We start from the raw sequence: 63,711 nt of genomic DNA, 5'->3' as shown, positions 1-63,711 counted from the left end.
GAGACTAGACATCTACCCCCCCCACCATCAGATTAGGGGGTGGGACAATGTAGCCTGTGTTTTTTTGTCCGCCCACTTTGCTTCTGAAATCACCGGTTGCATCACCGCCTAGTATGGCAACTGCTCGGCATCTGACCGCAAGGCGCTACAGAGGGCAGTGCGTACAGCCAAGTACATCACTGGGCCCAAGTGTCCTGTCATCCAGGACCTATATTCTAGGGGGTGTCAGAGGAAGTACCCAAAAAATTGTCAAAGACTCCAGTCACCCAAGTCATAGACTGTTCTCTCTGCTACCTCACGGCAAGTGGTACCGGAGCGCCAAGTCTAGGTCCAAAGGGTTCCTTAACAGCTTCTATCCTCAAGCCATAAGACTGCTGAACAATTAATCAAATGGCCATTTGGCTATACCCTACTAATAGCTGTATCACGTAGTCGTAGGTCTATTAGACTATAGTCTACTAATAGCTGTATCACGTAGTCGTAGGTCTATTAGACTATAGTCTACTAATAGCTGTATCACGTAGTCGTAGGTCTACTAGACTATAGTCTACTAATAGCTGTATCACGTAGTCGTAGGTCTATTAGACTATAGTCTACTAATAGCTGTATCACGTAGTCGTAGGTCTATTAGACTATAGTCTACTAATAGCTGTATCACGTAGTCGTAGGTCTATTAGACTATAGTCTACTAATAGCTGTATCACGTAGTCGTAGGTCTATTAGACTATAGTCTACTAATAGCTGTATCACGTAGTCGTAGGTCTATTAGACTATAGTCTACTAATAGCTGTATCACGTAGTCGTAGGTCTATTAGACTATAGTCTACTAATAGCTGTATCACGTAGTCGTAGGTCTATTAGACTATAGTCTACTAATAGCTGTATCACGTAGTCGTAGGTCTATTAGACTATAGTCTACTAATAGCTGTATCACGTAGTCGTAGGTCTATTAGACTATAGTCTACTAATAGCTGTATCACGTAGTCGTAGGTCTATTAGACTATAGTCTACTAATAGCTGTATCACGTAGTCGTAGGTCTATTAGACTATAGTCTACTAATAGCTGTATCACGTAGTCGTAGGTCTATTAGACTATAGTCTACTAATAGCTGTATCACGTAGTCGTAGGTCTATTAGACTATAGTCTACTAATAGCTGTATCACGTAGTCGTAGGTCTATTAGACTATAGTCTACTAATAGCTGTATCACGTAGTCGTAGGTCTATTAGACTATAGTCTACTAATAGCTGTATCACGTAGTCGTAGGTCTATTAGACTATAGTCTACTAATAGCTGTATCACGTAGTCGTAGGTCTATTAGACTATAGTCTACTAATAGCTGTATCACGTAGTCGTAGGTCTACTAGACTATAGTCTACTAATAGCTGTATCACGTAGTCGTAGGTCTATTAGACTATAGTCTACTAATAGCTGTATCACGTAGTCGTAGGTCTATTAGACTATAGTCTACTAATAGCTGTATCACGTAGTCGTAGGTCTACTAGACTATAGTCTACTAATAGCTGTATCACGTAGTCGTAGGTCTATTAGACTATAGTCTACTAATAGCTGTATCACGTAGTCGTAGGTCTATTAGACTATAGTCTACTAATAGCTGTATCACGTAGTCGTAGGTCTACTAGACTATAGTCTACTAATAGCTGTATCACGTAGTCGTAGGTCTATTAGACTATAGTCTACTAATAGCTGTATCACGTAGTCGTAGGTCTATTAGACTATAGTCTACTAATAGCTGTATCACGTAGTCGTAGGTCTATTAGACTATAGTCTACTAATAGCTGTATCACGTAGTCGTAGGTCTACTAGACTATAGTCTACTAATAGCTGTATCACGTAGTCGTAGGTCTATTAGACTATAGTCTACTAATAGCTGTATCACGTAGTCGTAGGTCTATTAGACTATAGTCTACTAATAGCTGTATCACGTAGTCGTAGGTCTATTAGACTATAGTCTACTAATAGCTGTATCACGTAGTCGTAGGTCTATTAGACTATAGTCTACTAATAGCTGTATCACGTAGTCGTAGGTCTATTAGACTATAGTCTACTAATAGCTGTATCACGTAGTCGTAGGTCTATTAGACTATAGTCTACTAATAGCTGTATCACGTAGTCGTAGGTCTATTAGACTATAGTCTACTAATAGCTGTATCACGTAGTCGTAGGTCTATTAGACTATAGTCTACTAATAGCTGTATCACGTAGTCGTAGGTCTATTAGACTATAGTCTACTAATAGCTGTATCACGTAGTCGTAGGTCTATTAGGCAAAAGGCCCACTGCTAACTACTTTTGTTTGTTCCTCAACTTCAGCCATCCTCCAGCACCACAAGTTGGTTAAACTTCTTGAAAATCATTGTGCGATCCTGACGCTGTCTTTTCTGCACCACGATAGGGTGCTCCAATTACTTAAAATGACATCTCATCAAGATCTGCTGCTTATCACTTGTGTGTATGTCACAGCCACTAGATCTCAACCCAACTGAACACATGTGGGAGGTTCTGGGAGCGGCGCCCGAGACAGCGTTTTCCATCAACAAAACACCAAATGATGGAATGTCTCGTGGAAGAATGGTGTCACATCCCTCCAACAGAGTTCCAGACACTTGTAGAATCTATGCCAAGGCTCGTTGAAGCTGTTCTGGCGACCCGTACTGGCCCAACGCCCTATTAAGACCGTTTATGTTGGTGTTAAAAAATAATTTGGAGGGGGGGGGGGGCAGTTACCTGTAGATCGCCTTCGAAGCCCATCTTAACGATAATTAGAGTTAAATTAGCACACCGCATTAATTTGTTTGCCCTCTACCATTTATCATTCATATGCTGTGGAATTGATTTTTTTCTCAACACTGTATGTGTAGCAAATACCACCCTATTCCCTCTGTAGTGCACTATTTTTGACCAGGTCCTATAGGTCAGAAGTGATGCACTATGTAGGGAATAGGGTGCCGTTTGGGATGTGTCTTAGCCCTAAGTGCTGTGCCTCATAATGATGGATTTCTCCGTTGTCCTCCATTTGCCATGGAACAATGTCTGGTTCTTCAGTAGAACACAAACAACACCAGTGTGGGAAGCATCCTCAGTATCAATAGTTACTTTCTACACCGCCTCTGGGTAATTTGCCTTGTGTTACTATGATTTGTTTCTCTGTGCTGGAAACCAACGGTTCTCTTTTTTTTTGTGTTGCAGATAAAATCGAAGAAGCACAGAAAGAACTGAAAGATCCCAAAGCCAGTGCACAGAAAGGTAATATTCCTTATCAATGGGCCTCCCAAGTGGCTCAGCGGTCTTAGACACTGCATCGCAGTGCTTGAGGCGTCACTACAGACCTGGGTTTGACCCGTGAGGGTCTTCCGGGTTAAGGGAGGGTTTGGCCGGCCGGGATGTCCTCGTCCCATCACGCTCTAGCAACTCCTGTGGCGGGCTGGGCGCAGTGCACGCTGACACGGTCGCCAGCTGTATGGTGTTTCCTCCGACACATTGGTGCGGCTGGCTTCCGGGTTAAGTGAGCAGTGTGTCATGAAGCAGTGCGTTTTGGCAGGGTCGTGTTTCAGAGGACACATGGCTCTCCACCTTCGCCTCTCCTGAGTCCGTACGGGAGTTGCAGCGATGGGACAAGACTGTAACTACCAATTGGATATCAAGAAATTGTGGAGAAAAAGTTATATATATATATATGTATATTTTTTATATGCTTATCATTGAGTAGCGTTCAAAGGTTGTTAATGGAATGCTTTCACTTTGAACAGACTAAGTGTATGTGAGAGGGATTTATTTTCCTCTTGTACTCACAGTAACTCCGTGTTTTATGAAGAACGTACTGCGCCAGTTTTACGTACCACTTCAATTGCCGGTGTTCTGTGGGAAAACACCGGAAGTGTCTTTTTTTAACTTCTTAATAGGACAAAGTATTTGTTCTTTGTGTCTGCGGAGTCCAGTCATTTCATACATAATGGAGAAACTGCCTGGATGTTTTCCATCTGCGTTTCCTCAAGCAGTCACTATCCTATTGGTCCTGGTTAAAAAGGAGTGCACTACATAGGGAATAGGGACCCTGTGGGCCCTGGTAAAAAGGAGTGCACTACATAGGGAATAGGGTGGCATTTCAGACGTTGTCTAAACCAAGTAAAAGGCTTGGTTTTAGTCAGAAGATCTTTTGTCCTCTCATGTTAACTATACCTTGAGGGAGCCTAAGTCCAGCCTAAATACATGTGATACACAGTAGCCTAAATACATGTGATACACAGTAGCCTAAATACATGTGATATACAGTAGCCTAAATACATGTGTTACACAGTAGCCTAAATACATGTGATATACAGTAGCCTAAATACATGTGATACACAGTAGCCTAAATACATGTGATATACAGTAGCCTAAATACATGTGATATACAGTAGCCTAAATACATGTGATACACAGTAGCCTAAATACATGTGATATACAGTAGCCTAAATACATGTGTTACACAGTAGCCTAAATACATGTGTTACACAGTAGCCTAAATACAGGTGATATACAGTAGCCTAAATACATGTGTTACACAGTAGCCTAAATACATGTGATATACAGTAGCCTAAAAACATGTGATATACAGTAGTCTATAATGACACGCAGCACATCAATGTACTGAACATATAGTGCATTCAGAAAGTATTCAGACCCCTTCCCATTTTCCTCATTTTGTTACGTTACAGCCTTATTCTAAAATGGATTTTTAAAAAGTATCCTCATCAATCTACACACAATACCCCATAATGACGAAGCGAAAACAGGTCTTCAGACATGTTTGAAAATGTATAAAATATATTTTTTAACAGAAATATCACATTTACATAAGTATTCAGACCCTTTTACTCAGTACTTTGTTGAAGCACCTTTGGCAGCGATTACAGCCTCGAGTCTTCTTGGGTATGACGCTACAAGCTTGGCACACCTGTATTTGGGGAGTTTCTCCCATTCTTCTCTGCAGATCCTCTCAAGCTCTGTCAGGTTGGATGGGGAGCGTCGCTGCTCAGCTATTTCGCTCCAGAGATGTTCGATCGGGTTCAAGTCCGGGTTCTGACTGGGCCACTCAAGTCCATTCAGAGACTTGTCCCAAAGCCACTCCTGTGTTGTCTTGGCTGTGTGCTTAGGGTTGTTGTCCTGTTGGAAGTTGAACCGTCGCCCCAGTCTGAGGTCCTGACTGCTCTGGAGCAGGTTTTCATCAAGGATCTCTCTGTACTTTGCTCCATTCACCTTTCCCTCGAGCCTGACTAGTCTCCCAGTTGCTGCCCCTGAAAAATATCCCCACAGAATGATGCTGCCACCACCATGCTTCACCATAGGGATGGTGCCAGGTTTCCTCCAGACGTGAAGCTTGGCATTCAGGCCATAGAATCTTGTTTCTCATGGTTTGAGGGTCCTTTAGGTGCCTTTTGGCAATCTCCAAACGGGCTGTCCATGTGCCTTTTACTGAAGTCTGTCTGGCCACTCTACTGTAAAGGCCTGATTGGTGGAGTGCTGCAGAGATGGTTGCCCTTCTGGAAGATTCTCCTATCGCCACAGAGGAACTATGGAGCTCTGTCAAATTTACCATCAGGTTCTTGGTCACCTCCCTCTGTTTGGCCGGGTGGCCAGCTCTTGGTGGTTCCAAACTTCTTCTATTTAAGAATGATGGAGGACACTGTGTTCTTGGGGATCTTCAATGCTACAGAATTTTTTTTGGTACCCTTCCCCAAATCTGTGCCTCGACACAATCCTGTCTCGGAGCTCTACGGACAATTCCTTCGACCTCATGGCTTGGTTTATGCTCTGACATGCACTGTCAACTGTGGGACCTTATACAGACAGGTGTGTGCCTTTCCAAATTATGTTCAATCAATTAAATTTACCACAGGTGGATTCCAATCAAGTTGTAGAAACATCTCAAGGATGATCAATGGAAACAGGATGGACCTGAGCTCAATTTCGAGTCTCATAGCAAAGGGTCTGAATATCTATGTAAATAAGGTATTTCTGTTTTTGTTTTTTTATACATTTGCAAAAATTACAAAAAACCTCATCGCTTTGTCATTATGGGATATTCTGTGTAGATTGATTAGGATTTTTTTATTTATTTAATCCATTTTAGAATAAAGCTGTAACGTAACAAAATGTGAAAAAAGTCATGGGGTCTGAATACTTTCCCAATGCACTGTATGTACCCGACGTCAGTCAATTCAGCGTTTTCTTGTTTTCTGTATTATGAATGCAACGAACATTTTAATTGGTCAATCACAGTAGTCATGAGGCGGACTAATGCAAAGGCATTTTACTTGGGTGGATTATGCAAACGGTAGACAAACAGAGAGATGTACTGGTCAGATTGTCCTATGGTCCAGTTTCTTTGAACTAGTGGATATAGTGTGCATCCCCAATGTCCCCAAATGACACCCTATTCCCTATGTAGTGTACTACTTTTGACCACCAGGACCAATGGGACTCTGGTCAAAAGTAGTGCGCTATTTAGGGAATAGTGTGCTATTTGGGACATTGCCTTAGTCTAAATATGTTCTCCTGCATGCCTTGAAGTCTGTAAGGCTGTGCTCCTTAGCTAGGAAGCTCAGTGTGAGTATGCCAAGGAGATTACTAGACTTGGAGGGTTTCCGGTATTTCCTCTATCCCATTAAATCCCCCTGATCCCCTTACACAGGATGTATGCCACATGGCACCCTATTCCCTTTTTTAGTGCACTACTTTTGACCAGGGCCTATAGGGATCTGGTTGAAAGTAGTGCACGATATAGGGAATAGGGTGCTGTATAGGATACACTTTTAGAAAAGCCTAGTCTTCCAGGTTTTACCATAGATCAGAAGGCACTGCTTTTTCAGTGCTGGAAATGGCCCCTTGTGAGAGAGCTATTTTCTGACCTGCTAATGAAGTGTTCTGTGATGTAACACTTCTTGTAAAGGACATGATGTGATGGCGGACAGGGTTAGCTCTGAACCCAGCCCTCAGCTTACCTGATTCAACAATACCCTGAGAACTAGGATGAACCACTCCTTACCTCATCTCACATGAATCTCAGAAACGCCCAACTTTTATTTATAGACTGTTTAAGCTATAAGCTTGCTCTGACTGTTTCTCCCTTTTGAATGAGGTTGGTTGGGGTTATGTGTTGAAGAGAGAGGATTCGGAACTAACAATATATAGAATACCTAAATCCCCTCTCCAAATACACCAGCTGATGATGTCACCTGGCCTGTCAATCACAGGTTAACCCCCCCCCCCCCGGAAAGACACTGTTAAAAGCAGCTTTACTCTGTCAATATGTGTTGCTATACTAGGACGCTATGACACGCCTTTTCTTCATTTCTGAATGGCCACTGTTCTTTCTTGACTTTCAGTCATTTTCCCCCTTGCATTCTAACTCCCAGCCATTCTGTTATTATATATTAGGAGATATGTATATAATAATATATATGACTATTATAGTATTCCCAGTGACATTCCAGTATAATTCATTTCAGCTAAAACATGGGTGATAATAAAGCACATTTATCACAAGTGCAGATAAGTGATTTATAAGCTCATTAATTTATAAGACAAAATGTAACTTAGGGCCAATATATATCAGGATGTCAGGGACTAATAGGAATCTTGACGTCATTTGTGGGTAATGGGGGAAATACCTTTCTTAAAGCCATCAAATCATGACGGGGTAACCGTATGTCACTTAGACCACAAGGCCAGGTTTAGAGGTTCTGGGACAGCCCTCAATGGGTGTGTCCGGTTTGAACAGTAGATTATTTTGTTGGGTAACAGACTGACAGCAATTTGACTGAGTTATGTGGTAACGTAGTAATGAAATACACCTGTTGTTTCCCTGACTGTATTGGATGTTATGTATTCATATGACATGCTACTAATTAGCGCTGGTAACATTGATTCTCTACGTGCAATGAGGGATTGACCTCATTACTTACTACATCTGCGTACTATAACAACACACATGCACTACCTATTTAATGTATCAATCAAATGTCAATCAAATGTATTTATAAAGACCTTCTTACATCAGCCGATGTCACAAAGTGCTGTACAGAAACCCAGCCTAAAACCCCAAACAGCAAGCAATGCAGGTGTAGAAGCACGGTGGCTAGGAAAAACTCCCTAGAAAGGCAGGAACCTAGGAAGAAACCTAGAGAGGAACCAGGCTCTGAGGGGTGGCCAGTCCTCTTCTGGCTGTGCCGGAGGGAGATTATAACAGTACATGGCCATGTATGCATATGTAATGTATTTACATTCCCATTGCATTAAGGTAAATATTAGAGATCAATATGCTTTTATTCATCTATCCTCAACTAATCCACCACATCATAATGAAAGGGAAAAATGGTAAGGGATATTTTGAAAAAGAGTGGGAAAGACGAAGAGGGGAAGAGAGAGCGAGAAAGAAAGGCAGAGGGTGGGAGGAAAGGGTGGGTTTTAAACATACTGTATTGATGCGTGGGCCTCGGTGGCTAGAGACACACAGCTAGAGCGGCCGAGGAGAACTTCCAGAGCCCTGCAGACACACAGCTAGAGCAGCTGAGGAGAGCTTCCAGAGCCCTGCAGACACACAGCTAGAGTGGCTGAGGAGAGCTTCCAGAGCCCTGCAGACACACAGCTAGAGCGGCTGAGGAGAGCTTCCAGAGCCCTGCAGACACACAGCTAGAGCAGCTGAGGAGAGCTTCCAGAGCCCTGCAGACACACAGCTAGAGCAGCTGAGGAGAGCTTCCAGAGCCCTGCAGACACACAGCTAGAGCAGCTGAGGAGAGCTTCCAGAGCCCTGCAGACACACAGCTAGAGCAGCTGAGGAGAGCTTCCAGAGCCCTGCAGACACACAGCTAGCGCGGCTGAGGAGAGCTTCCAGAGCCCTGCAGACACACAGCTAGAGCGGCTGAGGAGAACTTCCAGAGCCCTGCAGACACACAGCTAGCACGGCTGAGGAGAGCTTCCAGAGCCCTGCAGACACACAGCTAGAGCGGCTGAGGAGAGCTTCCAGAGCCCTGCAGACACACAGCTAGCACGGCTGAGGAGAGCTTCCAGAGCCCTGCAGACACACAGCTAGAGCGGCTGAGGAAGAACTGTCAGAGCCCTGCAGACACACAGCTAGAGCAGCTGAGGAAGAACTGCCAGAGCCCTGCAGACACACAGCTAGAGCAGCTGAGGAAGAACTGCCAGAGCCCTGCAGACACACAGCTAGCACGGCTGAGGAAGAACTGCCAGAGCCCAAAACACAAAGCCTCATCTGTGGAGTTGTTAGAGACAAAAGGCAGCGAGCGGTAAAGCTTGGCTAGAGTTGGTGTTGAGGACAAGAGGTTTTACTGAATGACCGACAGACACACAGACAGTGATTTGCTGCTAGCCTTAAAAACACGGATGGCACAGGTAGAGTACAGACATGTATCTTTCTGGTAGAAAGTCGGATGCTTAATGCAACTGGTTATGTAATCGTTGCTGTGATGATGATTTGTTTATTTTGTGAAATACCCTAATTGATTACCATGTTCTGAATAGTTTGTCCAGGATAAAAAATAAACTAGGAATATGCCTGCGACACAACATTATTTGGATGAAACTGTCAGAAAAATGTGAGAGGAATTCCATACATTGAGGACGTAACTAACTTTCACTTCCAATTGATCAAGAAACGGATGCTTGGTAGCACATTTGGCAGGGTGATTTCTTCTAACACAGACCAAAACCAGATTTATATCTGGTTGGTGAATCTCAATGCAGTGAATCATGTCTATTCTCAGTGAAGATCCTCATGGCATATGGGAATATTTTTTATTTTTGCAGAAACTATAAACTTTATCGTAAGGTTTTAATATTATTTCAACATGAATGTTAATTTATCTTTTTGTTTGCTTCACAGGGATCAATGAGTGTGGTCGAACAAGTGCAGATAACATAAAGGGACTGAAGAGGAAAAAGGTTGTGACAGAGAACCAGCTGAAGAAAATACCCAAATCTCCTGTGAAGAAGCCCTTGCAGTCCAAGACCTTTGTGGCAACACTCCAACGTACCTCGTCCAAGGAGGCTGCGAACTCCTGCTCCAATCCCGACATCCCCTCTCGAAACCCTGCCAGCTCACCAAGCCGGAACAGAGATACGGAGTACCTTCAGCCTGTTGCTGAATCCTCTGAGGGAGTGACACCATCCATTGACAGTGATAGGCTGAAGCAGAGGGAAGTGTCTTCCTCAAAGCCACAGTCTCTTGATCCGGTCAGTGGTAAAGAGGGGTCTGCCTCTGGTGTTGGGGAATCTGAGCAGCTCAAGGACCGTAAGAGCGGCGCAACTGGATGTGAAGGTGAATCTACTTACCACACCAGTGCTCCACTTGAGGTCTTGCTCAAGGCTATGGAACCGGACTTCAGCTCCTTGGCAGAAAGAAACACACATTTTCCAGTCACATCTGTTGGAAAACCAAGTCAAACTCTTTCTGCCCAGTTTATTAGTGAATTGAATGCTATGCCAGCTGTACATTTTGGACTCCAAACTCAGCCTGGCCATATGCAAACTTACTTTGTAAATAAACAAGAGAGCTACACCACCGTGCAGGCCTCTACCCAGGCTACTCCCTTGCAGAATTCACAGCATGCTACACAGTATTTCAGCAACCGGGAAAAGCCTGTTCTACAAATGAGCTTCAGTACTGGGCCCTCCGCTGCCCAAACTCATGCACCTGTTCCATCTGGCTCCAATTCCTTACCCAAGAGCCAGCCGCCGGTGGTGCACACATGCCAGTCCCTATCTGCCAGTGTCCCCAGTACCATTCAAGTCCCTGTTACACCTGGTTACAACCCAGTCCATATGGCCACAGTTGTGAACTTTGGTCTTGAACAGATGTGTAGCATCTCCCCAAAGCACCAGAAGCCTAAGAAGCAGGGGAAGTATGTGTGTGAATACTGCAGTCGGGCATGTGCAAAGCCTAGTGTGCTCCTCAAGCACATCAGGTCCCACACAGGAGAACGCCCCTACCCATGTGTTACATGTGGCTTCTCATTCAAGACCAAGAGCAATCTGTACAAGCATAAGAAATCCCATGCTCACGCAATAAAACTGGGGCTTGTGGCACGTTCCGACTCTGGAAGTGGGTCCCTCTCCGTGGAGTCTGACAAAGCACCCGGAACACATTCAGATGTAGAGGAAAGCGGGGACAGTGACGAGGAAAGTAGCACAGCAGACCTGGACCCTGACTCGTCACAAAGCAGTGTTGCAGCATTCTCTGAGAGCAGTTTGCAGAGTGCAGGCACAACACAAGGCAACCATGGGGATGCAGGGGACCTATCGGCTGTTTTCGAAACGCTTAAACCAACGACGAGTCAGAGGAGCTACGAGTCCAAAGGGACAGCTGGCCTCCCGAAAGTAGTCGTCTATCCTGTTAATGTCTCGCCTCAGCGGGCGGACAGTCCAAGAGTCGCAGACTCTACCCCTGAGCAGGCTACTGCCCAAAGGCAAAGGGACTTCCAAACGGCACATCTAAGATCCAGCATCACCGTCCTGTCGTCCTTGAAAGAGGTGGATTGCACAATCCCCCTGCAGGATGCAGGAAGTGAGGATGAGGATCAACAGTGTAGGTCCCCACCAGGAGGCGGACATGGTCAGCTTCAAAGGCAGCAGGCCACAGACTTTTCTCAGCAGCAGCAGGGCAAGTGTCTGCTTAGTCCCCGCAGTTTAGGCAGCACAGACTCTGGGTATTTCTCACGTTCTGAAAGCGCAGACCAGGCCATGAGTCCCCCGAGTCCCTTTGTAAAGCTCACCCCACCAACAGACATGGATGTCACCAAAAATGCACTTCCTAATCTCCCTGCAGTGGTTGCCACTGTTATGAATGTGGCTTCCGTGGAGAAGCCACATGTTGTGCAAGGACAAATGCGTCCACCATTAGTAACAAAAGCACTCTCTCTCGAGGAACGAATCTCAAAGTTAATATCGGACAATGAGGCAGTGGTTGACGACAAACAGCTGGACAGTGTCAAACCAAGAAGGACTTCTCTTTCCAGGAGAGGTAGCATAGACTCCCCCAAATCGTATATATTTAAAGACTCTTTTCAGTTTGACCTTAAACCAATGGCGAGAAGGTCAAGTTCCAGCTCAGACATACCCAAGTCCCCATTCACCCCCACAGAAAACTCTAAGCCAGTATTGCTATTGTCTGTACCTAATCAGTATCCACCGATGGACTGTTTACCAATAACAAGAAGTAATTCTATGCCCACAACTCCAGGGCACTCGGGTCTCCCACCAAACGTTACCCAACAACCCCACATACTACGGATCTGCCAGTCTTTTGATGAAAAAATGAGTTCCTTAAACGATGATGTGTTTTCATCTGCTCCCTGTACCCCAAATCCAGCAATACATTCTCGTACCCTTGTACGTCAAGTAGCAGTGGAACATTTCTCCACAAGTGAGGTCCTTTCCTCAGTCCGTTCCATGGATGAAGGTTACCATGGTTCTAGCGTTTCCACTGTGACAATGCAAAGGAGCAGGTCTTTTGAGCATGCACAAGACCCAAACCGAAAGCCTCAGCAGAGCAAAGGCACAATGTATGAGTGTGAGACCTGTCGTAATCGATACCGAAAACTAGAAAACTTTGAAAATCACAAGAAATTCTATTGTTCAGAACTTCATGGTCCGAAAAACAAGCTGATGTCTGTCAGAGAGACTGAGCTGGATGTTTTTCAGCGTGGCATGCAGCAGCCATTAGTTCCCAGATCAACAGGTATTTCAGGCATAATGGACCAACAGCAATCAATTAGAAAAAGAAGGAAAATGAAGAGTGTTGGTGACGATGATGACCAATCACCAACTGACACCAATCCCCCATGCTCTGTTAGTTTTGATTCTTGCCAACTATCAACAGCCAGTTCAGGTCAGACATTTTCTCAGCACTCTATCATGGTTGATCTACTGCCTAAAAGCAACCCACCTCAAATACCTCAAATTCAGCTAGTAGCAGGAGTTACAGAATCAAGACTGTCACCGATCAGAGAAACCCAGGTTAACACCTCTGGTAAAGAAAGAGGCGACCTACAGAGGCAAGGCAGCGGTACATCAGTTATCAGACATACCAACTCTCTAAGCAGGCCCAATTCATTTGAGATCTCTGAATCCATTGACAGAGCCTCTCCTGTTGATTTCCTGGACAAAGATGGCCATAGAACAGGAAAAACTAAGGCAGATGCTACAGCCAATCTTTCATTAGAGAGCTACCATGAAAAGATGTCCATACCTAAATGTGCCAACCAGGGAGGGATGGAAAACCGTGTTGACCGCACATTAGCAGCAGTGGCTGAGAGCTGTGCTGCTGTCCAGCAGTCTCGCCTGGTTCGCCAAAACAACATTCCTGAAATCCTGGTCACAGAGGAACCTGATCGGGAGCATAACGGTCATAGCACTGAGCAAGGGGAAAAGGCTGCAGATACATTCAACTGGCCCCAGAGGAGCGAGAGCCTGTCCAAGCTACCCACAGAGAAGCTTCCACCCAAGAAGAAGAGAATCCGTCTGGCTCAGATGGAGCACTCCTCTGGAGAATCCAGCTTCGAGTCCTCACTGTCTCGAAGCCTCAGCAGGGACAGTAGCCTCTCAAGATGTTCCAGCGTATCAGCCTCCTTCGACTGGGACGAGCCATTAAGGTCCGAGAGCCCCTCCAGAGGAGAATGTGTCAACAAAATCTGTGATCTTCAAGGGCTACCAATAGCCTTCAACACCCTAGGGGTCCCTGGCATGATGAGACGTGCTGCCTCAGAACAGATCAGTTGCACTCAACCCTCAGTAGAGATCTCTTGCGACTATCGCAGCAAGTCCTTCGACTGTGGCAGTGGGTCTCCCAGCAGGTCTCTGCCACCCAACAGGTCAATGTCACCAATGGAACTGCGAAAGAGTCCTCAAACCTCCTCGTCTCCGCATGTACCTCTCATTGAAAGGCGAAGGGGGCCACTGGTTCGCCAGATGTCTTTAAAGATTGGGCCGGAGAGTCAGCAACATGTCGGCAATCATGCCATCGCTGTCCAGAGGCTCCCCACTGTAATCTCTATATCTCAGCAGAGGCCTCAACAGATGCAACAGACTGCCAACAATCCTCCCATTGCCCAAAATTTTATTTTGCATTCTGGAGAAACTCTCCAGCAACACAACGAAAAAATGGTGCAAAGCATTAACCTGGGCAGCCAAAGTCAACTGCCTCAAGTTCATGGTCTTCCACACCCTTGGCACCTAACATCAAGGGTTCAGACATGCCAAAATCAACAGCAATCTGCAGTTAATGTCGTGATCAGCCAAGAAGATGCTCAGAACAAGTCTGCTGACTCTCAAGACAAGAAAAGCTTTGTGCCCAAGTACCAACTGCGGTGTCCTGCTCTGAGATCAAGCATAACATACTCTTCCACACAGGGTACTCAGACAACCTTGCCTGTCTTAACAATACCCATTGCCAACCGGATGCAAAGTGTGTCAAAGTCTTCAGATGTTCTCCACAATGTCTATGTGGCACAGCCGTGTCATCAGATTGTAGGGAATAAGACACAGTCGATAATATTGCCTATAGGCCTACAAAACAACCGACCTTCTCAAAACCAGCCAGGTGCTCCCCAATTACCACAGATCCTGATAACCCATGAGCTGATACATCCTTCCCCCTCTGTGGCCAGTAAAGGCAGCCTCTACAACCTTCATGTTGTAAATACAGACACAAAGACTGTACCAGATATGAACAAGGACAGGCCTCCAGCATCTGCTGGCCTTCAAGTAAAACACAGTTTAGTTTCCAATACCCAGAACCATTTTGGTGAAACTCAAATAGCTCCCTCCCTGGGCTCCTTACACTGCACCCAGAAAATGGCAGCTGTGACCCTCTGTCCACAACAGGAGCCCATTGCCTCAAGCAAGAGAATGCTCTCCCCTGCCAATAGCTTGGACATCGCCATGGAAAAACATCAGAAGCGAGCAAAGGATGAACATGGTGCTGCATGCCTCACTGACGGCAGGTCCGTCAACTACCTGAACTCCAACATGGCAGAGGTGACTAGGCAACGGAAACTAATGCTAGTCCGGCAGGTGTGCGCCACTGAATCATCAGACAGTCCCATTGAAACTGTGGCTCCTCCACTGCAACACGAGAAACCAGAGGATGAAAAGAACGCCCAGACTCCTAATAACCTCAAGACTATGACACCTGAAAGCACTGAACAGGATAAACCATCTACTGTAGTTGCTCAATTACAGCCAAGCTTTGCATTAACCACCTCTCCAGGAAGTCACGTCTCCGCCGTGCCAGCGAACGCCTGCCTGAAGCCTCAAGACAAGAGCGAGGAACAGAAATGGCCCCCTGCCAAGTGTCCCATTAGACCCTCTACTTTCCACGGACAGGTGAAACTGGCCTCATCTGTATCTGTGGTCAACACACGAGACAGCCACCGCCTGTCTTTCCCCAGCCTGAAAACGACCACCACCTTCACCTGGTGTTACCTGATGAAGAGGAAGCCTCTGCATGTTCCCCAGATGGACCAGAAGATCTCGGCCTACTCCACCTGGGCAGTGAGCCCCAACAACCCCCACCCACTGGGCCTGCCCACCAAGGTGGTGATGTCTCTCTTCAACTCCAAGCAGAACTCAAAGAAAATACACTACACAGAGGCCATAACGACAAGTATGAAATCAGACATCTTGGCCTATTCAAGCAAGCTGAAAGACGTCATGCCTAAGGTTACAACCATTTTGCACATTTATTTTGTATTTGTATTATCAGTGTTAAATGTTCTAATCCTTAATCCAATCAATTTGAGCCATAATTTTATGATGGAAATTTGTGAAGGAGCCTTGTTATCACATGATCTTTTCTTGTGCTTAGCTATTTTCTCAAATCATCTTACTCCCTAGGTCCTAAAGCATCAGAAGTCTCTAACAGCTGAGAATAACAGCAAAGTGAAACCTGAGACTCAGGTGAGCAGTGAATCAGACAAGGATTCTTCCTCATCCAAACTAGAGCCACGGAGAGTCAAAATATTTGATGGAGGGTATGTATCTCAGCCATATTCAAAATATTTCACATTTATTTGATTAAATAATTTAAGGATTTTGAATTGTTTGGTTAATACACTTGATTATTTCTCACCTCTTCTGTCAACCGTGCAGATTGAAATCTAACGAAGAGTATGTGTACGTGCGTGGGCGGGGTCGTGGTAAATACATCTGTGAGGACTGTGGGATCCGCTGCAAGAAGCCCAGCATGCTCCGTAAACACATCCGCACCCACTCTGACGTACGGCCCTATCACTGCACCCACTGCAACTTCTCCTTCAAGACTAAAGGTCAGTGCTGACACCAGCAGTAGCGTGGTCTGGCTTATAATAAATGAATCAATAGTTGTTACACTAAGTGACCAAAAGTATGTGGACATCTCATTCCAAAATCATGGGCATTAATATGGAGTTGGTCCCTTCTTTGCTGCTATAACAGCCTCCACTCTTCTGGGAAGGCTTTCCACTAGATGTTGGAACATTGCTGCGGGGAACTTGCTTCCATTCAGACACAAGAGCATTCGTGAAGTCAGGTACTGATGTTGGGCGATAAGGCCTGGCTTGCAGTCGGTGTTCTAATTCATCCCAAAGGTGTTCGATTGGGTTGAGGTCAGGGCTCTGTGCAGGCCAGTCAAGTTCTTCAGCAAAGATCTCGACCAACTATTTCTGTATGGACCTCGCTTCGTGAACGGTGGCATTGTAATTTTGAAACAGGAAAGGGCCTTCCCCAAACTGGTACCACAAAGTTGGAAGCACAGAATCCTCTATAATGTAATTGTATGCTGTAGTGTTAAGATTTCCCTTCACTGGAACTAAGGGACCTGAACCATGAAAAACAGCCCCAGACCATTATTCCTCCTCCACCAAACTTTACAGTTGGCACTGTGCATTGTGGCAGGTAGCGTTCTCCTGGCATCTGCCAAACCCAGATTTGTCCGTCGGACTGCCAGATGGTGAAGAGTGATTCATCACTCCAGAGAACGCATTTCCACTGCTTCAGAGTCCAATGGCGGCAAGCTTTACACCACTCCAGCCGACGCTTGGCATTGCACGTGGTGATTTTAGGCTTGTGTGCGGCTGCTCAGCCATGGAAACCCGAATCCACTAATTTAAAGGGGTGTCCGCATACTTTTGTGTATATTTATATAGGTTATATCTGACTGTAACTTTTTTATTTATTTTTATTTCACCTTTATTTAACCAGGTAGGCAAGTTGAGAACAAGTTCTCATTTACAATTGCGACCTGGCCAAGATAAAGCAAAGCAGTTCGACACATACAACAACACAGAGTTACACATGGAGTAAAACAAACATAGTTAATAATACAGTAGAAAAATAAGTCTATATACAATGTGAGCAAATGAGGTGAGATAAGGGAGGTAAAGGCAAAAAAAGGCCATGGTGGCGAAGTAAATACAATATAGCAAGTAAAACACTGGAATGGTAGATTTGCAGTAGAAGAATGTGCAAAGTAGAAATAGAAATAATGGGGTGCAAAGGAGCAAAATAAATACAGTAGGGGAAGAGGTAGTTGTTTGGGCTAAAGTATAGATGGACTATGTACAGGTGCAGTAATATGTGAGCTGCTCTGACAGCTGGTGCTTAAAGCTAGTGAGGGAGATAAGTGTTTCCAGTTTCAGAGATTTTTGTAGTTCGTTCCAGTCATTGGCAGCAGAGAACTGGAAGGAGAGGCGGCCAAAGGAGGAATTGGCTTTGGGGGTGACCAGAGAGATATACCTGCTGGAGCGCGTGCTACAGGTGGGTGCTGCTATGGTGACCAGCGAGCTGAGATAAGGGGTGACTTTACCAAGCAGGATCTTGTCGATGACCTGGAGCCAGTGGGTTTGGCGACGAGTATGAAGTGAGGGCCAGCCAACGAGCGCGTACAGGTCGCAGTGGTGGGTAGTATATGGGGCTTTGGTGACAAAACGGATGGCACTGTGATATACTGCATCCAATTGATTGAGTAGGGTATTGGAGGCTATTTTGTAAATGACATCGCCGAAGTCGAGGATCGGTAGGATGGTTAGTTGGCAGCATGAGTGAAGGATGCTTTGTTTGCGAAATAGGAAGCCAATTCTAGATTTAACTTTGGATTGGAGATGTTTGATGTGAGTCTAGAAGGAGAGTTTACAGTCTAACCAGACACCTAGTTATTTGTAGTTGTCCACATATTCTAAGTCCGAACCGTCCAGAGTGATGATGCTGGACGGGCGGGCAGGTGCAGGCAGCGATCGGTTGAATAGCATGCATTTAATTGTACTTGTATTTAAGAGCAGTTGGAGGCCATGGAAGGAGAGTTGTATGGCATTGAAGCTCGTCTGGAGGGTTGTTAACACAGTGTCCAAAGAAGGGCCAGAAGTATACAGAATGGTGTCGTCTGCGTAGAGGTGGATCAGAGACTCACCAGCAGCAAGAGCGACATCATTGATGTATACAGAGAAGAGAGTCGGCCCAAGAATTGAACCCTGTGGCACCCCCATAGAGACTGCCAGAGGCCCGGACAACAGGCCCTCTGATTTGACACACTGAACTCTATCAGAGAAGTAGTTGGTGAACCAGGCGAGGCAATCATTTGAGAAACCAAGGCTATTGAGTCTGCCGATGAGGATGTGGTGATTGACAGAGTCGAATGCCTTGGCCAGGTCAATGAATACAGCTGCACAGTATTGTTTCTTATCGATGGCGGTTAAGATATTGTTTAGGACCTTGAGCGTGGCTGAGGTGCACCCATCACCAGCTCTGAAACCAGATTGCATAGCGGAGAAGGTGCAGTGGGATTCGAAATGGTCGGTAATCTGTTTGTTGACTTGGCTTTCGAAGACCTTAGAAAGGCAGGGAAGGATAGATATAGGTCTGTAGCAGTTTGGGTCAAGAGTGTCACCCCCTTTGAAGAGGGGGATAACCGCAGCTGCTTTCCAATCTTTGGGAATCTCAGACGATACGAAAGAGAGGTTGAACAGGCTAGTAATAGGAGTTGCAACAATTTCGGCAGATAGTTTTAGAAAGAAACGGTCCAGATTGTCTAGCCCGGCTGATTTGTAGGGGTCCAGATTTTGCAGCTCTTTCAGAACATCAGCTGACTGGATTTGGGAGAAGGAGAAATGGGGAAGGCTTGGGCGAGTTGCTGTGGGGGGTGCAGTGCTGTTGACCGGGGTAGGGGTAGCCAGGTGGAAAGCATGGCCAGCCGTAGAAAAATGCTTATTGAAATTCTCAATTATAATGGATTTATCGGTGGTGACAGCGTTTCCTAGCCTCAGTGCAGTGGGCAGCTGGGAGGAGTTCCTCTTATTCTCCATGGACTTTACAGTGTCCCAGAACTTTTTTGAGTTTGTGCTGCAGGAAGCAAATTTCTGCTTGAAAAACCTAGCCTTGGCTTTTCTAACTGCCTGTGAATATTGGTTTCTAACTTCCCTGAAAAGTTGCATATCACGGGGGCTGTTCGATGCTAATGCAGAACGCCACAGGATGTTTTTGTGTTGGTTAAGGGCAGTCAGGTCTGGAGAGAACCAAGGGCTATATCTGTTCTTAGTTCTAAATTTCTTGAACGGGGCATGCTTATTTAAGATGGTGAGGAAGGCATTTAAACAAAATAACCAGGCATCCTCTACTGACGGGATGAGGTCAATATCCTTCCAGGATACCCGGGCCAGGTCGATTAGAAAGGCCTGCTCGCTGAAGTGTTTCAGAGGTCGTTTGACAGTGATGAGTGGAGGTCGTTTGACCGCTGACCCATTATGAACCCACCTTTATAAATGTAAGGTGTATTTAAGCAATAAGGCCCAAGGGGGTGTGGTATGTGGCCAATATACCACGGCTAAGGGCTGTTCTTAGACACAACGCAAACCCCAGATGTGCCTTATTGCTTATTATAAACTGGTCACCAATGTAATTAGAGCAGTAAAAATAAATGTTTTGTCATACTGGTGGTATACGGTCTGATATACCACGGCTGTCAGCCAATCAGCATTCAGGGTTTTAACCACCCAGTTTATATTATACATGAATGCAGTGGTGAAAGAAAGTAGATGTCATTTCTTACCGGTACAGGACAACGAAGTGCGCGCGCACATTTTTTTTATACTACAAAAATTACAGCGTAGCCTGACACTGACAAACAGATCAATCAAAACGATTTTGTCTAATCCATATAATCGGCCTACGGAAAGAGGAGACACAAATATAATATGACGTCCATCTAATCTGGAGGAGGAAATGATTGTCCAAAAACAAACAGAAGTGGCACTGATCCAATGATAAAGACAGTGAATATGCACACTCACCGAGGATATGGCCCATGTTCTCCACTGGCACCAATAAGATAGGCTACTGTTCGCTCAATTAAGTTACGCATTTTGATAACTAAAAGACAGATTGGAGTCTCTTCATTGTCATCTCTTTACAGCAATAGCCATTTGCTTTCCAAACTGTTTTTTCGTGATTGTATTTTTAAATATTGCGATATGCCTGGCTTCATCTGTCTGCTTTTCACTGGCAGTCGCAACTCAACAATCATCTATTTGGTATTTGCAGCGCACTCTGCCCAAATTGCGGGCCCTTCTTACTAGGCTATGCGATTTTAAAACAATCCACTTTATTTTTTATTTTTAAGAAGCTAATGGTCCTCTGTGGCCAAATCATCTGAGGTCATAGCCCGTTTTGAATGTTTTATTTCCTCATAGACAGGAGTAAGCTAATTAGGCTATATACTTTTGGCAATTTAATTCCATTTACTTTAGGGAAAGCGTCCCCTGGCCTTATGGACCCGCTGTCTATGCCTTTTAATGTGGCAGAAACACAACCAGTCATGATGTTTTCATCTGATTGTTAAGTGATTGTTTGACTAAAGCGCTCCTGTAAGGCTACCCGCTGCTCATTCGTCCGCTCACAAAATAATTTCCGCATCCAAATCCCAACAGTGCACTGTGCATTCGCAATTTGATGAATGGAAAGAGACATTGTGATGATATTCTGCGATTTGTCATTAGGCCTACACCTGTAGCATGAATTGATGCATCCGCTGTTGTCCACGTGCACCTCGGGTCTCGGCCACTCATCTCCACCTTGACAAAATGCAAGTGTTGTCCTCAAACCACAAAGCAATTTGAAGCGTATTCCACCCGGTTTCCAGTCAATTAGCTAGTTGTCCATGTGTCTGACATGCAGTACTGTTAATATTGTAATAACCTATAGTTTTTTTTGGCATGTTGTAATTGTGATAGAACGTGAGCCTATCGGTATGGCTTACCCACTACTATTAATTTTGCCGTACCGGACCGCGCCGCCTTACTTTCACCCCTTAAGGTATATATATACCTTTTGGTTTACAATAACTAATGGCTTTAAGCTGTCTATTACAGATTTATAAATCAGTAATATCTGAAAATGAATTATTATAAACTACTTATAAGCCTGTATAAATGTTAAGGTATAATATACTGTATATGTTAATGTAAAGTGGTCGGCAGGTGGCCTAGTGGTTAGAGCGTTGGGCCAGTAACCAGCAGGTAGTCTAGTGGTTAGAGCGTTGGACTAGTAACCAGCAGGTAGCCTAGTGGTTAGAGCGTTGGACTAGTAACCAGCAGGTAGCCTAGTGGTTAGAGCGTTGGACTAGTAACCAGCAGGTAGTCTAGTGGTTAGAGCGTTGGACTAGTAACCAGCAGGTAGCCTAGTGGTTAGAGCGTTGGACTAGTAACCAGCAGGTAGCCTAGTGGTTAGAGCGTTGGACTAGTAACCAGCAGGTAGCCTAGTGGTTAGAGCGTTGGACTAGTAACCAGCAGGTAGCCTAGTGGTTAGAGCGTTGGACTAGTAACCAGCAGGTAGCCTAGTGGTTAGAGCGTTGGACTAGTAACCAGCAGGTAGCCTAGTGGTTAGAGCGTTGGACTAGTAACCAGCAGGTAGCCTAGTGGTTAGAGCGTTGGACTAGTAACCAGCAGGTAGCCTAGTGGTTAGAGCGTTGGACTAGTAACCAGCAGGTAGTCTAGTGGTTAGAGCGTTGGGCCAGTAACCAGCAGGTAGCCTAGTGGTTAGAGCGTTGGACTAGTAACCAGCAGGTAGCCTAGTGGTTAGAGCGTTGGACTAGTAACCAGCAGGTAGTCTAGTGGTTAGAGCGTTGGACTAGTAACCAGCAGGTAGCCTAGTGGTTAGAGCGTTGGACTAGTAACCAGCAGGTAGCCTAGTGGTTAGAGCGTTGGACTAGTAACCAGCAGGTAGCCTAGTGGTTAGAGCGTTGGACTAGTAACCAGCAGGTAGCCTAGTGGTTAGAGCGTTGGACTAGTAACCAGCAGGTAGCCTAGTGGTTAGAGCGTTGGACTAGTAACCAGCAGGTAGCCTAGTGGTTAGAGCGTTGGACTAGTAACCAGCAGGTAGCCTAGTGGTTAGAGCGTTGGACTAGTAACCAGCAGGTAGCCTAGTGGTTAGAGCGTTGGACTAGTAACCAGCAGGTAGCCTAGTGGTTAGAGCGTTGGACTAGTAACCAGCAGGTAGCCTAGTGGTTAGAGCGTTGGACTAGTAACCAGCAGGTAGCCTAGTGGTTAGAGCGTTGGACTAGTAACCAGCAGGTAGCCTAGTGGTTAGAGCGTTGGACTAGTAACCAGCAGGTAGCCTAGTGGTTAGAGCGTTGGACTAGTAACCAGCAGGTAGCCTAGTGGTTAGAGCGTTGGACTAGTAACCAGCAGGTAGCCTAGTGGTTAGAGCGTTGGACTAGTAACCAGCAGGTAGCCTAGTGGTTAGAGCGTTGGACTAGTAACCAGCAGGTAGCCTAGTGGTTAGAGCGTTGGACTAGTAACCAGCAGGTAGCCTAGTGGTTAGAGCGTTGGACTAGTAACCAGCAGGTAGCCTAGTGGTTAGAGCGTTGGACCAGTAACCAGCAGGTAGCCTAGTGGTTAGAGCGTTGGACCAGTAACCAGCAGGTAGCCTAGTGGTTAGAGCGTTGGACCAGTAACCAGCAGGTAGCCTAGTGGTTAGAGCGTTGGACCAGTAACCAGCAGGTAGCCTAGTGGTTAGAGCGTTGGACCAGTAACCAGCAGGTAGCCTAGTGGTTAGAGCGTTGGACCAGTAACCAGCAGGTAGCCTAGTGGTTAGAGCGTTGGGCCAGTAACCAGCAGGTAGCCTAGTGGTTAGAGCGTTGGGCCAGTAACCAGCAGGTAGCCTAGTGGTTAGAGCGTTGGACCAGTAACCAGCAGGTAGCCTAGTGGTTAGAGCGTTGGACCAGTAACCAGCAGGTAGCCTAGTGGTTAGAGCGTTGGACTAGTAACCAGCAGGTAGCCTAGTGGTTAGAGCGTTGGACCAGTAACCAGCAGGTAGCCTAGTGGTTAGAGCGTTGGACCAGTAACCAGCAGGTAGCCTAGTGGTTAGAGCGTTGGACCAGTAACCAGCAGGTAGCCTAGTGGTTAGAGCGTTGGACCAGTAACCAGCAGGTAGCCTAGTGGTTAGAGCGTTGGACCAGTAACCAGCAGGTAGCCTAGTGGTTAGAGCGTTGGACCAGTAACCAGCAGGTAGCCTAGTGGTTAGAGCGTTGGACCAGTAACCAGCAGGTAGCCTAGTGGTTAGAGCGTTGGACCAGTAACCAGCAGGTAGCCTAGTGGTTAGAGCGTTGGGCCAGTAACCAGCAGGTAGCCTAGTGGTTAGAGCGTTGGGCCAGTAACCAGCAGGTAGCCTAGTGGTTAGAGCGTTGGACCAGTAACCAGCAGGTAGCCTAGTGGTTAGAGCGTTGGACCAGTAACCAGCAGGTAGCCTAGTGGTTAGAGCGTTGGACTAGTAACCAGCAGGTAGCCTAGTGGTTAGAGCGTTGGACCAGTAACCAGCAGGTAGCCTAGTGGTTAGAGCGTTGGACCAGTAACCAGCAGGTAGCCTAGTGGTTAGAGCGTTGGACCAGTAACCAGCAGGTAGCCTAGTGGTTAGAGCGTTGGACCAGTAACCAGCAGGTAGCCTAGTGGTTAGAGCGTTGGACCAGTAACCAGCAGGTAGCCTAGTGGTTAGAGCGTTGGGCCAGTAACCAGCAGGTAGCCTAGTGGTTAGAGCGTTGGGCCAGTAACCAGCAGGTAGCCTAGTGGTTAGAGCGTTGGACTAGTAACCAGCAGGTAGCCTAGTGGTTAGAGCGTTGGACTAGTAACCAGCAGGTAGCCTAGTGGTTAGAGCGTTGGACTAGTAACCAGCAGGTAGCCTAGTGGTTAGAGCGTTGGACTAGTAACCAGCAGGTAGCCTAGTGGTTAGAGCGTTGGACTAGTAACCAGCAGGTAGCCTAGTGGTTAGAGCGTTGGACTAGTAACCAGATAAAAATCTGTCGTTCTGCCCCTGACAAGGCAGTTAACCCACTGTTCCTAGGCCGTCATTGAAAATAAGAAATTGTTCTTCACTGGCTTGCCTAGTTAAATAATGTAAAAAATAAAATTAAAAAAAAGTAAAATAAAAAAGTGTGAACATAATTTTTTTAACTCGACAGCTACTTTTTGTTTGATCGTCTACCAGTAACTGACTGCAGCAGCAGGCTGTTGCTTTGGTGTCGTTGGCGATATGCACTGAAAACACTGTTGATATTTTGTTTGTGAGCCCAATTACGCACTGTTCAATGAAATTGAAGGATAGTTCATTTAGAATGAGGGCATATATTCCACTTTATTACTTAATTTCTACATTTTAAGGCGTTTTTTAAAATTTCAACCGAGTTTCGCTCTAATCTTTTTCCTGTTTGAAACCCTAGGTCGTTTTGAGGACTTTGTCTCTTTCTGTCTCTTAATAAAAGACAGTACGATTCACCATTCCGTCTACACACGCAACACTGCAGAACAGTAACATTACACAGTGTCATCACAACATCCCACGGTCCCTTTACTCACCCATTACATGCTGTCTGCCCAGAGACCGTGGCTTTGTCTCATATGGCGCTCTAGTCCCTACATAGTGCACTACTTTTAACCAGAGTCCTATGGGCCCTAGTCAAAAATAGTGCACTATAAAGGGAATATGGTGCCATTTGGAACACAAAGTGTTCTCAGTCTTACGTAAGCTCCTCCTGTGCAAGCCCCTCCCATCTCAACAAACCTTCCAAAATGTTTCAAAAATAAACCCCTTATTGGTAAGTAGGTTACTATGTGATTTTAGGGTTTCATTTCAGAGTGGTCCTCAACTTGTAAAGAGCATCTCATTTTATATTGTTGCTATGGCACTGATGTTAAAAATAAAATATTATATATTTTTTTTTAATCTGCTAGTAAGCAAGCATTTCACTGTTGAATTCGGCCCATGTGACAAATACAATTGTATTTTATTTTATTTTGATGTGTCTAATAAATTTGAATCTCTTCCCACAGGGAATCTGACCAAGCATATGAAGTCCAAGGCACACAGTAAGAAGTGTATAGAGATGGGTGTGGAGGACCAGGATGCAGAAGACTCGGGTACGTCACATATCAGCATCGACCCACCGTACTGTAAAACACACAGGCATACTGACGTAGGGGCATATGTTCTGGGAAGACATACATAGTTGTTCTGCCTATTTATAATGGGAATTCACCACCGGGTCTGTAATACACACAGGCGTACTGACTTATGTGCTGGGATGACTGTTATGAAGCCAGTTCATCAGCTCTCTCAATGAGAGACAGAAATAAACACATTCCTCTTAGGTCAAAGGGATATTACAGATGTGTAGTAATATTTTAGATTTTTTTTAACTTTCGGTGTCAGATCCCTTAATCCACACAGATCCCCTAGCTAAACTGGGATTAACTAACTCAGGTTTAAGCCTTTGTTTATAACACAAAATGTGAATTTGATTAGGAAGGTTTATAAAACAGCTTTTGTTTAAGAGGTGGCTGTTACTCTCCGTGTCTTCCCTGTCATTTTGATTTAAATCAAGAGACGCTGTGGGTTTCAGACTCCTACAGTTATGTGTAACTGGATAACGCCTCACACAGACACATTCGCACTCGGACAGAAGCCCAATGTATCATCATCGGGTGAATCCAACACCTCTCTCCTATGCCTCTAGTAACAGAATCACCCTTCCACATTCCTTTTGATAGTTGTCCTGATAATGACTATACACCGCTATGAAATGCCGACTGTCACGGTCTGTGTTGTGATGTCACTACTAGGGTCCTAATTAGACATTCTAAATGCAGCTTGTTCTCCTCTTTACTGGGAGGCATGTGGGCAGCATGCACAGGCAGCATTTAGGGAGGGGTAATTGCTGTGTCTAATTTTACACAAATGGAGGGAGAGGAAGAGAGAGGAAGAGATAATGATAGATAGAGAGGGGGAGAGAGGGAGAAAGGAGAAGAGCGTAAGAGAGGAAGACATCAATAGAGAGACAGAACGAGAGAGAGACAGAACGAGAGAGAGACAGAACGAGAGAGAGACAGAACGAGAGAGAGACAGAACGAGAGAGAACGAGAGACACAGAGAGAGAACGAGAGAGAGAGAGAACGAGAGAGAGACAGAACGAGAGAGAGACAGAACGAGAGAGAGACAGAACGAGAGAGAGACAGAACGAGAGACACAGAGACAGAACGAGAGACACAGAGACAGAACGAGAGACACAGAGACAGAACGAGAGACACAGAGACAGAACGAGAGACACAGAGAGAGAACGAGAGACACAGAGAGAGAACGAGAGACACAGAGAGAGAACGAGAGACACAGAGAGAGAACGAGAGACACAGAGAGAGAACGAGAGACACAGAGAGAGAACGAGAGACACAGAGAGAGAACGAGAGACACAGAGAGAGAGCGAGAGACACAGAGAGAGAGCGAGAGACACAGAGAAAGAACGAGACCGAGAGAGAGCGAGACCGAGAGAGAGCGAGAGAACGAGAGAGAGCGAGAGAACGAGAGAGAACGAGAGAGAACGAGAGAGAACGAGAGAGAGCGAGAGAGAGCGAGAGAGAACGAGAGAGAACGAGAGAGAACGAGAGAGAACGAGAGAGAGCGAGAGAGAGCGAGAGAACGAGAGAGAGCGAGAGAGAACGAGAGAACGAGGCTGAAAAGCTTTCTATGGTCCCGGGCCGGTACTGAGAGGATATTTGTTTTTATCCTTCTGCCTTCTGCCTGTAAGGCCTGTGGTGGCCTGTGGTGGCCTGTGGTGGCCTGTAAGGCCTGTGGTGGCCTGTAAGGCCTGTGGTGGCCTGTAAGGCCTGTGGTGGCCTGTGGTGGCCTGTAAGGCCTGTGGTGGCCAGAGGTGGCCTGTGGTGGCCTGTAAGGCCTGTGGTGGCCTGTAAGGCCTGTGGTGGCCTGTGGTGGCCTGTAAGGCCTGTGGTGGCCTGTAAGGCCTATGGTGGCCTGTAAGGGTGTGAATGTGAATCACCAGTCCTTCAAATCTAAAGTGCATCCCAAATGGAAACCTATTTCCTACATAGTGCACTATATAGGACATAGGGTGCCATTTTGGACAGACTCATTATGTACCCAGTCTTAATGCTATTCCTTGGCAGACTTTCTTACTGTGGGGAGGGATATAGTCTGTACCAGATATCTGATTTTCAAAGTTCCCACGTGAATGTTGGTTAATATCTCAACATATTGACACCGCTATCTCAGATCAATGTTGGTTAAGATCGTCGTGGCCAAAAGTTTTGAGAATGACACAAATATACAACTGTATATATGTACTGCTGTCTCGGGTCAATGTTGGTTAATATATATATACCGCTGTCTCAGATCAATGTTGGTTAATATACATATACCGCTGTCTCAGATCAATGTTGGTTAATATACATATACCGCTGTCTCAGATCAATGTTGGTTAATATATATATACCGCTGTCTCAGATCAATGTTGGTTAATATATATATATACCGCTGTCTCAGATCAATGTTGGTTAATATACATATACCGCTGTCTCAGATCAATGTTGGTTAATATATATATACCGCTGTCTCAGATCAATGTTGGTTAATATATATATATACCGCTGTCTCAGATCAATGTTGGTTAATATACACTGCTCAAAAAAATAAAGGGAACACTAAAATAACACATCCTAGATCTGAATGAATGAAATATTCTTATTAAATACTTTTTTCTTTACATAGTTGAATGTGCTGACAACAAAATCACACAAAAATTATCAATGGAAATCAAATTTATCAACCCATGGAGGTCTGGATTTGGAGTCACACTCAAAATTAAAGTGGAAAACCACACTACAGGCTGATCCAACTTTGATGTAATGTCCTTAAAACAAGTCAAAATGAGGCTCAGTAGTGTGTGTGGCCTCCACGTGCATGTATGACCTCTCTACAACGCCTGGGCATGCTCCTGATGAGGTGGCGGATGGTCTCCTGAGGGATCTCCTCCCAGACCTGGACTAAAGCATCCGCCAACTCCTGGACAGTCTGTGGTGCAACGTGGCGTTGGTGGATGGAGCGAGACATGATGTCCCAGATGTGCTCAATTGGATTCAGGTCTGGGGAACGGGCGGGCCAGTCCATAGCATCAATGCCCTCCTCTTGCAGGAACTGCTGACACACTCCAGCCACATGAGGTCTAGCATTGTCTTGCATTAGGAGGAACCCAGGGCCAACTGCACCAGCATATGGTCTCACAAGGGGTCTGAGGATCTCATCTCGGTACCTAATGGCAGTCAGGCTACCTCTGGCGAGCACATGGAGGGCTGTGCGGCCCCCCCAAAGAAATGCCACCCCACACCATGACTGACCCACCGCCAAACCGGTCATGCTGGAGGATGTTGCAGGCAGCAGAATGTTCTCCACGGCGTCCTCAGACTCTGTCACGTCTGTCACATGTGCGTGTGAACCTGCTTTCATCTGTGAAGAGCACAGGGCGCCAGTGGCGAATTTGCCAATCTTGGTGTTCTCTGGCAAATGCCAAACGTCCTGCACGGTTTTGGGCTGTAAGCACAACCCCCACCTGTGGACGTCGGGCCCTCATACCACCCTCATGGAGTCTGTTTCTGACCGTTTGAGCAGACACATGCACATTTGTGGCCTGCTGGAGGTCATTTTGCAGGGCTCTGGCAGTGCTCCTCCTGCTCCTCCTTGCACAAAAGCGGAGGTAGCAGTCCTGCTGCTGGGTTGTTGCCCTCCTACGGCCTCCTCCACATCAGCCAGGAAGCATAGGAACTGAGAAGTGGTCTGTGGTCACCACCTGCAGAACCACTCCTTTATTGGGGGTGTCTTGCTAATTGCCACCTGTTGTCTATTCCATTTGCACAACAGCATGTGAAGTTTGATTTCACAGAAGTGTGATTGACTTGGCATTACATTGTGTTGTTTAAGTGTTCCCTTTATTTTTTTGAGCAGTGTATATATACCGCTGTCTCAGATCAATGTTGGTTAATATATATATACCCCTGTCTTGGTAACTAAGAGCCCTCTATCTCTCTGTCTTGGTAACTAAGAGCCCTCTGTTTCTCTTCCCCAGGAGACCATAGCCAGGTGGGCAGTACAGACCGCCCAGATTCAGACGGAGAGGACTCCGAAGGTGCTGATGATGACAACGAAGATGATAATGAGGAAGAGGAGGATGACAGCCAGGCTGAGTCGGGCCTGTCCACCAACCCCTCGGTCTCAGCCAGCCCCCAGCACATCCCCTCCTCCCTCCAGGCTGAGCTCCCTCCCAGCTCCCTTCTGGCCCAGTTGTCCATCCACCACCACCCAGCTGCCCTGTCACTCCCCCAGCCCCCTGCCTCCGACTCCCACACTCACGATGCCTCAGACACAGAATCCGTGCCCATGCTGAGCCCTGTCTCCCTGGTCAAGCAGATGTCCATCTCCGGAGGCTTCTCCAGCCCCTTGCCCTACTCCCCGCCCCCCCACACATCCGGCACAGAGTCGGTGCCCATGATGAGCCCTGTCTCGCCGTGCAGGCAGATGTCCATCTCCGGAGGCTTCTCCAGCCCCTTGCCCTACTCCCCGCCCCCCCACACATCCGGCACAGAGTCGGTGCCCATGATGAGCCCTGTCTCGCCGTGCAGGCAGATGTCCATCGATTACCCTGACTTTGACGTGCCCCCTTGTCCCCCCGCACCGGGCAAGAGCTGCTCCAAGCTCAGCCAGGTGAGCCCCACCATGTGCTCCTCCTCCCCCCATCCTCTCTCTCTCCATCCCAGTCACTCTGCACTTTCATACCCTTTCATACCCATACCCTTTCATACCCATACCCTTCCATACCCATACCCTTGAATCCCTTATGCGAGGCACTTCAGCAAATCTGTTCTGAATGAAAAGGTGAATGTATTTCTGATTATCAGCTTTCAATGAATGGCTCGTTTCTAGTCACATACACTATATATACAAAAGTATGTGGACACCCCTTCAAATTAGATTATTTGGCTATTTCAGCCACACTCGTTGCAGACAGTTGTATACAATCGAGCACACAGCCATGCAATCTCCATAGACAAACATTGCCAGTAGAATGGCCTTAGTGAAGAGCTCAGTTACTTATAACATGGCACCGTCATAGGACGCCACCTTTCCAACAAGACAGTTTGTCAAATGTCTGCCTTGCTAGAGCTCCCCGGTCAACTGTAAGTGCTGTTATTGTGAAGTGGAAACATCTAGGAGCAACAACGGCTCAGCCGAAAAGTGGTAGGCCACACAAGCTCACAGCGCCTAAAAATAGTCTGTCCTCGGTTGCAACACTCACTACTTACTGAGTTCCAAACTGCCTCTGGAAGCAATGCCAGCACAATAACTATTCGTCGGGAGCTTCATGAAACTGGTTTCCATGGCCGAGCATCCACACACAAGCCTAAGATCACCATGCGCAATGCCAAGTGTTGGCTGGAGTGGTGTAAAGCTTGCTGCCATTGGAGTCCAGAGCAGTGGAGACGCGTTCTCTTGAGTGATGAATCACGAATCACGCTTCCATCTGGCAGTCCTACAGACGAATCCGGGTTTGGCGGATGCCAGGAGAACGTCTGCCCGAATACATAGTGCCAACTGTAAAGTTTGGTGGAGGAGGAATAATGGTTTGGGGCTGTTTTTCATGGTTGGGCTAGGCCCCTTAGTTCCAGTGAAGGGAAATCTTAACGCGACTGCATAAAATAACATTTTTGACGATCCTGTGCTTCCAACTTTGTGACAACAGTTTGGGGAAGGCCCTTTCCTGTTTCAGCATTACAATGCCCCCATGCACAAAGCGAGGTCCATACAGAAATGATTTGTTGAGATCGGTATGGAAGAACTTGACTGCTCAGCACAGAGCCCTGACCTCAACACCATCTAACACCTTTGGGATGAATGTGAGCCCGTCCTAATCGCTCAACATCAGTGCCTGACCTCACTAATGCTCTTGTGGCTGAATGGAAGCAAATCCCTGCAGCAATGTTCCAACATCTAGTGGAAAGCCTCCCCAGAAAAGTGGAGACTGTTATAGCAGCAAAGGGGGCGACCAACTCCATATTAATGCTCATGATTTTGGAATGAGATGTTTGACAAGTAGGTGTCCACTTACTTTTGGCCATGTGGTGTATCGTCTTCTCATGTCTTTTCAATAAGTTGTTCCTGTGAAAAGGCATGAGGAGTATGTTCAGTGTTGGTCCTGTTTCCAGATCAGTCATGCAGTAAGTAAAGGTCATAATTACTAGTTTTTATTTTGCTCTTTCCCAGGATGGCACTTTGGCCCTGTCAGTGAGTGACCCAGGTGTCCCTGTCGGGACAGATGTCAGCACTCAGACCTCCTCCTATGGCCTCCAGACATCCTCCTATGGCCTCCAGACATCCTCCTACAGCCCCTTGCACTTTCCTTCCCAGGGCCCGACCCAAGGACCAGGGGCCACACAGGGGACAAACACCCACCTCTTCAGCCACCTGCCTCTGCACTCCCAGCAGCCCTCACACTCCCCCTACAACATGGTCCCCGTGGGGGGCATCCAGCTGGTTCCCGCTGGCCTGGCAGCCTATTCCACCTTCGTGCCCATCCAGGCTGGCCCTGTCCAACTCACCATCCCCGCTGTGAGCGTCATCCACCGGAACACCAGCCCCCTCCCATTCCCCAACTCCTCTCACTCCCCCGAGGCTGATGGTATGGTGAGTCCCTCATCCCCCGTCAACCAGTCTCTGGTGGTCCAGGAGCCCATCAGTAGTATCATGCCCTGCTTCCCCCTTGGGCAGGTGGCTGGGCTGGGGCTGGTGGCTGGGCTGGGGCAGGGGCAGGTGGCTGGGCAGGTGCCTGGGCTGGGGCAGGTGACTGGGCTGGGGCAGGTGGTTGGTCTACCGGCCCTCGGGGCCTCCCACCAGACGCTGCAGTCCATGGGTCTGGAGACTCTGACCCTGACCAGCTCAGAAGGCCTGACCTCCACCCAGCTGCTATCCCAACGTGGCCTGTCGCTCAATGCCACCTTGGGCCTGCATGTCCTGGCTCACACCCCCACCTCACAGAGCAGGACAGTCCCCCACCACCACACCCACATCTCCGGCCTGCAGATCCTCAACATCGCCGTTCCCACCCTCATCCCCTCCCTCAGCCCCCTCTCCGGCCTCAGTCCCCTCGCCGGACCCTTTGAGAGGCAGGGCAGCCTCGATGCCCCAGGAGCCCCACGGGCCCCTCAGCCCTCCTCTCAGACTGAAATCGGACCCTCAGTCAGCTGTCTGTCTGCTGCTTCCCATCCCACCGCCACCCTGAGGGGAAGTCCCGCCCAGGAATTGGCATCATCATGCAGCAGATCAGGGTCAGGGGGTTCCGGAGGTTTCAGAGGCTCTGATGACACACAGACTTCAGAAAAGAAAGAGAGGGTAACAACATCGCTAGCACAGCCAGCTCCAGCCCCAGCTCCAGCCCCAGCTCCTGACAGGGGTCTGGATAAGAATAAGAAACCTCCAGCAGAGGGAGCCAGTGAGCCTGTCACGCCTCGGAGGCAGTCGATGCCCTCACGACAGCAGGAAACGGAAGACTACAATGATGACTCGGCATCCAGCGATGATGAGGACAGACTGGTCATCGCCACCTGAAACCCCCAACCGAATAGCCTGATTAAAACCAGACTGAATGCTGAGTTTACAATGGTGATCTCAACGTTCAATCTGGTTAACCAGGCTACTTATCAATGTTCTTATTTTGTAATGGTTGTCACTTTCTAAGACTGAAAACACTTCAGGGTGGGTTTGTTTCTCTGCAAATCACCATTCAAAGCACAGTTTCTGACATTCATATTGTATGTGCAATCAATAGATGCTTATGATAATGATCTTTTAACTTTTTTGTCAGCTCCAGACAATTTTTTCTTTTGTACATGTTGTATAGACAATTGTGCCTTTTTTGTAGTTGCTTGTTTTAGTAACCTGTAAATAATACCTTACAAATTCAGTAGTTGCTTGTTGTATTAACCTGTAAATAATACCTTACAAATTCAGTAGTTGCTTGTTGTATTAACCTGTAAATAATAACTTACAAATTCAGTAGTTGCTTGTTGTATTAACCTGTAAATAATACCTTACAAATTCAGTAGTTGCTTGTTTTATTTCAATGAAATGGAACTAAATAGAAAAAAATGTACCTTTACCGGTTTTATTTTGGAAAGTTAACGTCAATTGTAAATTTATGAGAAGAAAAACCTGAATGTGTTGCACTTGGACATTTCATTGTTTCTGTGTACAGATGTTGTGTTCAACTATTTATTACAGTATATTCCATGTGGTGCCCATGATGCTTCATGTCCATAGGTATGTGTAATATGGTAGATTTTCATTGCAGTATCACTATTATTATCAACTGTATCAGTAAAACTTTGTTTACACACATACAAAGGTTATTCAGGTTTTTTTGTCTCCGATGCATATAACATGTTTCCACAATTTAATACAATGAAATTAAAATAAAATTGAATTAGGGGGAAAAATATCTAATTATGTTTAGATGATTAAACAGTAGTAAAATGCATTTTTCTTTTACTATGCATTGACCTTTAACCTTCCGTCTACACTACACTGAGAACAGGACTTTAAATACAGTACATTACATTCTCTGAAGTATTTCACTGACTGTTCATGGATGAAAACAAATTGTCTACATGTATAAAGATGTTAAAATCAACGTGTAATTCAACACTCAATCGTACTGTAACAGCCTGGGCTCCTGAGTGGCGCAGCAGTCTAAGGCACTGCATCTCACTGCTAGAGGCGTCACTACAGATCCTTGTTCAATTCCAGGCTGTATCAAAACCGGCCGAGTCCCATAGGGCGGCGCACAATTAGCCCAGCGTTTTCTGGGTTTGGCCGGCGTAGGCCGTCATTGTAAATAAGAATTTGTTCTTAACTGACTTGCCTAGTTAAATAAAGGTTACATAAAAGACTCAACGGTTCAATGTTAACGTCTTCAAATCCGCTGTTACACAATGTTCTGTATTACATAATGTTCCAGTCAGCCTAATAGTTGCACTTGCTCTCAACAGCGCTTTCGTATTTCACGGAAAATTGTTATTTTCATCAGGAACGAGAGGATGTCAGTGGGCATTGACCCAACAGACATAATCAGACCTCTGTCGAACCAGACCAGAGAGGGAGGGGGACATCAGACCTCTGTCGAACCAGACCAGAGAGGGAGGGGGACATCAGACCTCTGTCGAACCAGACCAGAGAGGGAGGGGGACATCAGACCTCTGTCGAACCAGACCAGAGAGGGAGGGGGACATCAGACCTCTGTCGAACCAGACCAGAGAGGTAGGGTGACATCAGACCTCTGTCGAACCAGACCAGAGAGGGAGGGGGACATCAGACCTCTGTCGAACCAGACCAGAGAGGGAGGGGGACATCAGACCTCTGTCGAACCAGACCAGAGAGGGAGGGGGACATCAGACCTCTGTCGAACCAGACCAGAGAGGGAGGGGGACATCAGACCTCTGTCGAACCAGACCAGAGAGGGAGGGGGACATCAGACCTCTGTCGAACCAGACCAGAGAGGGAGGGGGACATCAGACCTCTGTGCTTGACCAGATACAATGCTATTTCACAGAAAGTAAATTGACCACAGACTTTCAGCACGCATATAGGGAAGGACACTCAACAAGCACGGCACTTACACAAATGACTGATGATTGGCTGAGAGAAATTGATGATAAAATGATTGTGGGGGCTGTCTTGTTAGACTTCAGTGCAGCTTTTGACATTATCAATCATAGTCTGCTGCTGGAAAAACGTATGTGTTATTGCTTTACACCCCCTGCTATAATGTGGATAAAGAGTTACTTGTCTAACAGAACACAGAGGGTGTTCTTTAATGGAAGCCTCTCAAATATAATCCAGATAGAAGCAGGAATTCCCCAGGGCAGCTGTTTAGGCCCCTTACTTTTTTCAATCTTAACTAACAACATGCCACTGGCTTTGAGTACGGCCAGTGTGTCTATGTATGTGAATGCCTCAACACTATACACGTCAGCTACTACTGCGACTCAAATGACTGCAACACTTAACAAAGAGCTGCAGTTAGTTCCAGAATGGGTGGCAAGGAAATAAATATTTCCAAAACTAAAAGCATTGTATTTGGGACAAATCATTCACTAAACCCTAAACCTCAACTACATCTCGAAATGGAACAAGTTGATGTAACTAAGGTGCTTGGAGTAACCCTGGGTTGTAAACTGTCATGATCAAAACATATTGAAACAACAGTAGCTAAGATGGGGAGAAGTCTGTCCATACTCTGTCTTCTTAACAACACTATCAACAAGGCAGGTCCTACAGGCCCTGGTTTTGTCGCACTGTTCAGTAGTGTGGTCAGGTGCCACAAAGAGGGACTTGGGAAAATTGCAGTTGGCTCAGAACAGTACACAGTGAGATAACATTAATGACATGCATGTCAATCTCTCATGGCTCAAAGTGGAAGAGAGATTGACTTCCTCATTACTTGTTTTTGTAAGAGGTGTTGACAAGTTGAAGGTACCAAGCTGTCTGTTTAAATTACTAGCACACTGCTCGGACACCCATGCATACCCCACAAGACATACCACCAGAGGTCTCTTCACAGTCCCCAAGTCCAGAACAGACTATGAGAAGTGCACAGTACTACATAGAGCCATGACTACATGGAACTCTACTCCACATAAGGTAACTGATGCAAGCAGTAGAATCAGATTTAAAAAGTAGGTAAAAATACACCTTATGGAACAGTGGGGACTGTGAAGTAACACAAACATAGACACAGACACATGCACACACACACATGATAACATACGCACTATATACACATGTACACATGGATTTGCATTGTAGATACGTGGTAGTGGAGTATGGGCCTGAGGGCAAACTCTTAGTGTGTTGTGAATTCTGTAATGAATGTATTGTAATGTTTTTAAAATTGTATAACTGCCTTAATTTTGCCCGGACCCCAGGAAGAGTAGTTGCTGCCTTGGCAGGAACTAATGGGGATCCATAATAAATACAAATACAAAACCAGACCAGAGAGGGAAGGAACTTTGTGCTCATCTCAAGGGGATTACAGTAAAACTCCTCATTACCCCAGTAGATTGGTTGCGTCCCAAATGGCACCCTATTCCCTGCATAGTGCAATATTTTGGGGCCCTGGTCAACAGTAGCACACTACACTAGAAGTGTGATTGACTTGGAGTTACATTGTGTTGTTTAAGTGTTCCCTTTATTTTTTTTAGCAGTGTATATATATATATATATAGGGCGTCATTTGGGATGCAGAAGTGAATCATCAGCCTGTCATGGCCGGAGATAGGGAGTCTGACTCTGTCTGTTACTCAGTTTTGTTGGGGTCTCGGAACTAGAGGATCCTGGGGTGAGGCAACAGAGACGCCTAGAGGATGACCACCCTCAATGCTGATGTCCTTGGCATAGTGGAGCGGGTGAGAGGATGTTGCTATAGCTAAAATATCCAGCAAATCAGAGACAGACAGACAGACAGACAGACAGAGGCAGAGAGAGAGAGACAGACAGAGCGGGAGAGAGAGAGAAAGGGAGAGAGACAGACAGAGCGGAAGAGAGAGAGAGAGAAAGGGAGAGAGACAGACGAACAGAAAGAGAGACAGATAGTCAGACAGAGAAGAGAACATGAGAGAGAGACAGACAGAGAGCTGGAGAGAGAGAGAGACAGACAGAGCGGGAGAGAGAGAGAAAGGGAGAGAGACAGACAGAGCGGAAGAGAGAGAGAGAGAAAGGGAGAGAGACAGACGAACAGAAAGAGAGACAGATAGTCAGACAGAGAAGAGAACATGAGAGAGAGACAGACAGAGAGCTGGAGAGAGAGAGAGACGGACAGAAAGAGAGACAGATAGTCAGACAGAGAAGAGAACATGAGAGAGAAAGGGGGGGTGTGCAACACCAAAGCAGCTTTGTCGTGATATGCTAGCTCCAGCCAAGGCCCTTTGAGGTGATGACTATAGGGTCGTCGGCTATGAAGCTGCTTCATAAGGCTCTGATGAATAGGAAACAGGCTCTGGTCCCTCCATCACAGGCTGATGTCCTGCAGCCAGGAACACAAGGCGTCTGTCCCAAACGGTATCCTATTCCCTTTATAGTACATCTATTGGCCCTGGTCAAACGTAGTGCACCGTAAAGGGAATAGGGTGCCATTTGGAATTTAAACAATCTGTTTCCTGGCCAATGGAAAATGTAAAACCAAGCACTTGATTAGGCCTGTCAGAGCTGTTTCAGGATGTTCTACTTGAGGTTGTACCACTTTGTACCCCCAGTTCCCACCATGTGGAACTCTCCATCATTAAGCCAATGTGCATCTCGATCTCCGGCCAAATAGACTAGGGGAGACCGGGGATGGATGTAACTCGGGATAGATGTAACACTCTCGATATCTGCCAATCAGGAACAAGCTCAAATCATGTCTCGTTGTGCACATGCTCAGTTTAGTCCTCAACCCTCATGTGAAGAAACAAAACCCTGTGATCGACTCTGCACGTTTGATTGACAAAAATAGGATTTTGAGATAAGAAAGTAATTTTTTTGCGGGGCAAATTTGTTTTTTTGATGCCATCACCTTCTTTGTAATTAGATTCACAAAACGTATGACTATTTCTGAACAAAATGTTCTCAATAAAGACTTTCAATATCTCGTTGCATGTCATGATTGAAACATTCTTTCAAACGGTTACATGCCACCCCAAGCCCTGTTACAACTGACCCAGGAGGTGGGGTAATATTTCACCCCAAGCCCTGTAACAACTGACCCAGGAGGTGGGGTAACATGCCACCCCAAGCCCTGTTACAACTGACCCAGGAGGTGGGGTAACATTTCACCCCAAGTCCTGTTACAACTGACCCAGGAGGTGGGGTAACATTTCACCCCAAGCCCTGTTACAACTGACCCAGGAAGTGAGGTAACATTTCACCCCAAGCCCTGTTACAACTGACCCAGGAGGTGGGGTAACATTTCACCCCAAGCCCTGTTACAACTGACCCAGGAGGTGGGGTAACATTTCACCCCAAGCCCTGTTACAACTGACCCAGGAGGTGGGGTACCATTTCACCCCAAGCCTTGTTACAACTGACCCAGGAGGTGGGGTAACATTTCACCCCAAGCCCTGTTACAACTGACCCAGGAGGTGGGGTAACATTTCACCCCAAGCCCTGTTACAACTGACCCAGGAGGTGGGGTAACATTTCACCCCAAGCCCTGTTACAACTGACCCAGGAGGTGGGGTCACATTTCACCCCAAGCCCTGTTCCAACTGACCCAGGAGGTGGGGTAACATTTCACCCCAAGCCCTGTTACAACTGACCCAGGAGGTGGGGTAACATTTCACCCCAAGCCCTGTTCCAACTGACCCAGGAGGTGGGGTAACATTTCACCCCAAGCCCTGTTACAACTGACCCAGGAGGTGGGGTAAATTGTAACATTTGAGACAAAGTCACACCTTGTCTGTTGGATGTAAAGAGATAATACCTATACCAAGTTATAGCAGACAGAAGAGAAGTTGTTCCTGTCACATTTTGAATGTAGAAGCTCAAACAATCTCTGAGAAATTGACAAAAAAAATCTAAACCATCCCTGGTCTCCCCTACAACAGCACTATTTGTAGTCTAACGTTTTAACATTTGTGGCACAAATCCAATGCAAGTCAATGGTATCTACAGTGCATTTGGAAAGTATTCAGACCCCTTGACTTTTTCAACATTTTGTTACGTTACAGCCTTATTCTAATATGTATTAAATACGTTTTTCCCCTCATCAATCTACACACAATACCCAATAATGACAAAGCGAAAACAGGTTTTTAGAAATTTTTGAAAATGTATTAAAAATAAAAAACCTTTGCTATGAGACTCGAAATTGAGCTCAGGTGCATCCTGTTTCCATTGAACATCCTTGAGATGTTTCTACAAGCTTTATATCTGGAGGAAACCTGGCACCATCCCTATGGTGAATGGTGGATGCAGCATCATGCTGTGGGGATGTTTTTCAGCGGCAGGGACTGGGAGACTAGTCAGGATCGAGGGAAAGATGAACAGAGCAATGTACAGAAAGATCCTTGATGAAAACCTGCTCCAGAGCGCTCAGGACCTCAGACTGGGGTGAAGGTTCACCTTCCAACAGGACAACGACAGTAAGCACACAGCCAAGACAACGCAGGAGTGGCTTCGGGACAAGTCTCTGAATGTCCTTGAGTGGCCCAGCCAGAGCCCGGTCTTGAACTCGATCGAACCATCCAACCTGACAGAGCTTGAGAGGATCTGCAGAGAAGAATGGGAGAAACTCCCCAAATACAGGTGTGCCAAGCTTGTAGTGTCATACCCAAGAAGACTGTAATCACTGTCAAAGGTGCTACAACAAAGTACTGAGTAAAGGGTCTGAATACTTATGTAAATGTGATATTTCAGTTTGAATTTTTTTTATAAATTTGCAAAAATTTATAAAAACTGTTTTTGCTTTGTCATTATGGTATATTGTATGTAGATTGATGAGGGGTAAAAAACAATGTAATCAATTTTAGAATAAGGCTGGAAAATTTGGAAAATGTCAAGGGGTCTGAATATTTTCTGAATGCACTGTATATTAGCATATTAGCATGTCCAACTCATCCTAAAGTATCAAAAAATGTATTCAATGATGTTACTTATAGATGATTTGAATATGAAGCACGGAAATGCTAATTGACTTGCATTGGATTTGTGCCACAAATGTTAAAAAGTTAACATTTTAAACAGTAGCCAGGTAAACAAAACCAAAGAATGGGTTACTGTCATACCTGGACAACAGATGGAATACAGATTAGGGTTGAGTGCCTTTCTCAAGGACACATCGACAGATTTTTCATCTTTTCGGCTCGGGTCTTCAAACCAGTATTTTGAATTTTGGGTGAACTATCCCTTCAATGTCACACTCAAAATAACATGCAAAAACAGTTTGGTTCATTGCAAATATGCTAACCTTTATGATAGTAAACCTTCCGAGTGGCGCAGAGGTCTAAGGTACTGCATCTCAGTGTAAGAGGTGTCACTGCACTCCCTGGTTCGAAGTCCCCTGGTTCAAATCCAGGCTGCATCATGTCTGGCCGTGATTGGGAGTCCCATAGGGCGGTGAACAATTGGTCCGGGGTAGGTCATTGTAAATAAGACGTTGTTCTTAAATGACTTGCCTAGTAAAATAAAAGTTACATTTAAAAAATGAAGAATAAAACCGGGATAAAGTACATGGGGGATGTCATCAACAATGTTTTCCATTATGTAACGAGCGGCAATATAGCCTCCAAGCTGAGTGACAGGGTCTCTACCTTTTCACACCATCAAATCAAATGTATTTGTCACATGCTTCGTAAACAATATGTGTAGAGCAGTGGTGGAAAAAGTATTGGCCTCTGTCCTACTTGAGTAAAAGTAAAGATACCTTAAAAGAAAATGACTCAAGTAAGAGGGAAAGTCCCCCAGTAAAATACTACTTGAGTAAAAGTAAAGATACCTTAAAAGAAAATGACTCAAGTAAGAGTGAAAGTCCCCCAGTAAAATACTACTTGAGTAAAAGTAAAGATACCTTAAAAGAAAATGACTCAAGTAAGAGTGAAAGTCCCCCAGTAAAATACTACTTGAGTAAAAGTAAAGATACCTTAAAAGAAAATTACTCATGTAAGAGTGAAAGTCCCCCAGTAATATACTACTTGAGTAAAAGTCTAAAAGTATTTGGTTTTAAATATACTTAAGTATCAAAAGTAAATGTAATTGCTAAAATATACTTAAGTATCAAAGTAAAAGAAAATGTATAAATCAATTCACATTTCTTATATTAAGCAAACCAAACGGCATGATTTTCATGTTTTAAAAAAAATATTTACAGATAGGCAGGGGCACACTTAAAGACTCAGACATCCTTTACAAAGGAGGCATTTGTGTTTAGTGAGTCGACCAGATCAGAGGCAGTAGTGATGACCAGGGATGTTCTCTTGATAAGTGCGTGAATTAGACCATTTTCCTGTCCTGCTAAGCATTCAAAATGTAACTTTTGGGTGTCAAGGAAAATGTACGGAGTAAAAAGTATGTAGTGTGTATGTAATGTAGTCTAGTAAAAATAGTAAAGTAAAGTACAGATACCCCCCCAAAAACGACTTAAGTAGTACTTTAAAGTATGTTTAAGTACTTTACACCACTGGTGTAGACCAACAGTGAAATGCTTACTTAGGGGCCCTTACCAACAATGCAGAGAGAATAAAACATAAATAATATAAAAATAATAACACAAGGAATAAATACACAATGAGTAACGATAACTTGGCTGTCTCTTTATGTACAGGGTACCATCTTTAGTTTGGCCCGAGGGAAAATGCACTCTGCGCCATTCTGGCTAAAGCATCCATCATAGGTAACATTTAGAGTACCATAACCATAATGTAGTCCGCAATGCCTGCGTAATAGTCCACTGTAGGACTAACTCAAGTAAATTGCATCGAGTTGGTTCTAGTTGCAATGACATATTCCCTTGATGTTGGATGTCTTCAAGATATACTTTAGTTCGATTTATTCGGTTAATCACAAATAAATATATCTATCATATGTCTATCATATGTCTATTGAATGATATATATATATATATATATATATATATATATATATATATATATATATATATATATACTCATTATTGTCAAGTCAAGCAGAACCTAACGTCTGTGGTTAACATTTAAAATAATTATAGAGAATCTCTAGAGGACTTTGGCGATGTCAAGCTCATCTATTGATACTTTGTCTCCATCTAGTGTCCCGGCACCGCATGTACCTCTTCTGTTCCCTATTCAGAACTTGGCTTGCGCCGCCGCACGCCCACCGGCGTCTCCATCCCTCCCTCGGAATCGAGGAATTTCTAAGTTCTTATCTTGGTTTGCACGTTGCTTGTCGGTGAATATTAACAAACAGCATTGTCTACGAATAAGCCAAAGGACCAACTTGTTTACACGCGACTGAAGGGGAGAGGGGGGGGGGGGGGGGGGGGAGGTGAGTGCTTAGTATATAAAGTACAGAAGGCAGACATGTGGATCCACTGACAGAACAGTGCAAGTGGTATGCTTTTGCGCTCCTTCTTAACGAGATAACTTGTATCCAAACGTACGCAGTTGCCACTGTGTCGCTTTTTGGAACTTTTTCCTTGACCAAGGAATATTCAATTTTGTGAAAAGGTTATTCTTTCTGGACTAAAGAAATATCAAGATGGATTTAAGAATACTTTTCTCCGTGTTGTCAATTATGTACTCTGGAATTGTACATACAGGTAAGATCTTGCAAAAGAGACTCATGTTTTGTTAGACTAACTCTTGAATAGGCTATACATGTGTGTTTCCGTATTTTTTTCAACATAAACGGTCAAATCAGTGCAAGTATAATAATATAATATTAGATAATGAACAATATAATAATATAACAATAAATATTCATCCTAAATACTCTAATCCCCCGTGAAGTCATATAAGTAACCTCTTTGATTATTCATTGTTGTGATATTGTTATAATATTATATGTATGAACATTATGAAGAAAAGGATTAGGTTGTCAAACCTAATAAGCACTGCGTTTTAGGCATTTGACTGTGCAAACCGGTGGCTAGGTTACTGCGGCAAGCCATTGACATTCCAAGTATCCCGTCATAACATTAGATACATATGACAATTTCTGTCAAAGATTCAATATTGGTTATAATTAACATGCCATGATACTTTCTCCTTCACAGTTTCATCTGCCCCTGCGGGAAAAGAAACAGCGGTAGCCACCACAGCCACCCCGGTGCCAGTGCGCCACATCAGGAACAAGCGATGCTCCTGCGCAACGTTCCTGGACAAGGAGTGTGTTTACTTCTGTCATCTGGACATCATATGGGTCAACACGCCTGAGTACGTCACTTTTCCAAACGATTCTATCGATTCTATTCTATTAATTCTATGTAATGTAACTGGCTGGCTTGGTTACAGTTGGCTAATGATTTCGTTCATGTATTTAGGCGCGTGGTTTCCTACGGACTGGGCAACGCATCTAGAAAGAAGCGCGCAATTAAGGATCCCGAGGTCTCCCAACAGGACCCTCGATGTCAGTGCGTCAGTGAAGATGACGGCACGTGCATAAGCTTCTGTCAGCTGGAAAATCACCTCAGGTATAACACGTTGCAAAATATTAGCACACCACTTTATTTAGTTCTAACTTGTCAGAACCTATTTGCATAATGGCATTAGCCTGCTATTTGGGGGTAATTGCGCTTGTTTCATTCCATTACTGCAACGTGGATGTTGCAACATTGTAGCCGGTACACATTATGATAAATACATCACATTTTGTGTATGGTAGCATTATTTCAAATATACGTCTCTATTTATCTTGATGGTCTATTCAGTTCGATTCTCATTTGAGCTGCTGCCAACAAAGCAAATCACCGTAACCTGTGTGAACAAGTTTACACGTCGTCGTGTTATTTTCTCCCTTAAATGTTGCGAAACCATAAGGATTCATGGAAGTCGACTCAATGCTCATGTATTGTACACGTTCGCTCTTTCTTTCTTTAGATACGGGGCAGCAGGAGTGATCCGTCCTGCGCCAGACACCGTGATCCGTCCTGCGTCAGACACCGTGATCCGTCCAGTGCCAGACACTGTGATCCGTCCCGCCCTTATTGAGTATGCTGGGAGGCGGCAGTGCAAACACAAGCTGGCAGCCAAAACGTCTAGGATTAAAAGGTAAGAGAAACCACTCTGCTTAGACTGAAAATAAACAAAGAAACAAACATCTTCTTGGTATCATTTCTTTATGTGGGAGATGTGATATGGAATTTACACACCCAGACTCAGACTACCAGGACATGTATCAGCCCATTGCAGAAGTGGCTGTCACATCTCCTTTCACTATCATCTGTTTAGAAACCTAATGCTCCCAGTCTGCTCTTTTATAAACATAACCCCTGTCAGTCTGCTCTGTTAGAAACATAACCCCTGTCAGTCTGCTCTGTTATAAACATAACCCCTGTCAGTCTGCTCTGTTAGAAACATAACCCCTGTCAGTCTGCTCTGTTATAAACATAACCCCTGTCAGTCTGCTCTGTTAGAAACATAACCCCTGTCAGTCTGCTCTGTTAGAAACATAACCCCTCTCAGTCTGCTCTGTTATAAACATAACCCCTGTCAGTCTGCTCTGTTAGAAACATAACCCCTGTCAGTCTGCTGTTATAAACATAACCCCTATCAGTCTGCTCTGTTATAAACATAACCCCTGTCAGTCTGCTCTGTTATAAACATAACCCCTGTCAGTCTGCTGTTATAAACATAACCCCTGTCAGTCTGCTCTGTTAGAAACATAACCCCTGTCAGTCTGCTCTGTTATAAACATAACCCCTGTCAGTCTGCTGTTATAAACATAACCCCTGTCAGTCTGCTCTGTTAGAAACATAACCCCTGTCAGTCTGCTCTGTTAGAAACATAACCCCTGTCAGTCTGCTCTGTTATAAACATAACCCCTGTCAGTCTGCTCTGTTAGAAACATAACCCCTGTCAGTCTGCTCTGTTAGAAACATAACCCCTGTCAGTCTGCTCTGTTAGAAACATAACCCCTGTCAGTCTGTTCTGTTATAAACATAACCCCTGTCAGTCTGCTCTGTTAGAAACATAACCCCTGTCAGTCTGCTCTGTTAGAAACCTAACCCCTGTCAGTCTGCTCTGTTAGAAACCTAACCCCTGTCAGTCTGCTCTGTTAGAAACATAACCCCTGTCAGTCTGCTGTTATAAACATAACCCCTGTCAGTCTGCTTTGTTATAAACATAACCCCTGTCAGTCTGCTCTGTTAGAAACATAACCCTTGTCAGTCTGCTCTGTTAGAAACATAACCCCTGTCAGTCTGCTCTGTTAGAAACATAACCCCTGTCAGTCTGCTCTGTTATAAACATAACCCCTGTCAGTCTGCTCTGTTATAAACATAACCCCTGTCAGTCTGCTCTGTTAGAAACATAACCCCTGTCAGTCTGCTCTGTTAGAAACATAACCCCTGTCAGTCTGCTCTGTTAGAAACATAACCCCTGTCAGTCTGTTCTGTTATAAACATAACCCCTGTCAGTCTGCTCTGTTAGAAACATAACCCCTGTCAGTCTGCTCTGTTAAAAACATAACCCCTGTCAGTCTGCTCTGTTAGAAACATAACCCTTGTCAGTCTGCTCTGTTAGAAACATAACCCCTGTCAGTCTGCTCTGTTAGAAACATAACCCCTGTCAGTCTGCTCTGTTAGAAACATAACCCCTGTCAGTCTGCTCTGTTAAAAACATAACCCCTGTCAGTCTGCTCTGTTAGAAACATAACCCTTGTCAGTCTGCTCTGTTAGAAACATAACCCAAGTCAGTCTGCTCTGTTAGAAACATAACCCCTGTCAGTCTGCTCTGTTATAAACATAACCCCTGTCAGTCTGCTCTGTTATAAACATAACCCCTGTCAGTCTGCTCTGTTAGAAACCTAACCCCTGTCAGTCTGCTCTGTTAGAAACCTAACCCCTGTCAGTCTGCTCTGTTAGAAACATAACCCCTGTCAGTCTGCTGTTATAAACATAACCCCTGTCAGTCTGCTTTGTTATAAACATAACCCCTGTCAGTCTGCTCTGTTAGAAACATAACCCTTGTCAGTCTGCTCTGTTAGAAACATAACCCCTGTCAGTCTGCTCTGTTAGAAACATAACCCCTGTCAGTCTGCTCTGTTATAAACATAACCCCTGTCAGTCTGCTCTGTTATAAACATAACCCCTGTCAGTCTGCTCTGTTAGAAACCTAACCCCTGTCAGTCTGCTCTGTTAGAAACATAACCCCTGTCAGTCTGCTGTTATAAACATAACCCCTGTCAGTCTGCTTTGTTATAAACATAACCCCTGTCAGTCTGCTCTGTTAGAAACATAACCCCTGTCAGTCTGCTGTTATAAACATAACCCCTATCAGTCTGCTCTGTTATAAACATAACCCCTATCAGTCTGCTCTGTTATAAACATAACCCCTGTCAGTCTGCTCTGTTAGAAACATAACCCCTGTCAGTCTGCTCTGTTATAAACATAACCCCTGTCAGTCTGCTCTGTTAGAAACATAACCCCTGTCAGTCTGCTCTGTTAAAAACATAACCCCTGTCAGTCTGCTCTGTTAGAAACATAACCCTTGTCAGTCTGCTCTGTTAGAAACATAACCCCTGTCAGTCTGCTCTGTTAGAAACATAACCCCTGTCAGTCTGCTCTGTTAGAAACATAACCCCTGTCAGTCTGCTCTGTTAAAAACATAACCCCTGTCAGTCTGCTCTGTTAGAAACATAACCCTTGTCAGTCTGCTCTGTTAGAAACATAACCCAAGTCAGTCTGCTCTGTTAGAAACATAACCCCTGTCAGTCTGCTCTGTTATAAACATAACCCCTGTCAGTCTGCTCTGTTATAAACATAACCCCTGTCAGTCTGCTCTGTTAGAAACCTAACCCCTGTCAGTCTGCTCTGTTAGAAACCTAACCCCTGTCAGTCTGCTCTGTTAGAAACATAACCCCTGTCAGTCTGCTGTTATAAACATAACCCCTGTCAGTCTGCTTTGTTATAAACATAACCCCTGTCAGTCTGCTCTGTTAGAAACATAACCCTTGTCAGTCTGCTCTGTTAGAAACATAACCCCTGTCAGTCTGCTCTGTTAGAAACATAACCCCTGTCAGTCTGCTCTGTTATAAACATAACCCCTGTCAGTCTGCTCTGTTATAAACATAACCCCTGTCAGTCTGCTCTGTTAGAAACCTAACCCCTGTCAGTCTGCTCTGTTAGAAACATAACCCCTGTCAGTCTGCTGTTATAAACATAACCCCTGTCAGTCTGCTTTGTTATAAACATAACCCCTGTCAGTCTGCTCTGTTAGAAACATAACCCCTGTCAGTCTGCTGTTATAAACATAACCCCTATCAGTCTGCTCTGTTATAAACATAACCCCTATCAGTCTGCTCTGTTATAAACATAACCCCTGTCAGTCTGCTCTGTTATAAACATAACCCCTGTCAGTCTGCTCTGTTATAAACATAACCTCTGTCAGTCTGCTCTGTTATAAACATAACCCCTGTCAGTCTGCTCTGTTATAAACATAACCCCTGTCAGTCTGCTGTTATAAACATAACCCCTATCAGTCTGCTTTGTTATAAACATAACCCCTGTCAGTCTGCTGTTATAAACATAACCCCTGTCAGTCTGCTGTTATAAACATAACCCCTATCAGTCTGCTCTGTTATAAACATAACCCCTGTCAGTCTGCTCTGTTATAAACATAACCCCTGTCAGTCTGCTCTGTTAGAAACATAACCCTTGTCAGTCTGCTCTGTTATAAACATAACCCCTGTTAGTCTGCTCTGTTAGAAACATAACCCCTGTCAGTCTGCTCTGTTATAAACATAACCCCTATCAGTCTGCTCTGTTAGACACATTAATAACATGGAAACCTATAAGGTAAATTGCTGAGCATGTCTGTTTGACTGCAGGCGCTATGACAGGTAAGTTAGGATGTTGACAACTGATTGACATCAATGCAAATCACAATCAACATCACCTGAATTGCACTTAATTAATATTAGCCCCTGAGAGGATAAATAAAGTTGTTTGAGTCTGATCATTGGTGTGTAACAGGTCTCTCCTCTTTTTCTCCAGGGTGAAACACAGAGACCACAAAGCAGTTGGCCCCTCAGCTCTAAGGGCCACAGTGAAAGCTTGCCTGCTGCTGGAGAAGTGGATGGTGAAACAACGACACAAGCCGAGAGAAGGGAGATGAGAAGAGAGATGAGGAGAGAGATGAGGATACACAGGTGCACCTTGTGGGAGATGTCCACATACTCTGTCACACTCACAGAGGGTAGAGATTCATCCATCTCTTTCTATCCACCTGCCATTGGGGACTCATATGCTGTGGTCCCTGGAGATGCATTGGATACTCCACAGGAAGCCTGCCACTGGACCCCCATGTTGGCTCAATGGTGTACGTCATGAAAGGGGATGAATGACTGTGCTGGTGGGTGCCGCGTCCAGTCTCTCCACTGAACGTGTCCCTCTTCATCAGAGAGATGCAGACGGTCGGAGATACATGCAGGAGAAATCAGAGGAACGGGTGTCAACTTTATTGACACCACATCCTAAAGACAAGGATGGACACTTGATGGTCCTCCCATGTACTGTCTGTGGACACACCCCTTTGGACTTCAGCTGCAACTCTCAAACAGAACTTCAGATCATATCCGATGACTTGAATGACTGAATCTTGAATCTCTACATTCCTTTGACTGTCACTGGATTTGAGAGACCCGGGCTACTTCACACAACAGCATCAGAAGCACTGTTGCTGCTAGCCTGTCCAAAATCTCTTGTGTCTGCTCTCTTCAAGAAAATGTTGGATTCCAAGAAGATCACAATCTCATAGACTTATTGAATTGACTCTATGGCCTGGCATAAGTAACTCAACAGATTGATTCCAGGTGATGTCATAGTTTGACTGAGATTTCCCACCTTTGACAGACCTCACCTTTCCAAATGATTCATTAGAACTTGTGAGTTTTCTGCTAATATTGATTTCTGTCTATGTTTGTCTGAGATTTCTCTATACACATTGTATAATAATTAATCACTATATATTTAATACACACTGTAGGATAATTAATCACTATATATTTAATACACGTTGTATAATAATGAATCACTATATATTTAATACACATTGTATAATAATTCATCACTATATATTTAATGCACACGGTTCTATCCCTATGTTTTATTTATTGCATTCATTTATAGTCATATTGGCCCATGATATGATAATATGTTGTATGTCATTTCTGTGAAATAATTTTGTCGCCAAGATAGTTTTGGCAAAACTTAGGGAAATAAATTGTCACACTTATTTAAAATGACTTTACCTATCTGTCTGTTACACACTCACAAACATTATATCTCAACTCACTTCAATTCAATTAATTTATTATTGATAGATCTTTATTGTCCCCGAAGGGCAATTTGTTTACACACAAAAACACAAAGTGTCTAAGTGGAATTATTTGCATCAAAAGTTTCATGATTTCAGCTCAAAAATGACAGTTGGAAGTGATGATGTCACAATGGAGAGCCTCAGAATCTTGACCAATCCCACGTTAACGGATGGAGTGAAAAAAGACGACAACAAAGTGAATAACGTAAAAAGTACAGCAGATATCAAACATTTGTATTGATCTGAATAGCTGCTGTAGATATGCTGTAGATATGTTGTAGACATGGGTCAAAGTGGTTTGTAATCAAATTAGATTCCCGAATAACCCTTCACAACCACTGATCTCAGATCGCTGACCTTTCACCTAGTCTCTCTGTTTATTTCTGAATCACGGAGGAACATAGAGAAGCGGCAGCAGTGGGAATGGGATCTGTCTTCACCAACCTGTTTTAAAATGAACTCCCCTTCACCGCTCACCTCTACTGTACACAAAATACCCAGGTAGTGCAAACCACAGGCAGTCTTTGAAGACTACTGTACATCCCAAATGCCACCGTATTCCCTATGTAGTGCACTACTTTTGACAGGGCCTTGGTCAAAAGTAGTGCACTATATAGGGAATAGGGTGCAATTTGGAATACAGCCTTGAATAATGCGATCCATAAATAACAGGAATGAACAGAAGTCCTTTGAGCCTCAGGGTACGTCCCAAATGGCACCCTACTCTCTAAATAGTGCACTACTTTTGACCAGCGCCCTTTCCACTATAAAGGGAATACTGTGCCATTTGGGACACAGACAGACTGTTGGAGACCTGAGATAATGAGAAAGTGCTGTGTCGACTAAAAAGTGATTGTGTGGAAGATTACCAAAGTGTGATATGAATAATAAGGTTAACCTCAACCCTTCCATCATTGTGTCAAACAAATGCAAACTCTGTAATTTGTCAAACAGCTGCAAGGGAGAATCTTTTGTGTGAAAAGTGGGACAAAAGTTACATGTTGCTTAACTTACTCCATAATTTCTGGTAGTCAGAGGTGCTTTCCTCTCTCCATTTCGATCAAGATAGGAATACTCAAACTTTGCTTTCTCTGACTTTGCTTTCTTGCTTTCTCTGATACGACAAGTGACTCAAAATTCACACATCAACCGGCCTGAGTCAATCTGAAGCGATTCTCTAACAGCAGCCCTCGCCTTAGAGACCCACCTTCCCTGCACTCTCTGAGGTTCTGTTGAGACATACAGAGCATTCTGAAAGTATTCAGACCCCTTCACTTTCCCCACAGTTTGTTTTACACCTTATTCTAAAATGGATGAAATCATTTTTTCCCTCATCACAGTACCCCAATACCCTATAAACAGGTTCTTAGACATTGTTTGAAAAGGTATAAAAACAGAAAAACGGAAAATACCCTTATTTACATAGATATTCAGACCCTTTGCTATGGGACTTGAAATTAAGCTCAGGTGTATCCTGTTTCCATTGATCATCCTTGAGATGTTTCTAAAACTTGATTGGAGTCCACCTGTGGTAAATTCAATTGATTGGAAGTCAGTAGTACAACAGAATGCATCTTCTGCATCTAACCCATTTGGGATGTGCCTTAATCAACATCCACAGCACCCAGGGAGAAGTGGGGTAACTGCCTTAATCAACATCCACAGCACCCAGGGAGCAGTGGGGTAACTGCCTTAATCAACATCCACAGCACCCAAGGAGCAGTGGGGTAACTGCCTTAATCAACATCCACAGCACCCAGGGAGCAGTGGGGTAACTGCCTTAATCAACATCCACAGCACCCAGGGAGCAGTGGGGTAACTGCCTTAATCAACATCCACAGCACCAAGGGAGCAGTGGGGTAACTGCCTTAATCAACATCCACAGCACCCAGGGAGCAGTGGGTAACTGCCTTAATCAACATCCACAGCACCCAGGGAGCAGTGGGGTAACTGCCTTAATCAACATCCACAGCACCCAGGGAGCAGTGGGTAACTGCCTTAATCAACATCCACAGCACCCAGGGAGCAGTGGGGTAACTGCCTTAATCAACATCCACAGCACCCAGGGAGCAGTGGGTAACTGCCTTAATCAACATCCACAGCACCCAGGGAGCAGTGGGTAACTGCCTTAATCAACATCCACAGCACCCAGGGAGCAGTGGGGTAACTGCCTTAATCAACATCCACAGCACCCAGGGAGCAGTGGGTAACTGCCTTAATCAACATCCACAGCACCCAGGGAGCAGTGGGTAACTGCCTTAATCAACATCCACAGCACCCAGGGAGCAGTGGGGTAACTGCCTTAATCAACATCCACAGCACCCAGGGAGCAGTGGGGTAACTGCCTTAATCAACATCCACAGCACCCAGGGAGCAGTGGGGTAACTGCCTTAATCAACATCCACAGCACCCAGGGAGCAGTGGGGTAACTGCCTTAATCAACATCCACAGCACCCAGGGAGCAGTGGGGTAACTGCCTTAATCAACATCCACAGCACCCAGGGAGCAGTGGGGTAACTGCCTTAATCAACATCCACAGCACCCAGGGAGCAGTGGGGTAACTGCCTTAATCAACATCCACAGCACCCAGGGAGCAGTGGGTAACTGCCTTAATCAACATCCACAGCACCCAGGGAGCAGTGGGGTAACTGCCTTAATCAACATCCACAGCACCCAGGGAGCAGTGGGGTAACTGCCTTAAACAACATCCACAGCACCCAGGGAGCAGTGGGGTAACTGCCTTAATCAACATCCACAGCACCCAGGGAGCAGTGGGGTAACTGCCTTAAACAACATCCACAGCACCCAGGGAGCAGTGGGGTAACTGCCTTAATCAACATCCACAGCACCCAGGGAGCAGTGGGGTAACTGCCTTAATCAACATCCACAGCACCCAGGGAGCAGTGGGTAACTGCCTTAAACAACATCCACAGCACCCAGGGAGCAGTGGGGTAACTGCCTTCTCCAGGGGCAGAACGACAGATTTCTACCTTGTCAGCTCAGGGATTTGATCCAGCAACCTTTCGGTTACTGGCACACCGCTCTAACCACTAGGCTACCTACCGCCCCCAACATGATTTGGAAAGGCACACACCTGTCTATATAAGGTCCCACAGTTGATAGTGCATGTCCGAGCAAAAAATAATTGTCCGGAATTGTCCATAGAGCTCCAAGACAGGCACAGATCTGGGGAAGGGTACCAAAAAGCATAGAATGTATAGAAGCATAGAATGTCCCCAAGAACACACTGGCCTCCATACATTTTAAATGGAAGGAGCCTGGCCAAACCGAGCAATCGGGGAGAAGGGCCTTAGACAGGGAGATGACCAAGGACCCGATGGTCACTCTGACAGAGCTCCATAGTTACTCTGTGGAGACGGGAGAACCTTCCATAAGAACAACTATCTCTGCAGCACTCCACCAATCAGGCCTTTATGGTAGAGTGGCCAGACGGAAGCCACTCCTCAGTAAAGGACAAATGACAGCCCGCTTGGAGTTTGCCAAAAGTTACCGAAAGACTCTCAGACCATGAGAAACAAGATTATTCTATGCTTTATCTTGGCCAGGTCGCAGTTGCAAATGAGAACTTCTTCTCAACTGGCCTACCTGGTTAAATAAAGGTGAAAAAAAAAAAAAAAAAAAAAAAAAATCTGATCTGATGAAACCAAGATTGAACTCTTTGGCCTGAATGCCAAGCGCCAAGCGTCACGTCTGGAGGAAACCTGGTACCATCCCTACAGTGAAGCATGGTGGTGGCAGCATCATGCTGTTGGGATGTTTTTCAGCGGCAGGGACTGGGAGACTAGTCAGGATCGAGGGAATGATGAATTGAGCAAAGTACAGAGAGATCCTTGATGAAAATCTGCTCCAGAGCGCTCAGGACCTCAGACTGGGGCGATTGTTCACCTTCCAACAGGACAACAATCCAAAGCACACAGCCAAGACAACGCAGGAGAGGCTTCGGGACAAGTCTCTGAATATCCTTGAGTGGCCCAGCCAGACCCCGGACTTGAAACCGATCAAACATCTCTGGAGAGACCTGAAAATAGCTGTGCAGCGACGTTCCCCATCCTACGGGTGCCTATGGGCTCTGGTCAAAAGTAGTGGACTATGTAGGGAATAGCTTTCCATTTGAAACGCAGCCTTAGATTCCTTCTCGGCCCGTATAACTCAATAAGGGCAGTGGTTGTGGCCAGTGTGTTAGTGGTACCTGGGACTGAATTCTCTACGCTCTGTCTTATATTTCACTGGCTGATTGACAGTCAGGGGACAGCTCTGTAAATATACACGTTCTGCAGGCCTAGAGCCGCAGAGGAGAAGAGACACTGAATGTAATGTCTGTTCTTTAGGTAACTTGTGTCGGTTTCATGTAAGGTATATGTCAGTTACAACAATCCTACATAATACGTGCCATTTGACCGCTAGCCTGTGTGGTCTGTGTCGTGTGATACACTCAGGGTTCAACAGAACCTGTCACAGTCTATTGAGATGTCAAAACTTCTAATTGGGTAATACTATGCATTTTATACTGTGTGTGGAGTTCATGCTATATGGCTTCTCACTACATTGCAGAGATCACGTACTGTAGTTTTTATGCCATGAAGAACTGAGAAGGTTATGCCACATGCCAGCCTATCATAGCCTAGAGTGTAGAAAAGGACAGCTCTTCGATGACATTTTCAGTACATCAGGTGCTTTCCGCTTCTTTTGCAAAGCTGCGATTAATGTGATGAAAAGGGCTAATTCAGACTTAGCAAATGGTACGCCTGTCCTACGCACGCCGGTCCTACGCACGCCGGTCCTACGCACACCTGTCCTACGCACGCCTGTCCTAAGCACGCCTTCCCTAAGCACGCCTGTCCTAAACACGCCTTCCCTACACACGCCGGTCCTACGCACGCCGGTCCTACGCACACCTGTCCTACGCACGCCTGTCCTAAGCACGCCTTCCCTACACACGCCGGTCCTACGCACGCCGGTCCTACGCACACCTGTCCTAAACACGCCTGTCCTACGCACGCCTGTCCTAAGCACGCCTTCCCTACACACGCCGGTCCTACGCACGCCGGTCCTACGCACACCTGTCCTAAACACGCCTGTCCTAAGCACGCCTTCCCTACGCACGCCGGTCCTACGCACACCTGTCCTAAACACGCCTGTCCTACGCACGCCTGTCCTAAGCACGCCTTCCCTACACACGCCGGTCCTACGCACGCCGGTCCTACGCACACCTGTCCTAAACACGCCTGTCCTACGCACACCTGTCCTACGCCCACGCCTTACCTACGCACGCCTGTCCTAAGCACGCCTGTCCTAAGCACGCCTTCCCTACGCACGCCTGTCCTACGCACGCCTGTCCTACGCACGCCGTTCCCACACACTCTTCTCCCAGTATTTGGTGTTCAGACCTACCTTATTCAGTTGCATAACACGCTCTGCAGGTGTGGCTACCTTGCACACTCTCATTCAATCGGGTTTTCAGTACATTTATCTTAAGTCATTCCTTTACTGCACCTTTTAATTAGAGTTTTGTCTACAGACTCACTAGACTACATAGATAAAACAGGTTCAGAATATCAGGGATTACAGACTCACTAGACTACATAGATAAAACAGGTTCAGAATATCAGGGATTACAGCCTCACTAGACTACATAGATAAAACAGGTTCAGAATATCAGGGATTACAGACTCACTAGACTACATAGATAAAACAGGTTCAGAATATCAGGGATTACAGACTCACTAGACTACATAGATAAAACAGGTTCAGAATATCAGGGATTACAGACTCACTAGACTACATAGATAAAACAGGTTCAGAATATCAGGGATTACAGACTCACTAGACTACATAGATAAAACAGGTTCAGAATATCAGGGATTACAGACTCACTAGACTACATAGATAAAACATGTTCAGAATATCAGGGATTACAGACTCACTAGACTACATAGATAAAACAGGTTCAGAATATCAGGGATTACAGACTCACTAGACTACATAGATAAAACAGGTTCAGAATATCAGGGATTACAGACTCACTAGACTACATAGATAAAACAGGTTCAGAATATCAGGGATTACAGACTCACTAGACTACATAGATAAAACCGGTTCAGAATATCAGGGATTACAGACTCACTAGACTACATAGATAAAACAGGTTCAGAATATCAGGGATTACAGACTCACTAGACTACATAGATGAAACAGGTTCAGAATATCAGGGATTACAGACTCACTAGACTACATAGATAAAACAGGTTCAGAATATCAGGGATTACAGACTCACTAGACTACATAGATAAAACAGGTTCAGAATATCAGGGATTACAGACTCACTAGACTACATAGATAAAACAGGTTCAGAATATCAGAGATCAGTTAAAGAAAGACATCTAAAAAATGCATATTTGTCTTTCAGCACCAATTGGTAGACTTAAAAATAATCTGATTTTGTACATTATTTAGGTTTAGGAAAGTATTTATGAATTATTTAAAAAAACAGGTTTGGAGAGCCTTTACGCACCAAATAAAGAAAACAGTGGTTTGATTCATTCAGAAAATTGCCACAATCAGACGGATTACTCATATACCTAGCTCTTATCAATAGCGCTTATCAATAGCTCTTATCAATAGCTCTTATCAATAGCTCTTATCAATAGCTCTTATCAATAGCTCTTATCCAGTATAAATTACCGTGCATGGAGGATGGTGTAATTTCTATTGAAAAAATTAATCTTTTAGATCTGGTAAAAGATAATACAAAGAAAAAACATGCATTTTTTTTCCTCCATCATCTATGAAATGCAAGAGAAAGGCCAATATATGATTTAGCAATCTAGGCGAAATTTTTATTTTGGCCACTAGATGACAGCACTGTATGTGCAAAGTTTTAGACTGATCCAATGAACCATTGTATTTATGTTCAAAATGTTGTATCAAGACTGCCCAAATGTGCCTAATGGGTTTATTAATACATTTTCAAGTTCATAACTGTACACTCCTAAAACAATAGCATGGTACTCTTTCACTGTAATAGCTACTGTAAATAGGACAGTGCAGTTAGATTAACAAGAATTTAAGCTTAGCTCAACTGTCCTGTGGGGGGGGGGGGGGGGGGAGCACCGATCCTGTAGAGGTTAAATTCAAGGTCAGAATGCGCAAAGCCCCAAAGTGCTTTGCTTCAAACTGTCAGATTTCTCCTCCCACTTAAATCTCAGCCTTGCACATGATGCACCTCACACAACATGTATTTGTGGTGAGTGAGAAAAAAATAGACGCTCTTGAAAGAGATGATCAAAATCTCTTTCTAATTTCTTAAAGTCTTTTTCTTCCAAACTATTCCCTCTCCTCTCTCCCTTTCACCTGTCAATCAGATGCCTGCTGCAACAGGCTCTGGAGACACTCAATGCAAATCGGAAGGAAAGTCTACGTTACCTAACCAGACTATTTAGCCAAATACCAAATCAACAGCAAGCATTGTGCCTCTGGCCTGTTCAGAAGAACTTTGTCCATTTACTTTCTCATGCACGCATAGTTTAATAACACCATGATGATGTTTGTAAGGATTTCCTGTTGACTACAGGGAAGAGATTTATCAGAGATCAATCTGCTGATATTTATACACTCTTTTGAGAAGGAAAAGGGAACTTAATAGAGAGGAACTGATTGGATGTTTGATAAGGGTTATGTTTATGGTTCCAGCGGTCAGTAGGATGTTTGATAACGGTTATGTTTATGGTTCCAGCGGTCAGTAGGATGTTTGATAACGGTTATGTTTATGGTTCCAGCGGTCAGTAGGATGTTTGATAACGGTTATCAAATCAAATCAAATCAAATTTTATTTGTCACATACACATGGTTAGCAGATGTTAATGCGAGTGTAGCGAAATGCTTGTGCTTCTAGTTCCGACAATGCAGTAATAACCAACAAGTAATCTAACCTAACAATTCCACAACTACTACCTTATACACACAAGTGTAAAGGGATAAAGAATATGTACATAAAGATATATGAATGAGTGATGGTACAGAACGGCATAGGCAAGATGCAGTAGATGGTATAGAGTACAGTATATACATATGAGATGAGTAATGTAGGGTATGTAAACATTATATTAAGTGGCATTGTTTAAAGTGGCTAGTGGTACATTTTTACATAATTTCCATCAATTCCCATTATTAAAGTGGCTGGAGTTGAGTCAGTATGTTGGCAGCGGCCACTAAATGTTAGTGGTGGCTGTTTAACAGTCTGATGGCCTTGAGATAGAAGCTGTTTTTCAGTCTCTCGGTCCCTGCTTTGATGCACCTGTACTGACCTCGCCTTCTGGATGATAGCGGGGTGAACAGGCAGTGGCTTGGGTGGTTGTTGTCCTTGATGATCTTTATGGCCTTCCTGTGACATCGGGTGGTGTAGGTGTCCTGGAGGGCAGGTAGTTTGCCCCCGGTGATGCGTTGTGCAGACCTCACTACCCTCTGGAGAGCCTTACGGTTGTGGGCGGAGCAGTTGCCGTACCAGGCGGTGATACAGCCCGACAGGATGCTCTCGATTGTGCATCTGTAGAAGTTTGTGAGTGCTTTTGGTGACAAGCCGAATTTCTTCAGCCTCCTGAGGTTGAAGAGGCGCTGCTGCGCCTTCTTCACAACGCTGTCTGTGTGGGTGGACCAATTCAGTTTGTCCGTGATGTGTACACCGAGGAACTTAAAACTTTCCACCTTCTCCACTACTGACCCGTCGATGTGGATAGGGGGGTGCTCCCTCTGCTGTTTCCTGAAGTCCACAATCATCTCCTTTGTTTTGTTGACGTTGAGTGTGAGGTTATTTTCCTGACACCACACTCCGAGGGCCCTCACCTCCTCCCTGTAGGCCGTCTCGTCGTTGTTGGTAATCAAGCCTACCACTGTAGTGTCATCCGCAAACTTGATGATTGAGTTGGAGGCGTGCATGGCCACGCAGTCGTGGGTGAACAGGGAGTACAGGAGAGGGCTCAGAACGCACCCTTGTGGGGCCCCAGTGTTGAGGATCAGCGGGGTGGAGATGTTGTTACCTACCCTCACCACCTGGGGGCGGCCCGTCAGGAAGTCCAGGACCCAGTTGCACAGGGCGGGGTCGAGACCCAGGGTCTCGAGCTTGATGACGAGTTTGGAGGTTCCAGCGGTCAGTAGGATGTTTGATAACGGTTATGGTTCCAGCGGTCAGTAGGATGTTTGATAACGGTTATGTTTATGGTTCTAGCGGTCAGTAGGATGTTTGATAACGGTTATGTTTTTGGTTCCAGCGGTCAGTAGGATGTTTGATAACGGTTATGTTTTTGGTTCCAGCGGTCAGTAGGATGTTTGATAACGGTTATGGTTCCAGCGGTCAGTAGGATGTTTGATAACGGTTATGGTTCCAGCGGTCAGTAGGATGTTTGATAACGGTTATGTTTATGGTTCTAGCGGTCAGTAGGATGTTTGATAACGGTTATGTTTTTGGTTCCAGCGGTCAGTAGGATGTTTGATAACGGTTATGGTTCCAGCGGTCAGTAGGATGTTTGATAACGGTTATGGTTATGGTTCCAGCGGTCAGTAGGATGTTTGATAACGGTTATGGTTATGGTTCCAGCGGTCAGTAGGATGTTTGATAACAGTTATGTTTTTGGTTCCAGCGGTCAGTAGGATGTTTGATAACGGTTATGTTAATGGCTCCAGCGGTCAGTAGGATGTTTGATAACGGTTATGTTAATGGCTCCAACGGTCAGTAGGATGTTTGATAACGGTTATGTTAATGGTTCCAGCGGTCAGTAGGATGTTTGATAACGGTTATGTTTATGGTTCCAGCGGTCAGTAGGATGTTTGATAACGGTTATGTTTATGGCTCCAACGGTCAGTAGGATGTTTGATAACGGTTATGTTTATGGTTCCAGCGGTCAGTAGGATGTTTGATAACGGTTATGTTTATGGTTCCAGCGGTCAGTAGGATGTTTGATAACGGTTATGGTTCCAGCGGTCAGTAGGATGTTTGATAACGGTTATGGTTCCAGCGGTCAGTAGGATGCTTGATAACGGTTATGTTTATGGCTCCAGCGGTCAGTAGGATGTTTGATAATGGTTATGTTTATGGCTCCAGCGGTCAGTAGGATGTTTGATAACGGTTATGGTTCCAGCGGTCAGTAGGATGTTTGATAACGGTTATGGTTCCAGCGGTCAGTAGGATGTTTGATAACGGTTATGGTTCTAGCGGTCAGTAGGATGTTTGATAACGGTTATGTTTATGGCTCCAGCGGTCAGTAGGATGTTTGATAACGGTTATGGTTCCAGCGGTCAGTAGGATGTTTGATAACGGTTATGGTTCCAGCGGTCAGTAGGATGTTTGATAACGGTTATGGATCCAGCGGTCAGTAGGATGTTTGATAACGGTTATGTTTATGGCTCCAGTGGTCAGTAGGATGTTTGATAACGGTCATGTTTATTGCTCCAGCGGTCAGTAGGATGTTTGATAACGGTCATGTTTATGGCTCCAGCGGTCAGTAGCATGTTTGATAACGGTTATGGTTCCAGCGGTCAGTAGGATGTTTGATAACGGTTATGTTTATGGTTCCAGCGGTCAGTAGGATGTTTGATAACGGTTATGTTTATGGTTCCAGCGGTCAGTAGGATGTTTGATAACGGTTATGTTTATGCTTCCAGCGGTCAGTAGGATATTTGATAACGGTTATGTTTATGGTTCCAGCGGTCAGTAGGATGTTTGATAACGGTTATGGTTATGGCTCCAGCGGTCAGTAGGATGTTTGATAACGGTTATGTTTATGGCTCCAGCGGTCAGTAGGATGTTTGATAACGGTTATGGTTCCAGCGGTCAGTAGGATGTTTGATAACGGTTATGGATCCAGCGGTCAGTAGGATGTTTGATAACGGTTATGTTTATGGCTCCAGTGGTCAGTAGGATGTTTGATAACGGTCATGTTTATTGCTCCAGCGGTCAGTAGGATGTTTGATAACGGTCATGTTTATGGCTCCAGCGGTCAGTAGCATGTTTGATAACGGTTATGGTTCCAGCGGTCAGTAGGATGTTTGATAACGGTTATGTTTATGGTTCCAGCGGTCAGTAGGATGTTTGATAACGGTTATGTTTATGGTTCCAGCGGTCAGTAGGATATTTGATAACGGTTATGTTTATGGTTCCAGCGGTCAGTAGGATGTTTGATAACGGTTATGGTTATGGTTCCAGCGGTCAGTAGGATGTTTGATAACGGTTATGTTTATGGCTCCAGCGGTCAGTAGGATGATAATGACAACAGTAATGATGGTGGTTTTGTTCTAATCATTGTATTATCACCATTTACACATTTACAAAAGCCCTTAACCCCTAAATCCTGAAACGTCCTAACAAAAGGCTCCTTGGGTCTTTGTGCTTTTCCATTCAGGTTCCAAACTCTGGATCTGTTCTTCAAAGAAAGAGAAGATGACCTTTTATGACATCAGTGTTAACCCACTAATCCTTTCTAAAGCGCTGCTGTGCTGTGGTGGGTAGCAGTTAGTTCCTGTGTACCTGGATGCTGAAAAGGTTAACAACTCATGGACAGGCCTGGGGCCGTTGGGCCCAAGCAACAATGGTCCTCAGCCTCTGAGTTATGCAGCCTCTCTGCACGGGACTCCCCAGAGACATTATCTTTGGCGTAACTCATTAGGCTTTTGAATAGGTCCGGCTTCTAACATAATAGTCCATTACATTGCATGGAATCTCCTCGACTCGACAGGAATTTGCGAGCAAACAATGGGACTGTGTGCTAGATACGTCAGGGAGGGCTGGCCTTAACCTCTGATGTCCCACCGCCTGCCTCACTCGCCCTGCCTCTGCCGCTCCCTACCTCCACACGCCCTGTTATCCAACTCCCAGACCCACCAGTGCCAACGGATCTCACGAAACCCTGGAACCCTGCTCGGTCAACGGGTCTAACCTCACTGACACTCTGACTCACTCTTCCTCAAATAGTACCCTATTCCCTATATACTGCACTACTTTTGACTATGGGCCCCTGGTATATAGTGCACTATAGGGAATAGGGTGCCATTTTTGAATGTGTGTCCCGGGACTGGAGAGAAGCCTGTCTGGAAAAGCCATGGCGGCTTCACTGCTTTGAGTCAATTTGATGTGATACTGTCTCTGCACCTGGGCCCGGCCCGGTGTGATGACACACTTCTCAGACGTGATTATGGGAATCTGTACAGCTATCATTCAGCACTCAGTCAGTCAGTCTGCGTGTTGCAGTAATCCATTGCCCCTATTCAGCCTCCTCTCCTATATCCTACGCCTGTCTGCTGTCTGACTGGCCTAGCTAAATCTCTCTCTCTCTCTCTCTCTCTCTCTCTCTCTCTCTCTCGCTTGCTCTCTCGCTAGGAGCACAACAACCGCTGAGCAGTTCTATGGAGTTTCAGAATTATTTTAAAAGCATGGGAACCGGTTAATAAAGTTATTTTACGTTCCAGGTATTTTTTTCCAGTACAACAAAAAAAAACGCAACAAAGCACCTCTATGTAAAGCCCTCACTCTGTCACTCAGAAACATATGAGTACTGTCTGCCTGCCAGCTGAAAATCTTTGCCAGTGTGTGTACGTGTGCCTCCTCCTTCATTCGGATTTCACAGCCTACACATGTCCGTCAATCACGCATGTAAACAATTAGCTCATAGCAGCTGCTCTATCCAAAAGTAATTTAATGTCTAGCTAAATGTTTAAAAAAATATATATTTCAGAGGTGTAAAAAAGATCAGAAAGGACCGATATAAACCGTTATTTTGGGGGGTTTGAACCGGTTCAGAACTTTATTTTGCTGGTTGGAACAGTGGAATACTTATTTTTTTTTTTTAAAGGGTTCTGTTCAGATTGAAACAATTGAACAATAATTTTGGTTCTAACACTTGCTCTGTACTTTGAACGGTGGTTTCCCAGACACAGATTAAGCCTAGTCATGGACTAAAAACCATTTCTGATGGAGATTCTTCATTGAGCTGGCTTTTTAGTTCAATATCAAATAATTTCTTTGTAATAATTCAGTATCTTACTGTGATTGTTTTAAATTAAAATGGTCAAAAAGAAACAAAAATAGCTTCTTAGCAGAGATATATTTCTCAAGCCATAATTTTGCTAGGACTGTCTGGAAGTGATCTGAGTGGGGAGGGGAAAACTGAAAATGAGTTGTTATTGGCAGAGAGTTTTGGAACTCTTTCTTATTGGTTGATTAAGCAATTTACTGCCTGGTGATGTCACCAAGCAGGCCAAAGCTCCATCCCACCAAAACAATTCAGGGGGTCTTTTCAAACTGCTCTTACACTAAAAGAGCATTATCATAATGTTCCCAATATCACAGTATTATTATTACAACCTCATAGTGTGGATATATATATATATATATATATATATATATATATATATATATATATATATATATATATATTCACTGCCCTAAGCCTTTAATCTGTGTCCAGAACACCGCCCCTGATTGTACAGTATCCCTTTAAATGTTTGCTCTGCTGGTTTTACAGATGTAGGCCTACATATCCACAGGTATTGCTCATGAAAAGTTAAAGATGGAATGATTTACCCTCTGTAAAGTTCATCAATGCCTCTAGGCCTGTTATCCAGAAAGAGCTATGCCTGCCCTGCCTTTCTCTCACTCAAAGCCCCAACCAGAGGAATTAGCTGCAGGTAATGGTATTTTTGGATCAGGTGCGTCACGCCATAGAATGTTAAGACCGTGCAGTGCAGACTTACATTTGCCAAAACCGGAGGTGAGGTGAAGTTCCCTGTGCAGTCTGATGTCGGCCCTAGTGTTCTGTGGTAAGTATGAGACTGGCTACAGGGATAAGAAACAGGGATTCTGTGCCTGAACATAAATTGCCTTGCTCGCACCTGGGGAGATTAGTTGTCCTCTGTCAATATTGAGTCTGATAAGCGTATTGGAATTAAGTGTGCATTTTGCTATAAGTCACCCTTACAGGCAAATAGATATTATTTATGTTGCCAATGAAAATAAGGTAAGACATTGAGAAAGCAGTGGCTGGCGGTCATTTAGCACACATGGCAACACTTAGGCTGAGTCCCAAATGGCACCCTATTCCTTAACGCACACTACTTTTGATTAGAGTCCTATAGGCTCTCGTCATCAGTAATGCACTATATAGGGAATAGGGTACTATTTGGGACGCAAAACTTGGTAGCAAAAGCTCCCATGTTGCTGTTTGCATTGCCATCCTTTGTGAGTCTGTTTGTTTACATTGCTAGGCAGGTGAAGATTAAGCTATCTCTGTCTTTCCCTCCCT

The 63,711-nt window shown here is 45.0% G+C and overlaps 2 protein-coding genes across 4 annotated transcripts; both read left to right on the top strand.

Moving 5' to 3' along the window:
- Positions 1 to 2,997: 2,997 nt before the first annotated feature.
- On the top strand, positions 2,998 to 33,762 carry LOC120022101 (zinc finger protein 40-like). 3 transcript variants are annotated; one of them, XM_038965922.1, is made up of 8 exons: positions 3,013 to 3,266; positions 9,904 to 15,737; positions 15,912 to 16,048; positions 16,167 to 16,342; positions 25,364 to 25,450; positions 29,440 to 29,884; positions 29,993 to 30,074; positions 31,632 to 33,762. In XM_038965922.1, the coding sequence occupies exons 1-8, from the start codon at positions 3,155 to 3,157 to the stop codon at positions 32,970 to 32,972; spliced, it is 8,214 nt and encodes a 2,737-aa protein (XP_038821850.1). In that variant the 5' UTR covers positions 3,013 to 3,154; the 3' UTR covers positions 32,973 to 33,762. The 3 variants fall into 3 exon arrangements, with proteins under 3 accessions (XP_038821851.1, XP_038821850.1, XP_038821849.1); XM_038965923.1 differs by having other exon boundaries at positions 2,998 to 3,266; positions 29,440 to 30,245; positions 31,632 to 31,741; XM_038965921.1 differs by having other exon boundaries at positions 3,014 to 3,266; positions 29,440 to 30,074.
- Positions 33,763 to 42,480: 8,718 nt separating this feature from the next.
- On the top strand, positions 42,481 to 49,331 carry LOC120022664 (endothelin-1-like). Its single transcript, XM_038966648.1, has 5 exons — positions 42,481 to 42,687; positions 43,144 to 43,303; positions 43,411 to 43,560; positions 43,967 to 44,137; positions 48,082 to 49,331. The coding sequence occupies exons 1-5, from the start codon at positions 42,627 to 42,629 to the stop codon at positions 48,200 to 48,202; spliced, it is 663 nt and encodes a 220-aa protein (XP_038822576.1). The 5' UTR covers positions 42,481 to 42,626; the 3' UTR covers positions 48,203 to 49,331.
- Positions 49,332 to 63,711: the final 14,380 nt, after the last annotated feature.

Source organism: Salvelinus namaycush, chromosome 27 (assembly GCF_016432855.1).
Source record: "Salvelinus namaycush isolate Seneca chromosome 27, SaNama_1.0, whole genome shotgun sequence".
Taxonomy (NCBI): Eukaryota; Metazoa; Chordata; class Actinopteri; order Salmoniformes; family Salmonidae; genus Salvelinus; species Salvelinus namaycush.
Note: the sequence above shows the minus strand (reverse complement) of the source record. Positions and strands in the feature narration are given on the sequence as shown.

Excerpts from the sequence above, each read along its gene's own strand:
- LOC120022101 (XM_038965921.1), top strand. The coding sequence starts at position 3,155 with ATGATTTGTTTCTCTGTGCTGGAAACCAACGGTTCTCTTTTTTTTTGT. Across the intron at positions 16,343-25,363 it reads CTTCTCCTTCAAGACTAAAG|GGAATCTGACCAAGCATATG; the intron begins GTCAGTGCTGAC and ends CTCTTCCCACAG. Across the intron at positions 30,075-31,631 it reads GCTGCTCCAAGCTCAGCCAG|GATGGCACTTTGGCCCTGTC; the intron begins GTGAGCCCCACC and ends GCTCTTTCCCAG.
- LOC120022664 (XM_038966648.1), top strand. The coding sequence starts at position 42,627 with ATGGATTTAAGAATACTTTTCTCCGTGTTGTCAATTATGTACTCTGGA. Across the intron at positions 43,561-43,966 it reads CAGCTGGAAAATCACCTCAG|ATACGGGGCAGCAGGAGTGA; the intron begins GTATAACACGTT and ends TTCTTTCTTTAG. Across the intron at positions 44,138-48,081 it reads AAAACGTCTAGGATTAAAAG|GGTGAAACACAGAGACCACA; the intron begins GTAAGAGAAACC and ends CTTTTTCTCCAG.